This window comes from Semicossyphus pulcher, unplaced genomic scaffold (genome assembly GCF_022749685.1).
Source record: "Semicossyphus pulcher isolate SPU_LCO1_2020_fin unplaced genomic scaffold, fSemPul1.0.p SCAF_23, whole genome shotgun sequence".
NCBI classification, from domain to species: Eukaryota; Metazoa; Chordata; class Actinopteri; order Labriformes; family Labridae; genus Semicossyphus; species Semicossyphus pulcher.
In genome coordinates this window covers 17,045,779-17,117,867 of record NW_027211697.1, presented here as the reverse complement: position 1 = coordinate 17,117,867, position 72,089 = coordinate 17,045,779, and the positions used below count along the sequence as shown (strand labels likewise).

General features: G+C 44.3%; 1 protein-coding gene across 1 annotated transcript; it reads right to left on the bottom strand.

Annotated features, from left to right (window-relative positions):
* Positions 1-24,020: 24,020 nt before the first annotated feature.
* LOC138602609 (uncharacterized) lies at positions 24,021-30,808 on the bottom strand. The gene is made up of 4 exons (XM_069674093.1): positions 30,791-30,808; positions 27,952-27,988; positions 27,313-27,415; positions 24,021-24,573 (listed from the first exon to the last, which is right to left on the bottom strand). Exons 1-4 carry the CDS (start codon positions 30,806-30,808, stop codon positions 24,153-24,155), a joined length of 579 nt encoding a protein of 192 aa, XP_069530194.1. The 3' UTR covers positions 24,021-24,152.
* Positions 30,809-72,089: the final 41,281 nt, after the last annotated feature.

The following is a 72,089-nucleotide window of genomic DNA, read 5'->3' as shown; positions in this document are numbered from 1 at the left end:
CACACAGACGTACTCTCGTCAAACTCGTGCTCCTGCAGCTCGTGACACCGAACGCACCAGGCGCGAGAGCAGAGCGTACGCTGAGCGTGTATGAGACGGAGATCAGAACAAAAGGTCACACGTGAATTTATGATATAGAATCACTCGCTGCCTGTTTGGTTTACAAAGTTTGTTATTTTGAGCCGAAGCGGACGGTTGCTTAGTAACTTTGTCCCTGACTCGCCCGCTGTGCTCCGTTAGCTTCCTGCACAGCCGGCTCGTTCTACAGCCACTACAGGAAACTGTTTCAGTCTGCACGAGAGAAACAGTTCCTGCTCACTACGACGACTGGTGTCGGTTTTAATGATGGTTTCACATCCTCTCTGCATCATGCTGTCACCTGTTGTATTCATGCATTCATGTATGTCACCATGTCTGTACCTGTGTGTCTCTGCTGTTTCATGTTTTACCTTCCGCTGAGACAAATTTCACCTCAGGGACCAAAAAGCAGAAAATCTGTCTGACAGAATATCAGCGAGAAAATGAAAATCCAGACATAAAACAACAGCATCAGCCAGCACCTGTCCGGTAACATCCTGACGCGTGTGTGTGTGTGTGTGTGTGTGTGTCGGGTCATTTCTTCAGAGGGAACCAGCTCTCTGCCTCTGCTCTCATCTATCAGGTCCAAATGAGATGTCAGGGGTCAACTGCAGCGCCGAGCATCGCAGCGCCCTCTCTCCACGGGCGGCCTATTTGTCACCGCAAATGAGGAAAACAGAGTTCTATGGGGGTCCTGACACACACACACACACACACACACACACACACACACCCACACACACAGACTTGCACACACGTTAATTAGGCAGCGAGCGTCTACCGCAGACACACACCACAAATGTCTTTTGTTTGTAGCTCCCAGCTCCATCGTCTGTGTCTCTGTCATCAGACTCTGCTGCTGTTCTCTTATTGTTTTCTTCATTAACACACACACGCACACACACACACACACACATGCACACACTCATTAAGTCAGCTGCCAGCACACGATGCTGCTTCCTAATGAGGCTCTGCTGACCAACATGAGGTCCAGCAGTGGTATTAAATCTCTTCCACCTTCTTCCTAATCACACGATGTGTGATTATTGGTCTGTCTGAGCAGGTGTGTGTGCGAGTCAGCGCTGTGCCACAGGTGTGTCTTCTACTGTCTGAGATTTGGGGAAATAAACCTGTCACAGCTCCAGAGGAATAATGTGTTCATAACTGTGGCTTCAAAGGCAACAGGTGGGAGGATGACCTGCAGCAAACAGGTACTCTTCTGCTTTCAGATGTTTACTGTGTGTGAGCCACAGTGCTGGAGAAAAACATGGCAGATCAACGTGTGTAAGGCAATATGTCAGTGTTAACGAACGTGTGTTAAACGTCCCATCTTTAGGTTGATCACTTTCACACCTGCTAACGTTAGCCGGCCCGTTTGATCCCTGCGGAGTCTCTTTTACTGCCAAAGTGTTGCCTTAACTTATCGTAACTCTGTCTTAACTTAAAGGCGTAACAAGTGTCTGCAGTATGAACCCAGACGGACATGTAGCTTGTTTGTTGATCCTGTTGCCACCGACAGCTACCAGAGGCAGCTTCACCGAGACATGCGACTGTGTGTCCTCTCTCGTGGCACGGTGTGAATCAGCCCATAGTCCCAAACTGCTCCTTGACCTACCGCCCAGTTTACGCCCACGTCTGTGTAGTATATTCTAATATTTGGGGACAATATATTTTTAATAACAAACCTGAGCGTAATGCTATCTTATTCTGTCAATCAGCACGTGCTCACACACATCATTATGCACCAAAGACCATGGAGTGTTGAGATACCTGAGGGTCTGAGCAGGTGCGAGAATGCTTCAGTGTTACCTGAGAGTGAACACAGAATGCTGTCAGACTCAGACTTTCTGTTTAGAGAATGTGACCTGATAAAAAGCACAATAAGCTTAAAACACGCTCTGTGACTTCCTCGGTCTCTACGTGCAAGCAGGTTCTTTTGCTAAGCTAACACGTTTCTACCTGCAGAGGTACTCAGCCCCAGAAATGTCCTGCAAGCGTGAAACACAGAGAGGATGTGTGCTGCCATGAGAGAAAAACACCTCTCCAACATGAAGAGCAGAGAGAGCGCAGGGTGAGAGCTGCTCCTCTCCCGTCTCTCCACCGTGAAGTGACCGTGTGTGTGTGAAGTCATACGCTGCAGAGATAAACAGAGTCAGTCCAGGACACTGAGCAGCCAGAGTAATAGTACACACACACACACACACACACACACACAGCCTGTACAAGTCAGAGAGCTGCGGTCCAACATGACTCACAGTTTAGTCACACAGTTTAGCACCAACAGCTAATTAGCTTCTACAACAGTGATTGAATCAGCAGGCTTGTGTTCGGCCATTATCACAGACACGGCCAACAGACAGCTGCAGGAAACACTCCGTGTGCTGCAGTGCATGCTGGTCTTCAGCTCACCAGTCTCACATAACAAAGTAACTCATGTCTACATGCACAGAGTGTGGAGATAACATTACATAAGAGTCACAGGATCAGCTTCCACTTTCAGCTCACTCGTGCAGCTTTCAGCTCATTGGCTCTGTAGAACGACCCTGACACGCAGATTTGGGCAGACCCTGCTGAAGACTGCTGCTCAAAATGAGTTGGCCCCCTCTTCAGATCTCAAGAGCTCACAACGTGCCAAAACAGCTGGAGAGGACAGAGAGAGGCGCCGCAGATAGCAGCCCCCGAAGAGCCCGCACTCACTGATGCTGCTGCTGCTGCGGAAGCACGTTTCACTGCTTTACACAGGCTCCTGTTATATACATCGTATAGACAACATGTTATATACATCATGTTATATACATCATATAGACATCATGTTATATACAACATATAGACAACATGTTATATACAACATGTTATATACAACATATAGACAACATGTTATATACAACATATAGACAACATGTTATATACAACATGTTATATACAACATATAGACAACATGTTATATACAACATGTTATATACATCATATATACATCATGTTATATACAACATATAGACAACATGTTATATACATCATGTTATATACATCATATAGACAACATGTTATATACATCATGTTATATACATCATATAGACAACATGTTATATACAACATGTTATATACATCATATATACATCATGTTATATACAACATATAGACAACATGTTATATACATCATGTTATATACATCATATAGACAACATGTTATATACAACATGTTATATACATCATATATACATCATGTTATATACAACATATAGACAACATGTTATATACAACATATATACATCATGTTATATACATCATATATACATCATGTTATATACAACATATAGACAACATGTTATATACATCATGTTATATACAACATATATACATCATGTTATATACAACATATAGACAACATGTTATATACATCATGTTATATACATCATATATACATCATGTTATATACAACATATAGACAACATGTTATATCCATCATATAGACAACATGTTATATATATCATATATACAACATGTTATATCCATCATATATACAACATGTTATATACATCATATATACATCATGTTATTTCCATCATATAGACAACATGTTATATACAACATGTTATATACATCATATATACATCATGTTATATACATCATATAGACAACATGTTATATCCCTCATATAGACAACATGTTATATCCATCATATATACAACATGTTATATCCATCATATAGACATCATGTTATATACATCATATAGACAACATGTTATATACATCATATAGACAACATGTTATATACATCATATAGACAACATGTTATATACATCATATAGACAACATGTTATATCCCTCATATAGACAACATGTTATATCCATCATATATACAACATGTTATATCCATCATATAGACATCATGTTATATACATCATATAGACAACATGTTATATACAACATGTTATATACATCATATAGACAACATGTTATATACAACATGTTATATACATCATATAGACAACATGTTATATACAACATGTTATATACATCATATAGACAACATGTTATATACATCATATAGACAACATGTTATATACAACATGTTATATACATCATATAGACAACATGTTATATACATCATATAGACAACATGTTATATACAACATGTTATATACATCATATAGACAACATGTTATATACAACATATAGACAACATGTTATATACATCATATAGACAACATGTTATATACATCATATAGACATCATATAGACAACATGTTATATACATCATATAGACATCATGTTATATACAACATATAGACAACATGTTATATACAACATGTTATATACATCATATAGACAACATGTTATATACATCATATAGACAACATGTTATATACAACATGTTATATACATCATGTTATATACAACATATAGACAACATGTTATATACAACATGTTATATACATCATATAGACAACATGTTATATACATCATATAGACAACATGTTATATACAACATGTTATATACATCATATAGACAACATGTTATATACATCATATAGACAACATGTTATATACAACATGTTATATACATCATATAGACAACATGTTATATACAACATATAGACAACATGTTATATACATCATATAGACAACATGTTATATACATCATATAGACATCATATAGACAACATGTTATATACATCATATAGACAACATGTTATATACATCATATAGACATCATGTTATATACAACATATAGACAACATGTTATATACAACATGTTATATACATCATATAGACAACATGTTATATACAACATGTTATATACATCATATAGACAACATGTTATATACAACATGTTATATACATCATGTTATATACAACATATAGACAACATGTTATATACAACATGTTATATACATCATATATACATCATATAGACATGTTATATCCATCATATATACAACATGCTATATACATCATGTATACAACATGTTATATACATGTTGTATACATGTTATATACATCATATATACGACATGCTATGTGTGCACTGAGAAAATGGACGTCGTGTCTGATTGATCCTGACTTTCATTCATTCATACAGAGGACAGACAGAGATGTAGCTTTCACTAGAGAGGGATGGATGTGAGGTCACAGTGACCTTTGACCTCTGACCTTTTATCAGTTCATCTTTGAGTCCAAGTGCAAGTTTGAGCCATATTTGAAGCCACGCCCTCGTGGCGTTCCTGAGATATCCAGTCCCTCCGAGACGTTGCACTCTTGTGCTCAAATCGAAGCGTTGCACACGTTCACCACCGTCTGACCAATCACAGCAGCAGCTCTCCCCCGCGCTGTAAAGTAAGTCCTGACTATAAATCCAACACGCGACGTCTTCTTGAACATGTATGCATGTTTCTGTGCTGAACACCGTTAGCCGCCCACTTAGCCACTTCCTGACGCCCTCTGTTGACCAATCAAAGGCTCTGTTACTGATGTGTGTGTGTGTGTGTGTGTGTGTGTGTGTGTGTGTGTGTGTGTGTGTGTGTGTGTGTGTGTGTGTGTGTGTGTGTCTGTGTGTGTGTGTGTGTGTGCGTGTGTGTGCGTGTGTGTGTGTGCTGATCTCAAAGAGTCTGAGTGATGTGATACACAGAAGAACAGGATAACATCATCACAGCTTAAACTTAAGAAGCTGCAGTGAAATCAGAACAAACGGACGGACGATTAAAACATGTTCAAAACATACGAATCATTTAGCATGTTGATGTAACGTGTTTGAAACAACACGTCTATAAAAAGCAGCTTCGGACAAACAGCCAACATCTCAGTGAAGTCAGTGGTAACACACACACACACACACACACACACACACACACACACACACACACACACACCCACCTGAGATGAAGGTCCAGAACGTGTTCAGTGAGTGCACAGTGAGACAGCGACGCTCCTGATGGTTACCCAGCTGAACAAAGGTGTCACAGTCGTGTTGTTGAGTCCAAACGGGTCTGCAGGGTGCGAGGTCTCCTGGGACGTCATGAAGCTCTGTCAAACGTTCATGAAGATCGAGTCCACCATCGCGGTTGCCTTGGTTACGGCCCAAAGTGTTAAAAACAGCACGCAACAAAATATAACGAAGACATGAATGAGCGTGCAGCGTGATGACGCAGAAGACGCTTCGGAACGAATGCATGCTCGAGCAGGATTACAGTCTGATAATCCCTGAGTGAAGTTTCATCATCGACCACTTCATGAAGCTAGCTGACTTCCTGTCGACTCGGAGCACACGACGGCCAATCAAAGAACGTTACTGCTGCAGCGTGTCGAGTTCCTCACGTCATGTTTGTTGGAAACTTTGCACATAATGATGCTGAACAACATCCTGCATGGTTCCCCTGACCACAGACGGCCCATGTTTGCTAACATGCTAACATGCTAACGAGTGAAACCCGGTTCTGATCGGGTTTCTGGTTCAGCTTCAGGAGGCAGCATGTGATGATCGAACCAGAACACATCCTGCTTCATACCAGGATGACTTCCCCATGTAATGATGTCTGAAAATAAACCTGTCCTCACACAGATAGAAGAACAATGAGTGTGTGTGTGTGTGTGTGTGTGTGTGTGTGTGTGTGTGTGTGTGTGTGTGTGTGTGTGTGTGTGTGTGTGTGTGCAGCGTGGCATGGCTGGCGCTGACAGCTGTGGCAGTTCCAGTTATTGAGTAGATGGATAATTGGTCTCACAGGAGATAAATGAGGCGGGGTGTGTGTGTGTGTGTGTGTGTGTGTGTGTGCGTGCGTGCGTGCGTGCGTGCGTGCGTGCGTGCGTGCGTGCGTGCGTGCGTGTGCGCGCGCGTGTGTGTGTGTGTGTGTGACATGTTTGTGTGCATGTAGCGTATCAGTCAGCAGCAGGATGAAGATGATGCTCCATCTCGAGGATTACTCATGAGGAGAAAATCCCGACTGAACACTCGGAGCTCCGTTTGTCGCCGTTTAGGAGGAACAGAAGGTGCAAACGATTCTTCTGCTGCCCAGAAAGTGTCTCTGCGCTCGGCTCAGGCTCCACATCAGAGCCAGAAACACACTGCATGTGCCGCACGAGAGGCAGAAGAAGCAGATATAACACGTTAAAACACCCACAGAGTCATGTCAGGATGTTCTGAGGAGGATGGAGAGGAAGGTGCAGCAGGTGGAGGCTGCTGAGTTTTACATATCAGTCTCTGCAGAAGCCACAGCCGGCTGAGCTGCTTCAATAAGCTGATTATCAGAAAAGAAATGGAACAATATTTTAATCAAAGATTCATCGTCAGCACATCTGAAGATTTCCTGCTTTGAATCTTTAAACTGAATATCTGTGTTCATGGCGGAGAGTCGGACAGGACGGGCGCACGGGTCCATCCGACCAGTCACTCCTGGTTCTGATTGTTAAAGTTATAAATATCAGCCAATGAAAACGTGCGAGCAGGAGGCTGCAGACTCGACCTGCCAGACACTGAAATCCACATCTGATATCTGAGAGCTCAGTGAAACCAGCGAGCAGAAGGTTTCCAAAGCTCAGAGGAGGAGCATGAAACCTCACTTTACAGGCATACTGTGTGTGTGTGTGTGTGTGTGTGTGTGTGTGTGTGTGTGTGTGTGTGTGTGTGTGTGTGTGTGTGTGTGTGTGTGCGTGTGTGTGTGTGTGTGTGCGTGTGAAAGCATGCATGGTACTGCATAACGCTTTGTGAGTCACTTCATGGATGAAGCACGTCTACATGAAGACGGCTCAGTAATTTACTGGGTGGGTTTCAAGGTGTCAGCCTTCAGGGGAGCTGAGTAAGAGTCTTAGGGAGATCAGGGACTCACACACACACACACACACACACACACAGTATTAGCAGTGGTCTCTGCTGGCACAGACACTGAGCTTCTGTTTGTATCACAGCAGAACCCTTTGAAGTACAGCTAGCATTTTGCATGCTGCTAGCTCTGTCCACACACACACACACACACACACACACACACACACACACACACACACACACACACACACACACAGCCAGCTGAGGGAGATGTCCAACTTATCTCATGTGTTCAGTGCGTGTTGTGATGCCAGACTCCATCTGCACTGAGCCAAAGCCGAGCCGAGGACCAGCTCAGAAACAACATCAAACAGCATGTGAAACCTCTAACAGGGTGCCCAGTGTGTGTGTGTGTGTGTGTGTGTGTGTGTGTTTGGAGAAAACATATGTGCACAGATTTGCACGTCAGACTCTGTAGTTGCTTGAGGATGACGGAGGAGTTTGAGTCACTGATCGGTTTAAAAGTTTATTGTGTAAAGTTGAAGCAGATTTTTGGACGTTCCTGTTTCTAACTGTAAACGAGTGTTGAGCTTCTCCTGGCCGGTGATGTCCGTCTGTAAAGGGAACTTGTGCTGTTGGTCTGAATGACTCACAGGTAGTTTGCAGCCTCTGTTCACTCTACAACTTCCTATCTACAGGTGGCGCTCTAAAACAAACGAGCAGCATACAGATCAAGTCAACGTTTAGCACCTCCTATCCGTCAGGTCCATCGTGTCCACAAACGCAGCCCGTCTCCCTCCTCCTGCTGTGTCTAATCTCAAGCTCCTCCTCACACAGAGCGAGGCTGCTGTGCAGTTTGCATTGGCTCCGGCGCCTGCATGAAGAACGTGCTGCAGCTGAAGCCCGAACATGTGCCATGCAGGGGGGAGATAGTGCCACTTTTACACGATGAAACAGGCGGCTGTTTAATAATGCACTTTTTCCAGCCTCCTTTACTCAGGAAGACTAATGTCTCCTTTCAAACACATTAGCATTTTGATAAGCCCGGCTGAAGCCCGCGCTCTCTCTCCTGCAGGAGCGATAAGGCGGTGCAGTCCGGCTTTATGACAGCGTGGAGTAATTGGAACGCAGCATGGGAGAGGGAGCGTTTAGAGAGGAGGAGGACGACGGAGAAAAAGGTCTTTCAGGTGGATAAAGTTTGCTGATTCAGTGAGTGAGGAAATTAGGGAGTGAATGGCAGACTCAGTGTGACTGTGGAGGTGAAAGAGGGAGGTTCATGAAAAAGGAGGCTTTTGGTTGGAGGTGTTAAAGCCCTGTGGCTCAGCTCGCCTGCAGAGAGCTGTCAGCCCATTGAAGGAGGATCTGTGTGGAGGGAGAGTCAGCGCTGAGGCCTGTAATCCAACAACAGACGCTCTGCTGAGGCTTCGCTGTGGCACATGTTGGACGTCACAGCTGACCTCGCTGCACAGCTCAGGGACGCGACAGAACGCTGGGAAATAAAGAGGAGTGGGTCTGTGTGTATGAATCTGTGATGTGACGCTCGATACGATACACAAGCTTTGAGTCACGGCCTCAAGCATCAAATCTGAGGGACGTGTTCACCGCTCCTGAAAGTCCGACGTCAGAGCTCGACTGTTTGAACAGTTTAGGAAAAAATAAACTATAAACCAATCAGCTCCTCTGAGAACAGATAGCATGTTGTGTTCTCACGTGTTTGGACGTTTTATTTCACTGCATCACTGAAGAATTGTCCTCATCCGTACGACTTCCTCTGATCAGTGCTTCTGATGAGAACACGACACTATCACAACAAGCTGATGGGTGAGTCCCTGCAGATCACAGACCGATCAATCTTACAATCGGATATCGCCTGACAGCGACGTAGCCACTGGGAGCGGTTTCTGGTGTAGCCAGCGGTTAGCGATGAAGGACTTCCTGCCATTGCGTTCCTTCTCCGTGCGCGGCTTTGTTTACAGTCCGACTAGCAACAAGAAGCGAGGATGGAGTTGGAGTTGAGAGACGGCGTCTAAGAGCAGGTTGTTAGCTGTTAGCTGTTAGCATGCAGACGTGTGTTTGTAGAGAGTCATACAGAGATGAATCGTCATCAGATGAAGCTGCTGGAGCCGGGATGGTGTAACGGAGGATTGTGTTGTTGTGTTAATGTAGAAAAAGTCAAAAAAGGGACATGTTGGTAGTGGTCGTCTGCCGCAGCACGCATCATGGCATACTGTGCACTATGGAGCACGTTGCCGTCAGCTGACACTGATGAATGAACCCTGCACACTTCTCAAAGCCTCCTCTGCAGCTTTAATGACCACAGTGATGCTTTCCTGCATCGATCTCCTGCAGTCGCTCCGATCACCTGCGTCAACCTGAGGAAAACTCAGATAACAAGCGTCTCATTTACATGCCGTCACAAAATGACCTCAAACTGACAAAAATCACTGTCAGCCGCGCAGATAGACTTTGATGACGGCGGCACACTCCATTCATCACGATGTGACGGGAGCGTTCAACGCTGCTTCTCCTGCACCGTGAAGCCCATGAAGATTAGTCTAATGCTGTTTATCACTGCAAACCGTGTCTGCATTCAAAAGCCCACATCTGAGAGCAAATCCATCATCGCATGAAAGGCTGCTCCACCTCTGCTGGAGACACTGATACCAGCTCTCTCACACACACACACACACACACACACACTCTGGTTAGCATTCTCGCTGTATCCCACCTACTGACACTGCTATTGATTACAGTCAGGGACCTTAATGACCCTGCACAATGAGCAACCTCCACAAATGCACAATTTCTTTCCCCAAACCCCGGGGTGGAGCGTCTGGCCCCGCAGGAGAGCGCCGAGTCTCATCAGGCCGGAGACGCCTTCTTTCAAGGTCTGACACATCACAAACACAGATCTGTAGCATCTCTGTGCAGAGTTAAACCCACAAACAGGAGCAGCGTGTGAGGACACAGTTACAGGCAAAGATTCACACAGAAACAGATTCACACTCATGAACGTGGCCGTAGCTGCACGTCTCTGACGTTTATTAATGCTGCTGAGAACAAATGTTTCTGTTCTGTTAGTTTTTACTTGAGTCCCTTAAAGATGCTCCTGACTGAAGGTCTCCCTCAGCAGATAGTTCACTAATCAAACTGAAATGATCAGTCGATCAGTCCATTGATCAGAAACTGATCTGCATCTATAATTAGTCACGGTGCAGCGTGTGAGGATTAGCTGTTTATTCAATGTGGAGGTTTGGATTGTTGGATTGATTTTGGGCCTGACTCCCTCCTTCAGACTAAAGTAGCAGAGCCCTGATGCTTCTAACGGTGATCGCTCAGACGTTCCTGTGCTGTGACGGATGCTCAGAGTGATTTTACTTCCCCTGATCTGCTCGGAAGAACGTCGTGGCCGCACCGACGATCTGATATCCCGTTGTGTGGGGGGAACCCCGAAGACAGCCGAGCACGCTCTCTGTGGATCGTCACGTGGAACCAAATGATAGCCAATCAGGAAGCAAGCTGACTGAAGCAGGAAGCACAGCAACCGCAGCCATGGCAACAAAAGCAAGCGTGCAGCATAAAGTAACATGTGCAGCCCGTGTTCACGCCGTCTCCACCCCTTCATCCAGTTTGTTCTTTTTTCTTTATGAACTATCATCACCCGTTCTTCCTGCCCGCCGGCCGCCATCTTTGTTTACTCTGAAGTCTCGTTTGAGTGCCAGAGATTCTGTGAGATTTCCAGCTCTGGTGAATGAATGTGTTAGTGTGTGGTGCTGTTTGGGTCAGATCGCTGCTCTGCACACGCTACAGGAACACGATTCTGCCTCAGTGGGACACACAGTGAGACACATGTCAGAGGGTGAGGATGATGATGCCGATCTTCATTCCTCACACTGCTGCCCTGTGACGCACAGGAAAACATCCTGTGCTCCTCAGAGAAGCGTTTTGTTCAAGAAGCTTCTGGAAGACGTTGTTGATTGTTTAACAGCTGCTCTTCATCAAATGATGATGACGACGCCGTCGATCTTTCCTGTTGGTTTTAAGATGTGAGTAAATGTGAGTACGTGCTTTAAAATCTTACGAGATATTCAAACATGCACACGAGCTTACAGGACGTCTGTGTGCTGTTCTGCTGACGGCGAGCTGGAGTTTATCTGATGGGTGAAATGTCCTCATGAAGGCCAACACGTCAGGCTCAGGGTCAAAGGTCACGTGTTCATCGCGGGCAGTCTTCAGCAGCGTGTTTACGTCACATCTCGATCACATTGCAGTTTATTGTGCAGCCCTAAAATGCACCCACTGCACTTTGGCCCAGAGGTTTACACTGCTGCCAGCACCTAATGCCGTACACTGTCCGTACAATGACACACTGCTGCCAGCACCGTCGCACACAGCATGGTGAGGATACCACACGTAACAGAGCACAGTTCAGTTCACCGCATCGCGTACATTTCAAACTGCTGAACAAACATGCTGCGCTTTGACTTTGTGTTTTTAAATGGACCACTGTGCGCCCGCAGCTTCAGCGTCAGGTGAGGGAGACTCTGTTTCCCCCCGATAGGTCGGATCCCGTCGGTCCGACGATATCTCGCATGCCGGGTAAACGACTTCCTTTTCCGCGTGCTGCATCGTTTACAGATGAACGAACCGTCTCTCGACTTTAACACGCCGTGCCTTCGCCGAGATTTCAACATTATGATGCAGATTAGGAACAAGTCAACATGAACACTACCGTAACATGAGACGGAGGGCGGAGCCATCATTTATGATGCATTCAAGGGAGTCGGGAAATCTGAACACTTAACGGCATTCGTGATAGCGTCAGGGAATTTTAGCTCTAGAACAGATTGTTAGCTTTAGCTGTTAGCATGCAGATGTCTGTTTATAGAGATTAATAAGAAGCTAAATCACCGTCAGATGTCATAACGACGCATCACGTTCTGCCTGCGTACGCCGCAGCCTGCTGATACGTGATTGGTCAATACTACCTGGACTACAAGCGTACTACAAACAGAAACCAGAACACTCACCGTCTCGGAAGTCCACGTCCCACGTCTGTAAATAGTCGCCCCGATAAAAAACTTTTTCCCCCCCAATAGTCGTTGACAGGTGGGGGGCGGGGCCTCACCTCACGGGGGCTGCAGATGTAGACTTTACGGCGGTGATTGCGGGCTGAAGACATGTACCCGAACAACTCCAGCACTTTTTGTTCCAGTTAGATACTTAGAGCCAACATGTGTAGAGAGAAGTCTGTAGAAACTTAAACACGCTTTAACATCCAGTTTGACATTTTTCCTCTTTTCAAAGAGAAACTTCTCCACTGGCGTCGCTGCACGCGTGGGTCAATGAGACGCCTCACTGGGCTTTAGGTAAGTGAATTAGCGAGCTGGGTCTCCACATGTTTCCCAGAGTTCTCGGGTCTGCGTCGTGTTCAGCTCATCAGCATGTAACAGAGGCGTGCGTGTTGTGGGCTCAGCTGCTGATGTTTCTGTGTTTCCTCGGAGGCAGCAGCAGGCACTTTGTAATCACTCGCTGGCAGACAAATAAAGGAGGCTGAGGAATATCTGCAGCTTCCTGGGGGGCGGGGGGGTGTGTATGTTGACTCTGCCGCACAAATATTAATAACGAGAGATGAAAGATATCATTCACCTCGTGGTGGGAGGAGTGTTGGACATTTATTTCCTCTTCCAAACATAATGAGGTGTGTGAGCGACTTCCTGTAGAGCAACACCTCTGACTGCACGCTGTGAGGGCATCGAGGGATCAGAGCACAAACACAGTGAAGACTCACACACACGCATCACAGTTCACCTGCCGGCTCCTCGTTTAAAACAGCCGACACTATATTTCAATATATGTCTGTAGGGGGGCTTAACCCCTGTAATGGCTGCAACATAATCCTTGATGGGTCAAAGGTCGTCCACTAAAAGTTCTTGTTGTTTCCACTGACAGGCTCAGGTTGTTATTCTAAGTGTGTGACAACATGACAGAAAGGATCCCTACAGAGATAGACCTTTTTGTTACAGAGGAAGATGATTGTTTTAACCACACACAGACGTTACACACGTCACTGCTGGTGAAGAATCTGATGGTAGGTTTAAAAACCACGATTGGAAACACTGAGGTGTTTTAGATGATGGTTCAGAGAAGTTTGAAGAAGACCTGATTTAAAACACAAAGATATGACACACACACACACACACACACACACACACACACACACTTTGTTTCGGTGTCAGCAGGTGGACACGTTTTCCCTCCGCTCTTCCAATATGAAGTGAAACCTTGTAAACACTTTGAGGAGCTTGTAAATCCTCTCTGCAGGACTCTCTGTGAGCGCCTCATTACAGCCGCGCAGTCTGTCAGCGTGTGCGGGTTCTGTCACACAGACACAGTTTCATGAGGCGCTCGGTGCTCGTCCCTGACGACATGACAGCCAGCTTGTGGAGAGGAAACAGCAGATGTTTCTGTGCTCGTTCTGCAGATTCACCACAGAACACGAGAGCTTCTCTCTGCCCTGCTCACACAGGATGGACCGGTTCAGGGGGAAACTCTGGATACAAACATTTCCTCCACAGCGCAGGAAACTTTGGTCCAGAAGATCGAATCTCACTGACTTGTGACAGGATTAATGTGGCATTAGATCCTTTTAATTAGATTGTATGTGCATCCTATTACGGCTCTGAGAATCGTTCTTCCTCCTCGAATGACCTTTGTGTAGCATCACAATCTGTCTGAAGCAAAGCGCTGCAAAGATGCTAACTGGTACCAGATTACACTCAGCGTTGAGATTCTGCTGACATCCCGACGTTACATCAGACATGGTCTGAACCAAACTCCATTCAGAAAACAGGCATTTTAAAAGTAGTTTGCTTGACTCGCCTCGCAGACAGAACAGACTCAGCAGACACACACGTAAGAAACGCAGGGCGAACATTCATCTAATAACAGGCAGGACTCCTTGTTGCTGAGCATCAATGACTTCACCGATCTATCAGTCTCACCTTTGAACAAACAAGTTACAGACTCACTCGTGACTCGACTGCCGGCTCTGACTGAGATCAGCTGTCTGTTTGTTTCGTCTTTGTACAGACGTTTCTGCTGGTGGGGATTCTGACTGCTGATAGGTGACAGGATGACGTCAAACACGGCCAGGATTTAAAACGTGACGGTCACCTGACTTTTACAGTCCAAACGTGAGGTGGAAATGTTTTCGTGTCTGATGCAGTGTGACCGGCGAGTTTCTGTCTGCTGAGTGACAGGCCGTGAGATTTGTCCACACCAGCTGAGAATGTCCAAAGTGTATCATCGTTATTGAATCATTTCATTACATCCCATTCCAACATCATTCCACAGACCAGCTCCACTGAAGGTAAAAACTGCAGTGCTGCCCGTTAAACATGTTAGCATATAGCACCAATAAAAAAACATGCTGTTCATAAAAAGTCTCCTCGCTCGCCTGGAAGCGTCAGACTTCGAGCAAACGACCGTCCGCTCGGAGTTTCTCTAAAGTCTGTGAGGCAGCAAACGACTCATTCATTCGAACATCTCAGACGATCTCAGTGAATCGTATGTGACCTGGTTAAAGCAGCTAACATTAGCAGCAATACATCGAGTTAAATGGTAACCAGATGTGGTGTTACAAAGACTGTGAACCCCGCAGGAGGCTGAGCTGCAGCTGCTTCTGAAAGGAGGCAACAACACGTTCTGGGTGACGTCTTAAATTAATAGTTTGAAACTGGCTTAGAAAAACGAGCGTTACTTTACAGCTTGAACATATTCTTGGTGAAAATCCTGCCGGAGCAGCTCTTGGCTCAGAGCAGAGACCTTATTAGAGATCACTTTGACGAGCGTGTGACGGCTGCTTTCACTGAAGAGGCAAACACGCAGAGCTGCAGAGATGAGTTGATTCCGAAATGTAACCACAGATCATCTTGGTCACAGATTAATCATTCCAGTAAGTTTCAAGCAAAATGTCAAACATTAGTAGTTTGCAGACTCTGGAAGGAAAAGACTTCTGTGACAGTGAATGAAGACAGCTTGTGTTTTGGGCTGTTTGTGGGACAAAGAAGCGATCTGTTCTTTGGCATCTGAAGAACTGGTTCACTCGATTAAAAGACTAACCGACTGTGTCTGCGAGGCTCGCTCTGCTGTAGCTCTGCTCTCTGCACACCTAGCAGCAGTAGGGGACACACCTGGGCGCAGTGTGCATCAAGCCAGAGCAGCAGCCACAACGTACATCCACTACAAGACTCCACAGACTCATCGCATCTGATTTGTTCTGAGAGACTTGATCAATTATTTTATCGATTATTTTGTTGGAAATAAATGACTTTGTAAATCAGTTTACCTGTCTCGCATTTTGATCTCTGTACCAACACAACATGGTAAGAATAATCTGCACAATGATTGATTATGGAAATAATCACACAGAAAACGTAGGTGACACATGAGAAGTCAAAGAGCCGCACATTCATATTTACAGGCAGGTTGAAAAAGGGACAACAACAGGCCAAAACACAACGAACACCTGCGTGTCGCAGTCTGTCACACCTCCGCTAATAAAAGTACAAAAGAAGGAATTCATGTCCAGACACAGGAAGTAAAGAGTTTAAATCCAGCCGGAGGAACACTACAACGTGATGCTTAAAAACAACTTGAATTACAGGTGAAGCTCTCCGTCATCACCCAGCAGCTCCACTCGAACCAACTTCAACTCAAACACTTCCCTGAGAAACAGACAGTCACCTGCGCCAACACCTCAGCTTCCTCCTCACAAAGCGGAGCTTGAATTACAGAGCAGCAGCACAACCGGCGGAGCACCGCAGCTTTTCTCCCCGGCTTCCACACCTCCTTCCCCGCTTCACTCACCTGCATTAAGCCGCTGGAAGCTCCGCGGAGAAGAGACGCTGACAGCCGGGAGCCGCTCTGTCCTCCCTCTGCTTCCCTCTGCTGCTCACACAGACAGCGGATTCTGTAAAGCTCCTCACACTACGCTGCACACACCGGAAACTGTCTTCAAAATAAAAGCCGGATTTTGACATGTTGGTGTTTATCTGTATATTATGTCTATAAACAAATTCTGCGTATGAATACAGAATCTGTAGGCAACTGACAGGACTTTTAGTGTTTCGTTTGTAGTCCGAGTTAGTTAGCTCGGTAGCTAGCGTTTAGCATGCTTTGGCTGTCCACAGGCTACAGTCCATATGGTGAGTGAAAGAGGGGGAACACACTGGTGCACATCTGACGACGATGTAGCTTTAAATCATGTCTATTACCAGACATTTGTTTAAAAGTGCAGCTAACAACCCGCTCTTAGGCGTCAACTTCAACTTATTTCTCGCTTCTTAATTTGCTAGTCGGACCGTAAACAATGCCGCGCTAACCGCTCGCTACACCGGAAGCAAGGACAGTTTGCTGTCGCTCACGGAACTTTATCATGTTGGGATGGTAAGCAATGGGTTCAAACCAACTATGGTCAAACATGGATCTGTATAAAACCAAACACTGGTACTGAAGAAAAACATATGAAATAATTTCAAGTTTGTAATTGAAAGGTTTCAATATGTACTCATGACAAGCACAATGAAATCTGTTCCTTAGCACTGAACAGAAACAAATGTAAATACTATCATCTAAAAAGCCCTACAGGTTTAAACAAACCCGACTGTAACACTGCTGCGGTTTTCAGTAAGACAGATCTGCTTCACCCCTGGCAAACAACTCCAGCAGCTAATGTTGCCCTCAGGCTCACAACACGTGACAGAAGTAGCTTATTTTTAGATAAAGATGCTAACATAGTTTATTATTGCCGCTTGTTCCGTCCTCTTCGTCGTCACCCTTCTCATTGTAATCCTCCTCGATGTTCTCCATCTCTTATAATCTCCTCGCTGGTGTAACAGTCTGTGATCGTCATCCACGACATCCTCCACCCGGCCTCAGATGTTACACTGCACTGTCATGCTCCTCGGATGTTCCAGAGGTGGGAAGTTGCTGCTTTGAGTTGTAACATGGAAACTACAACGAATTAAGTGTGTTGTATTTTATTGATCAGAAGTAGTCTATCTCACAGCCTGATACAAATAACAAGCCAACAAAGTTAGTTTGTTACACTCAAAATAAACTTCTTTCACCATAAAGCCAACATGTACTTCCGTCACATTTCAGAGTAACATGACACTCTGGTTGTTAAATGAGCTTTTAAACAGGAATAACCTGAGTTTTTTTCTGCTCTAAATTAATGAAGTTCACATTTTATTATTTATTTATTTTTAATTTGTTAGTAACACAGCACAGCGTTAGTCTCGTCAAACTTTTTGCTATTGTGGAGTGTAATGAGGAGGATTTGTGACTCTCTTTACTTGGCGCTGTCCAAAATAAATCAGAAACTGAAATCTGTTAAAACTTTCTGTTTCAGCACTATAGTGGTGCAGCTGAGCACCACGGACAGCACTCAGTCTGCCCCCTGCAGGCCAAAGACAGCTCTGCACACATGATCAGCAGTCTGCTGGCTCTAGATGCTCTTGTTTCTCTCTTTTCTTGCAAACAGCAGAATAATTCTAAAACAAACTGCACCAGTATATTCTTTCATCTTCACAGGCATTGAAGACGGAGCAACAGCAACATTCGATTGTTTATAGAGCGCGCTCAGCACATCAGAGCGGAGCTTTCATTTACAGTTTCCTGCAGTGAGCTTCACTGTTTCTACTGTCATCGCTGTTAGAGACAAAGAGATAAAACATGGTGTGTTTCTGTGTGGGCTGCTGCCTAATAGGAAGCTTAATAAAACAGCAGCATGCGTTCTATATTTAGACCAACAATGAATGTGAAACATGACCCTATGTATGTGAGGGACCATCTGTTAATCATTTCCATAAACACACGCAGAGGTCGTGTCCTCTTTCTGCAAATGTGTGGGACAAACAAACGTTACAGTGAAGTGAGAACAACAAGAATAAATGAGGTGTTTCAGAAAACTCACATATTGAACTCTTATAGAAACGAACGTGTGCACAGGAAGCAGAGTTTATGTTGCTGTAACTTACACTTTTATATTTCAGCGTCCAGCGCCGCCCGCCAACATGCGGATAATAATATCTAACAGGTCAAACGGACATGATTACATTCCTACAGGGCTTAAATGCACGGACAGGAAGTACCACATGAAATGAATGTAAAGTGATCATGAATTGGCCTTTACTGTCCCTCTGTATGGTAATGTTGGAGGCCTGGAGGTGTTGGAGGGCTCAGTGTGGGCTGGGAAACCCTCCCCACATGTACTGATTCATAGAGAGCTTCACTGGCGAGCTGCCTGATTACTCAGTAGGCCGTCTCAAAGCAATTTAACGCTTGACTGATTATTGCCAGACTGCTGTGGCCTAAAACACGGCGCTCACATTAGGATTCCTGCAGGACAACAGGAGCAGAAAGAGAGGAACATGTGAGGTGAGCATGTCTGTTGTAACCTTGAACAATGGAGACGATAATCTAAGAACAACGACGGGATGTGTTCGGAGACAAAGATGACGAATCCTCCTTCTTTAGGAGAACATGCATGTGTGGGACAGACTGCTGTGTGACGGTAGGAGCACACAAACTGTCCTACATGCATAGAAACCGAAACACAGGTGATTTTTCCTCTTGTGAGGACATTCATCCACCTTCTGAAGTCAGGTGTTCCTGCTGTCAGGGAAATGTCATTCTGAGCTCATCATCCAGCCGCTCAGTCATCGATCCGTACGACATGTTTTACCTGTAAGATTAAAACATTTTACAGCAAACTCATTTAACCAGATGACGGTTTTTAGTTAGCTAGTGAGCTAAAGTTAGTGATGGCTGGCTGGCAGCCCCCAAAGGCCACCGAAGTGCATCTGAGAGACACAGAGTCTTAACTGCTTTATTCAGTGGAACATCTGTGCCTCTGCAGACAATTCGACTGCCCGCAAAACCAAACCTGTAAAAGAGCAGAAGCAGCTCTGTTACGGCCCCTCCTGACTTCCTGTGTCTGCTGAGGAGCATCACGACACCACAGAGCTTTCATGGGAAACTGCTTCATTCAGTGTGGAACGGTTTATCTCTGAGAGGAGGAGATTACTGAGGATCATTTGTCTCCTTTGTTGGTCAGAGAGTCACAGGTGTGTGATTATCTGATGAGCAGATAACGCACAGATGCAGAAGGCTGAGCATATTTAACATATTGTGCCCCGCCCCGCTGAATCACAACATGTCACAATGTAAAAGCAGCCGTCTTCATTAAGAGAGACCTGTTAAAACTGGAGGTTTGATGAGTCGGAGATTTGCACTCGGCTGCCACAACACATTAAGCAGACGGGGAGAGAGGGAGGTGACATTGAACGATCCAGTGCCAGGTTTAATTTGTGTACAGAGGTGTGTGTGTGTGTGTGTGTGTGTGTGTGTGTGGTACAGAGTGAGTGGCAGCCCATTACTTATATTGCCTGTGGAGGAAACATAAATCACAGCAGACAGGTCCAGGAGGTTTTCCCCCTCACCTTTACATGCCTACATACCTGCTGCTGTAAAAGGTGAACGTTGGTGTGGCAGCAGCATTTTTTACAGTGTAGCTTCACCCTCATTACCTCCTTCACTTCTTACAGTGTCAGCTCCTCTGTGGTCACCAGAGAGCCCTCAATACGTCACGATCAGACAAGCTGCTGTTGTGATGTTGGTGTCTGAAATGGTCCCTCTTGGCCTGTAGGTGGCACTAGAGGAAAGGCTTTAAAAGGCCACAAACATCCAACGTGTTCATCCCAGTAACATTCACAGACATCTTGTGATGACCTCATGGATCTATTGATTTTAATACATTCAAAGTCTTTTATTTTGTCGAAGCATCAAAGAACAAACTGATCAGATATTTGGACCATACACAAAAACAGAGATATTAGTGAGAGCACAACATCAATAAAGAGACAACAGAGAGGCTTTACTTAAAGTCTGTTTGGGTTCAGATTTTAATATATTTTCTTTCTTAAAGGTGAAAATCAGTGACCAATAAAAGCAGTAATACCTCCTTAAATGCGTCCTCTACCTTTAAATGTGCTGCCTTATAAAGGGCCCTTCAGTACAGTCGGTTGTGACCAGTATATAACGTGTCATTAGCATGAACCTAACGAGCATGTCTGTGGACTGTGGGCGGAAGCCAGAGTACCTGGAGGGAACCCACGCATGCAGACTCCACACTGAAAGGCCCACTACGTCTTAACCGGGATTCAAACCAGGAACTTGTGTGTGTGTGTGTGTGTATGTTTGTGTGTATGTTCGTTAGTGTGTATGTTTGTGTGTATATTTGTTTGTTTGTTAGTGTATATGTTTGTGTGTATATTTGTTTGTCTGTTAGTGTATATGTTTGTGTGTATATTTGTTTGTCTGTGTGTATGTTTGTTTGTGTGTGTGTGTGTTTGTGTGTATATTTGTTTGTCTGTGTGTATGTTTGTTTGTTTGTGTGTGTGTGTGTGTGTGTGTGTGTGTGTGTGTGTGTGTGTGTGTGTGTGTGTGTGTGTTTGTGTGTATATTTGTTTGTTTGTGTGTTTGTTTGTTTGTGTATATTTGTTTGTTTGTGTGTGTGTATGTTTGTGTGTGTTTGTGTGTATATTTGTTTGTCTGTGTGTGTGTTTGTTTGTGTTTGTTTGTGTGCATGTTTGTTTGTTTTTGTGTATATTTATTTTTTTGTGTGCATGTTTGTTTGTTTGTGTGTATGTTTGTTTGTTTGTGTATATATTTGTTTGTTTTTGTGTATATTTGTTTGTTTGTGTGTATGTTTGTTTATGTGCATGTTTGTTTGTGTGTATAGTTGTTTGTTTGTGTGTATGTTTGTTTGTGTGCATGTTTGTTTGTTTTTGTGTATATTTATTTTTTTGTGTGCATGTTTGTTTGTTTGTGTGCATGTTTGTTTGTTTGTGTGTATGTTTGTTTGTTTTTGTGTATATTTGTTTGTTTGTTTGTGTGTATGTTTGTTTGTGTGCATGTTTGTTTGTGTGTATATTTGTTTTTTGTGTGTATGTTTGTTTGTGAGCATGTTTGTTTGTTTGTGTGTATATTTGTTTCTTTGTGTGCATGTGTGTTTGTGAGTGTGTATATTTGTTTGTGTGCATGTTTGTTTGTTTGTGTGTATGTTTATTAGTGTGTATATTTGTTTGTGTGTATGTTTATTAGTGTGTATATTTGTTTGTTTGTATGCATGTTTGTTTGTGTATATTTGTTTGTTTGTGTGTATGTTTATTAGTGTGTGTGCATGTTTGTTTGTTTGTGTATGTTTGTTTGTGTCCACGTTTCTTTGTTTGTGTGTATGTTTATTAGTGTGTATATTTGTATGTTTGTTTGTGTGTTTGTGTGTATGTTTGTTTGTGAGTGTGTATGTTTGTGTGTTTATTTCTTTGTTTGTGTGCATGTTTGTTTGTGGGTGTATGTTTGTTTGTATGTATGTTTGTTTGTGTATATTTGTTTGTTTGTTTTTGTGTATATTTATTTTTTGTGTGCATGTTTGTTTGTTTGTGTGCATGTTTCTTTGTTTGTGTGCATATTTGTTTGTTTGTGTGCATGTTAATTTTTTGTGTGTTTATTTGTTTGTTTGTTTGTGTGCATATTTGTTTATTTGTGTGTATATTTGTTTGTTTGTGTGTACATTTGTTTGTTTGTGTGTATATTTGTTTGTTCGGTTGTGTGCATATATGTTTGTTTGTGTGTACATTTGTTTGTCTGTTTGTGCGCATATGTGTTTGTTTGTGTGTACATTTGTTTGTTTGTTTGTGTGCATATGTGTTTGTTTGTGTGTACATTTGTTTGTTTGTGCGTATATTTGTTTGTTTGTTTGTGTGCATATATGTTTGTTTGTGTGTACATTTGTTTGTTTGTGTGCATATGTCACAGTATAAACAAACTGACACACTTTGCAGATTTATTAAAAGTGATCATTCATCAAAATGCATGAGGCTCATTGACCCTGTGCTCCTCTACAGTTAGCACATGTTTGAAATCAAACTATTGAAAAAAATCATTCTGAAACAAAAACCTTTTCATTTGTTCCAGTCTGTCGTCACACCACGAGATAGAGACGATTGTTTAGCGTGAGAAACACACGTGTGAATCTATCTTCAGCAGGATGTGCTGCTGCTCTTAATAACACAAACACTTTTCACATGTTATATTAGGCAGTTTATGACCACAAAGGGGAAGAGCAGTGTGTGTGTGTGTGTGTGTGTGTGTGTGTGTGTGTGTGCGCACGCGAGTGAGTGTGTGTGTGTGTGTGTGTGTGCGTGCGTGTGTGTGTGTGCGCGCACACGCGAGTGAGTGTGTGTGTGTGTGTGTGTGTGTGTGCGCGCACACGCGAGTGAGTGTGTGTGTGTGTGTGTGCGTGTGTGCGTGCGCGTGTGCGTGTGCGTGAGTGTGTGAGTGTGTGTGTGTGTGTGCGTGTGCGTGTGCGTGAGTGTGTGTGAGTGTGTGTGTGCGTGTGCGTGAGTGTGTGTGTGTGTGCGTGTGCGTGTGCGTGTGCGTGTGCGCGTGCGTGTGAGCGTGTGTTTGAAGAAGTGCATCAGTGACACGACCGAGTGTTTACAGAGAGCATATTTACAGACCTCGGCTTCACACGTAAGTTAGTACGTAAGAAAGTAAGAAATCACACTTTTTATAAACTGTTAGATTTACAAAGCCGGGGATTCAGAGGTCTTAAAGGTGCATGCTCACTCTTTTAAAACATTTTACATTTGCACCGTTATCTTTCCTTTTGTTACCAGTTGGTAAATCAGGTGGTTGAAACACCTCCATGTTAACATAAAAGAAGAAGCTTGATGTGAAACTGAGCAGCTTGGTGTGCGACACAACGGCATAGGTTCAATGACCCTAACCCTAACCCAGAGCACAGTTACTTTAACATCCTCTTTCTTGTCAGTAAACCTGACAAGAAAGAGGATGTTAAAGTAACTGTAAGAAAGTGTGTGTGTTTGCAAAGCGGCACAGGAAGTCACACAAGACCACACGAGCCGACACAAGAGCAGAGTTGTGCCATCTGTGTGACCTCTGCAGCAGAAGCACTCCACTTTAGATGCAGTTGTCACCTTTGATTGGCCCCGGCACCAGCAGTCCCCAACTTGAATGCAGCTGCGTTGTCCGTTCATGTGAGTGCATGTGCGTGAGAACCAATGACTGTTACAGTATAAATTAACTGACTCAGTGACAGCACGTCCTACACGAGGACCGACTTTGCAGATTTATTAAAAGTGATGTTAGCACAGATCACAGACATTCAGATCATATCAGCCTCCAGCACAGAAAGAAGTACGTCTGATACATTCAGCACAAACACTCACACAAAGTTATCATTGATCTCCACCTTTATGATGGCCGTGGAGGAGTCAGACATGGACGCCATGATGGTCACTTCACCTTTGTTGTGACTCAGACCGGAGCCTGCCTTTGCACTGTCAAACATGCCGTCTGCGTTGTGGTACATGTGTTCAAACAGAGCTTTGTCACACACCCTACTCTTCTCAAAGACTCTCACTGCGTACCAGTTGGAGTACAAGTTGTAATCATAAGGCACAGAGAACATCACGGCTATTTTCTGAGACGACTCTTTGGTGGATGTGTTGATGAGGTCGTAGGTAAAGACGCCGACGGATCCTCGGGCCGAGTTGGCTGTCTTAGTGAACAAAGCCTTCCCAGAAGTAGACGGGCCAATGTGAGGCGGCAGAGGCTCAGCGCAGAAACCGCTCTTAATGTGCACGCTACAAACAGGAGAACACTGTCAGCACGTTACAAACAGGAGAACACTGTCAGCGTGCACGTTACAAACAGGAGAACACTGTCAGCACGTTACAAACAGGAGAACACTGTCAGCACGCTACAAACAGGAGAACACTGTCAGCACGCTACAAACAGGAGAACACTGTCAGCACGCTACAAACAGGAGAACACTGTCAGCACGTTACAAACAGGAGAACACTGTCAGCACGCTACAAACAGGAGAACACTGTCAGCACGTTACAAACAGGAGAACACTGTCAGCACGTTACAAACAGGAGAACACTGTCAGCACGTTACAAACAGGAGAACACTGTCAGCGTGTTACAAACAGGAGAACACTGTCAGCATGTTACAAACAGGAGAACACTGTCAGCACGCTACAAAGAGGACAACACTGTCAGCGTGCATGTTACAAACAGGAGAACACTGTCAGCACGTTACAAACAGGAGAACACTGTCAGCACGTTACAAACAGGAGAACACTGTCAGCATGTTACAAACAGGAGAACACTGTCAGCACGCTACAAACAGGAGAACACTGTCAGTGTGCATGTTACAAACAGGAGAACACTGTCAGCACGTTACAAACAGGAGAACACTGTCAGCACATTACAAACAGGAGAACACTGTCAGCGTGCAAGTTACAAACAGGAGAACAATGTCAGCACGTTACAAACAGGAGAACACTGTCAGCGTGCAAGTTACAAACAGGAGAACACTGTCAGCACGTTACAAACAGGAGAACACTGTCAGCACGCTACAAACAGGAGAACAATGTCAGCGTACACGTTACAAACAGGAGAACACTGTCAGCACGTTACAAACAGGAGAACACTGTCAGTGTGCATGTTACAAACAGAAGAACAATGTCAGCGTGCATGTTACAAACAGGAGAACACTGTCAGCACGTTACAAACAGAAGAACAATGTCAGCGTGCACGTTACAAACAGAAGAACAATGTCAGCGTGCATGTTACAAACAGGAGAACACTGTCAGCGTGCACGTTACAAACAGGAGAACACTGTCAGCACGTTACGAACAGGAGAACACTGTCAGCACGTTACAAACAGGAGAACAATGTCAGCACGTTACAAACAGAAGAACAATGTCAGCACGTTACAAACAGAAGAACACTGTCAGCACGTTACAAACAGGAGAACACTGTCAGCGTGCACGTTACAAACAGAAGAACACTGTCAGCATGCACGTTACAAACAGGAGAACACTGTCAGCACGCTACAAACAGGAGAACACTGTCAGCACGTTACAAACAGGAGAACACTGTCAGCGTGCAAGTTACAAACAGGAGAACACTGTCAGCACGCTACAAACAGGAGAACACTGTCAGCGTGCACGTTACAAACTGGAGAACACTGTCGGCACGTTACAAACTGGAGAACACTGTCGGCACGTTACAAACAGGAGAACAATGTCAGCACGTTACAAACAGAAGAACACTGTCAGCATGCACGTTACAAACAGGAGAACAATGTCAGTGTGCACGTTACAAACAGGAGAACACTGTCAGCACGTTACAAACAGGAGAACAATGTCAGCGTGCACGTTACAAACAGGAGAACAATGTCAGCGTGCATGTTACAAACAGGAGAACACTGTCAGCATGCACGTTACAAACAGGAGAACACTGTCAGCACGTTACGAACAGGAGAACACTGTCAGCACGTTACAAACAGGAGAACAATGTCAGCACGTTACAAACAGAAGAACAATGTCAGCACGTTACAAACAGAAGAACACTGTCAGCACGTTACAAACAGGAGAACACTGTCAGCGTGCACGTTACAAACAGAAGAACACTGTCAGCATGCACGTTACAAACAGGAGAACAATGTCAGCGTGCACGTTACAAACAGGAGAACACTGTCAGCGTGCATGTTACAAACAGGAGAACAATGTCAGCGTACACGTTACAAACAGGAGAACACTGTCACTGTGCACGTTACAAACAAGAGAACAATGTCAGCGCGCACGTTACAAACAGGAGAACACTGTCGGCACGTTACAAACAGGAGAACACTGTCAGCGTGCACGTTACAAACAGGAGAACAAATGTCAGCGTGCACGTTACAAACTGGAGAACACTGTCAGCACGTTACAAACAGGAGAACAATGTCAGCGTGCACGTTACAAACAGGAGAACACTGTCAGCACGTTACAAACAGGAGAACAATGTCAGCGTGCACGTTACAAACAGGAGAACAATGTCAGCGTGCACGTTACAAACAGGAGAACACTGTCAGCACGTTACAAACAGGAGAACACTGTCAGCATGTTACAAACAGGAGAACACTGTCAGCGTGCACGTTACAAACAGGAGAACACTGTCAGCACGTTACAAACAGGAGAACACTGTCAGCACGTTACTAAAAGGAGAACACTGTCAGCACGTTACAAACAGGAGAACACTGTCAGCACGTTACAAACTTGAGAACACTGTCAGCACGTTACAAACAGGAGAACACTGTCAGCACGTTACAAACAGGAGAACAATGTCAGCGTGCACATTACAAACAGGAGAACACTGTCAGCACGTTACAAACAGGAGAACACTGTCGGCACGTTACAAACAGGAGAACACTGTCAGCATGTTACAAACAGGAGAACACTGTCAGCACGTTACAAACAGGAGAACACTGTCGGCACGTTACAAACAGGAGAACACTGTCAGCACGTTACAAACAGGAGAATGTTCCGTTACCTCGGGTTGTGTAGAGAGTACTTGGAGCACTGATTTGTGATCTCAACGGTGCACTCGCGATGTGTTGGTACGAGTTTGGCTACTTCAGTTCCGACTTTTATTGCTGTGTCGACATCCACGGCGGAGGTGAAAAAAAAACTTTTTAGACCGACCAGGCAGAGTAAAGCTCTGTATAAGAATGCATAAATCAGATTTCTGAAAAACCACTTAAAATTCTCCATTTCAGATTTTTTCCTCTTTTTTTTTTCTACAAAAAAGTCAGAATTCTGTGATTGACTGACTTTATTTTCAGAATTCTGACATTTATTCTTTCGTCTCCAAAAAAGTAAGTGCTGTGAGATTCTGACTCGACTGTTAAGAACAAAAACAATGAATGAATTGTGAACGTGGTCCTTATCCTCGGCTGTTCATCTGAACTTGTTCTGCCAGAGAAACCTGAAAACAGAAACTGAACAAAAGAAATGACGTTTCAAATGAACATCCTAAAAAACAATGTGTCAGGACGCGTAGCGGGAAGACGACACGATATAAGATCAGACGTAAATATTACCACACTCCAACAAACTGATCAACACTGATGAAGGACAATCAAGTCAAAAATTCAAACGTGAGTAATAAAAGAAGAACAATCGTTCTCACCTGAATAAGTCTTCTGACGGGCGGCTGTGAGTTGTGGCTGTCAGCTTTCAATGATGTCTCTTTATAAAGGTGATAAAAGAGCTGCAGGCTGCACGTGATGCTGCAGGACCCTCCCTCTGATAAACTGAAGCTCAGTCAGCCACCACAACTACTTTCTTTTTGTCAACTGAGGACGGCTTGTTTGACATGATGTGAGAGTAACAACACTCTGCAGCCCCACGCTCAGAGGAAATGATACTAACAGACGTGACCTGAGGCCAGACGGGACATGAAAGTGTGAATTATGAAACGTTCACTGTAAAACAGCAGCTTTTTGTCTTCTTTCGTTACTTGTTGCTACGTTACAGCCCGGTGATCCAGTGAAGACCTCAATGATAGATGTATATTTAATATCAAGCTAGGTGCTGAGATCTGCTCCGACGTGGCTCACGCTGACCAGGTTTACTCTCTGTTGTACTTTATGTGTTTCTCACAGCATCACTTCACTCACTGACAACAGAGCTGTATGAAGATGACTTACTGGTATCCCGGTACAGTTCATGTAAACAAAATCATTCTGAAACAAATACCATTTCCTAATTTCTATTACACCACAAGATATAAGGGGAAGAGCAGTGTGTGTGTGTGTGTGTGTGTGTGTGTGTGTGTGTGTGTGTGTGAACCTGAGAAAGTGTGAACTTCCACACGGAACCAGGAACCTTAAAAAAGACTCATTTATACTCACGTGAACAAGTTTAGGTTTTCATTAGAAACGATGAGTCATTACTGGAACTTCTTGCCTCGCTCTCACACATTTTAGATGCTGAATACATTTAAAGGCTCATGTGGTTCCTGAGCTGGTTTCCTCTGGTTCAGGTGGTTGAAACACCTCCATGTTAATATAAAAGAAGGAATAACAGCAGCTTGGTGTGCGACACAACGGTATCGGTTCAATGACCCTAACCCTAACCCAGAGCACAGTTACTTTAACATCCTCTTTCTTGTCAGGTTTACATTTGCACCGTTATCTTTCCTTTTGTTACCAGTTGGTAAAGAATAAGACAATAGTCTTACTTTGTGTCTGTTAAAGAACACATCATTATAGGAAGTTAAAGTTCTCTGTAACTGCTGTAAGAAAGTGTGTGTGTTTGCAAAGCGGCACTCAGCTGCACAGGAAGTCACACAAAACCACACGAGCCGACACGAGAGCAGAGTTGTGCCCTCTGTGTGACCTCTGCAGCAGAAGCACTCCACGTTAGATGCAGTTGTCACCTTTGATTGGCCCCGGCACCAGCAGTCGTGTTCGTGCATGTGCGTGAGAACAGACTGTTCAATTGCTTTGCATGGAGAAAAGGGTCCATTCACGCGCATACTGTTTGTAGCTAACTGCAGCTTCCTGTTAAGTTTAACCTTTAACCTTTTGTTTTGTTCTGCTTGCTTTCAACAGACTGCCGGGACTCAGGGTAGCTGGAGAGTTCAGTGGTTTATTCTGCAGTACTGGGACACGTAAAACAACCACAGTTGCTCAGCATGACAGGACAGTTGGTCAGAAGTTCAGAGTATTCACAGACTGCCATATATAACAACTGTCGTGCTCGTATTGTGGCATTCTGTTGATATAAAATAGGAACAATATATATATATATATATATATATATATATATATATCAGCTGCCATCAACAGTTCAATATAGACTCATGTTACATCATACAGTCGCACATTACTGAATATCCTCACTTTAAAGGCTCCAACTCACACATGTAAAACCGTAACCAACACTTTGCTGCCACCTTGTGTTGGCAGATCTATTCAGTGAAATAAAGTGACAGTGAAACAGTTTAACGCTGTGTAACACACACTATAAACTATGAAACAGTTCAATATAAAACAGACCTGCAATAATGGCACACAAAACAACCACAGCTCAGCATGACAGGAAAGTTGGTCAGAAGCAGGGCCGTGTCTAGCTCTGTGGGGGCCCTATGCGACGTAAGTTGTCAAACTAACCCTGTGATCGAGGAGATGCATCAATCTGAGAGGGAAGCAGGTTCATGAAAAAGTCTCTCAAAAACCCGAGCAGTTTAAACCTACAGAAAATGATTATTAAAGGTAAACAATGACCTCCTCTACGTCAATAAATGCAACACATCCAGCATTTTCCTCAAACATGTTTGTTTTAAATTCTGAATGTTCTTAAACATGAAACGTGACTCAACAATGTCAGGACTGAAAAGGGCTACTCTGATCGAAACATGATTCTAGCTCGTTTTACTCTACTGTCGATGTAAGGGAACACACCTGAGCAGGGAAAAGATGTTTACAGATGGTCCTCGTGCACAATATGAAGGTGAGGTAAAGGCCTTCATGTGTTCTGGAGGAGGAGCCTGCCCTGTTTGGAGCTGTTTGGAGTGTTTGGTCCTCTGATGGCATCAGGATATCTGACTGTAGCAGATGGAGGACGGGCTTCTCAGAGGAGACGGGACATGTTCCTGCCCTGATAGTAGAGATGCAGCATGTTGGGAAACACTGACAGTGTGATCACTTTTTGTTCTGTGATATTTATTCTGATATAAAGAATACGGGAAACTATACCGGATGAATGCAGTGTGCTTTATACGTATAAACAATGAACGATTATACTTCATGTTGTTTGGGACTTCAAAGTCTTTTTTCTTTACAAAACAGAAACCCTCCTTCTTTTACCGCACGAGGTTCGGCGACTACAAACAGACCTGTGGGCTGCAGCTGGGTTACTCGTCATGTGTCCAACGGTGTTCAGATGGATGTTTAATCAGCGTGAGCAGCCCCGTGACGGGAACTTACGCATCCTACTTCCTGTCAGCAAACGCACCAGCTCACCGCGAACGGTCCGTTCATGTGGCCACAGCGTTAAACAGCAGCGGGACGAGGTTCCAATAATAACGGGAACACATTCACTGATCAGCAGCCTCGCGTAACTGCTCGTCTGACTCGGTCATCCTCACCGACCCGACGTGCAGCTGTCTGTCCCATCATCAAACAGCACTTTGCACAGGGCCCCCACAGAAGTAGACACGGCCCTGCTCGGCACTCTTTAACACCTGATATGCACAGATTATCACATTTATTTATGAACATGTGTCTGGGCGAACGGGAAACCAACTTACCCCCAGCAGAGTATTCTCAGACTGCGGTGAAACCAATGACTGTATCGATGGACGCCGCGTCTCCATCTGACAGCTCCCCACCTCCAGAAGATGGACATTAATTTCAGGACACCTGTCAGTCCAGAGGAGAGGCTGGCTATCTGTCTCAGGTAACCCACTGATTAAATAACATTAACTAGTATTGTGTAGTGTTAATAATAATAACCTACCTATATGGTGATTCTGTAGGTCAGCATAGTCTTGTAGAGGTTATAGGTTATCCACTATCATATAGTAAATAGAGCTGAAATAACAATATGGTTAACATTGAGTTAGCTTTGTTTTGGCACGTCTAGCAGCTGGGGACTCAGATCAACAGACAATAGCTTTCGAGTCGGAGTCTGCACGTCTGCGTGATTGTCCCAGAAGAGGCCAAGGTCATATGGGAGGTCCTTCTACCCACCTGCATGCCTGTTCCAGACAAGGAAGCTGGGAGAAGTTTGCTGAGGAATTCTGGCAGAAGTGGAACTTCCCCAATTGCTTGGGAGCGATTGATGGCAAGCATGTGATGATTCAAGGCCCCCCCACACCTACGGTTCAGCCCACTACTACTATAAGGTGCTTTTGGCAGGACAAGTGACAGGGGAGTACTGGCCAACTGGACATTTGGATCCATCCAAAAGGCTTCTTCAGTTCCTGTGTCGTTAATGTTAACCTGTGTTTAAGGGGGCTGTGCTGTGTGTATATTTGTTTGTTTGTGTGTATATGTCACAGTATAAACAAACTGACACACTGACAGCACGTCCACACGAGGACCGACTTTGCAGATTTATTAAAAGTGATGTTAGCACAGATCACAGACATTCAGATCATATCAGCCTCCAGCACAGAAAGAAGTACGTCTGATACATTCAGCATAAACACTCACACAAAGTTATCATTGATCTCCAGCTTTATGATGGGCGTGAAGGAGTCAGACATGGACGCCATGATGGTCACTTCACCTTTGTTGTGACTCAGACCGGAGCCTGCCTGTGCTCTGGCAAACATGCCATCTGCGTTGTGGTACATGTGTTCAAACAGAGCTTTGTCACACACCCTGCTCTTCTCAAAGACTCCCACTGCATACCAGTTGGAGTACAAGTTGTAATCATAAGGCACAGAGAACATCACGGCTATTTTCTGAGACGACTCTTTGGTGGATGTGTTGATGAGGTCGTAGGTAAAGACGCCGACGGATCCTCGGGCCGAGTTGGCTGTCTTAGTGAACAAAGCCTTCCCAGAAGTAGACGGGCCAATGTGAGGCGGCAGAGGCTCAGCGCAGATACCGCTCTTAATGTGCACGCTACAAACAGGAGAACACTGTCAGCACGTTACAAACAGGAGAACACTGTCAGCGTGCACGTTACAAACAGGAGAACACTGTCAGCACGTTACAAACAGGAGAACACTGTCAGTACGCTACAAACAGGAGAACACTGTCAGTACGTTACAAACAGGAGAACACTGTCAGCACGTTACAAACAGGAGAACACTGTCAGCACGTTACAAACAGGAGAACACTGTCAGCATGTTACAAACAGGAGAACACTGTCAGCACGTTACGAACAGGAGAACACTGTCAGCGTGTTACAAACAGGAGAACACTGTCAGCACGTTACAAACAGGAGAACACTGTCAGCGTGTTACAAACAGGAGAACACTGTCAGCACGTTACAAACAGGAGAACACTGTCAGTACGCTACAAACAGGACAACACTGTCAGCACGTTACAAACAGGAGAACACTGTCAGCATGTTACAAACAGGAGAACACTGTCAGCACGTTACAAACAGGAGAACACTGTCAGCACGTTACAAACAGGAGAACAATGTCAGCACGTTACAAACTGGAGAACACTGTCAGCGTGCACGTTACAAACAGGAGAACACTGTCAGCGTGCACGTTACAAACAGGAGAACAATGTCAGCGTGCACGTTACAAACAGGAGAACACTGTCAGCAAGTTACAAACAGGAGAACAATGTCAGCGTGCACGTTACGAAGAGGAGAACAATGTCAGCACGTTACAAACAGGAGAACACTGTCAGCATGTTACAAACAGGAGAACACTGTCAGCACGTTACAAAGAGGAGAACACTGTCAGCACGTTACAAACAGGAGAACACTGTCAGCACGCTACAAACAGGAGAACACTGTCAGTACGTTACAAACAGGAGAACACTGTCAGCACGTTACAAACAGGACAACACTGTCAGCATGTTACAAACAGGAGAACACTGTCAGCACGTTACAAACAGGAGAACACTGTCAGCACGCTACAAACAGGAGAACACTGTCAGCGTGCACGTTACAAACAGGAGAACACTGTCAGCATGTTACAAACAGGAGAACACTGTCAGCACGTTACAAACAGGAGAACAATGTCAGCACGTTACAAACAGGAGAACACTGTCAGCATGTTACAAACAGGAGAACACTGTCAGCACGTTACAAACAGGAGAACATTGTCAGCACGTTACAAACAGGAGAACAATGTCAGCGTGCACGTTACAAACAGGAGAACAATGTCAGCGTGCACGTTACAAACAGAAGAACAATGTCAGCATGTTACAAACAGGAGAACACTGTCAGCCTGTACTTTACAAACAGGAGAACACTGTCAGCACGCTACAAACTGGAGAACACTGTCAGCGTGCACGTTACAAACAGGAGAACACTGTCAGCATGTTACAAACAGGAGAACACTGTCAGCACGTTACAAACAGAAGAACAATGTCAGCACGCTACAAACAGGAGAACACTGTCAGCACGTTACAAACAGGAGAACATTGTCAGCACGTTACAAACAGGAGAACACTGTCAGCGTGCACGTTACAAACAGGAGAACAATGTCAGTGTGCACGTTACAAACAGGAGAACAATGTCAGCGTGCACGTTACAAACAGAAGAACAATGTCAGCATGTTACAAACAGGAGAACACTGTCAGTACGTTACAAACAGGACAACACTGTCAGTACGTTACAAACAGGACAACACTGTCAGTACGTTACAAACAGGACAACACTGTCAGTACGTTACAAACAGGAGAACACTGTCAGTACGTTACAAACAGGACAACACTGTCAGTACGTTACAAACAGGACAACACTGTGAGTACGTTACAAACAGGACAACACTGTCAGCACGTTACAAACAGGAGAACACTGTCAGCACGTTACAAACAGGACAACACTGTCAGTACGTTACAAACAGGACAACACTGTCAGCATGTTACAAACAGGAGAACACTGTCAGCACGTTACAAACAGGAGAACACTGTCAGCACGCTACAAACAGGAGAACACTGTCAGCGTGCACGTTACAAACAGGAGAACACTGTCAGCGTGCACGTTACAAACAGGAGAACACTGTCAGCATGTTACAAACAGGAGAACACTGTCAGCACGTTACAAACAGGAGAACAATGTCAGCACGTTACAAACTGGAGAACACTGTCAGCGTGTACGTTACAAACAGGAGAACACTGTCAGCGTGCACGTTACAAACAGGAGAACAATGTCAGCGTGCACGTTACAAACAGGAGAACACTGTCAGCAAGTTACAAACAGGAGAACAATGTCAGCGTGCACGTTACGAAGAGGAGAACAATGTCAGCACGTTACAAACAGGAGAACACTGTCAGCATGTTACAAACAGGAGAACACTGTCAGCACGTTACAAACAGGAGAATACTGTCAGCACGTTACAAACAGGAGAACACTGTCAGCACGCTACAAACAGGAGAACACTGTCAGTACGTTACAAACAGGAGAACACTGTCAGCACGTTACAAACAGGACAACACTGTCAGCATGTTACAAACAGGAGAACACTGTCAGCACGTTACAAACAGGAGAACACTGTCAGCACGCTACAAACAGGAGAACACTGTCAGCGTGCACGTTACAAACAGGAGAACACTGTCAGCGTGCACGTTACAAACAGGAGAACACTGTCAGCATGTTACAAACAGGAGAACAATGTCAGCGTGCACGTTACAAAGAGGAGAACAATGTCAGCACGTTACAAACAGGAGAACACTGTCAGCATGTTACAAACAGGAGAACACTGTCAGCACGTTACAAACAGGAGAACATTGTCAGCACGTTACAAACAGGAGAACAATGTCAGCGTGCACGTTACAAACAGGAGAACAATGTCAGCGTGCACGTTACAAACAGAAGAACAATGTCAGCATGTTACAAACAGGAGAACACTGTCAGCCTGTACTTTACAAACAGGAGAACACTGTCAGCACGCTACAAACTGGAGAACACTGTCAGCGTGCACGTTACAAACAGGAGAACACTGTCAGCATGTTACAAACAGGAGAACACTGTCAGCACGTTACAAACAGAAGAACAATGTCAGCACGCTACAAACAGGAGAACACTGTCAGCACGTTACAAACAGGAGAACATTGTCAGCACGTTACAAACAGGAGAACACTGTCAGCGTGCACGTTACAAACAGGAGAACAATGTCAGTGTGCACGTTACAAACAGGAGAACAATGTCAGCGTGCACGTTACAAACAGAAGAACAATGTCAGCATGTTACAAACAGGAGAACACTGTCAGCCTGTACGTTACAAACTGGAGAACACTGTCAGCACGTTACAAACAGAAGAACAATGTCAGCACGCTACAAACAGGAGAACACTGTCAGCACGTTACAAACAGGAGAACACTGTCAGCACGTTACAAACAGGAGAACAATGTCAGCGTGCACGTTACACACAGGAGAACACTGTCAGCGTGCACGTTACAAACAGGAGAACACTGTCAGCGTGCACGTTACAAACAGGAGAACAATGTCAGCGTGCACGTTACAAACAGGAGAACACTGTCAGCACGTTACAAACAGGAGAACACTGTCAGCACGTTACAAACAGGAGAACAATGTCAGCACGTTACAAACAGGAGAACACTGTCAGCACGTTACAAACAGGAGAACATTGTCAGCACGTTACAAACAGGAGAACACTGTCAGCGTGCACGTTACAAACAGGAGAACAATGTCAGCGTGCACGTTACAAACAGGAGAACAATGTCAGCGTGCACGTTACAAACAGAAGAACACTGTCAGCACGTTACAAACAGGAGAACACTGTCAGCACGCTACAAACTGGAGAACACTGTCAGCGTGCACGTTACAAACAGGAGAACACTGTCAGCCCGTTACAAACAGGAGAACACTGTCAGCATGTTACAAACAGGAGAACAATGTCAGCACGCTACAAACAGAAGAACAATGTCAGCGTGCACGTTACAAACAGAAGAACAATGTCAGCACGCTACAAACAGGAGAACACTGTCAGCATGTTACAAACAGGAGAACACTGTCAGCATGTTACAAACAGGAGAACAATGTCAGCACGCTACAAACAGAAGAACACTGTCAGCCCGTTACAAACAGGAGAACACTGTCAGCATGTTACAAACAGGAGAACAATGTCAGCACGCTACAAACAGAAGAACAATGTCAGCGTGCACGTTACAAACAGAAGAACAATGTCAGCACGCTACAAACAGGAGAACACTGTCAGCATGTTACAAACAGGAGAACACTGTCAGCACGTTACAAACAGGAGAACACTGTCAGCATGTTACAAACAGGAGAATGTTCCGTTACCTCGGGTTGTGTAGAGAGTACTTGGAGCACTGATTTGTGATCTCAATGGTGCACTGGCGATGTGTTGGTACGAGTTTGGCTACTTCAGTTCCGACTTTTATTGCTTTGTCGACATCCACGGCGGAGGTGAAAAAACTTTTTAGACTGACCAGGCAGAGAAAAGCTCTGACTGTATAAATCAGATTTCTGAGATTCAAGTTGAAATTCTCCATTTCAGATTTTTTCCTCTTTTTTTTCTACAAAAAAGTCAGAATTTTGTGATTGACTGACTTTATTTTCAGAATTCTGACATTTATTCTTTCGTCTCCAAAAAAGTAAGTGCTGTGAGATTCTGACTCGACTGTTAAGAACAAAAACAATGAATGAATTGTGAACGTGGTCCTTATCCTCGGCTGTTCATCTGAACTTGTTCTGCCAGAGAAACCTGAAAACAGAAACTGAACAAAAGAAATGACGTTTCAAATGAACATCCTAAAAAACAATGTGTCAGGACGCGTAGAGGGAAGACGACACGATATAAGATCAGACGTAAATATTACCACACTCCAACAAACTGATCAACACTGATGAAGGACAATCAAGTCAAAAATTCAAACGTGAGTAATAAAAGAAGAACAATCGTTCTCACCTGAATAAGTCTTCTGACGGGCGGCTGTGAGTTGTGGCTGTCAGCTTTCAATGATGTCTCTTTATAAAGGTGATAAAAGAGCTGCAGGCTGCACGTGATGCTGCAGGACCCTCCCTCTGATAAACTGAAGCTCAGTCAGCCACCACAACTACTTTCTTTTTGTCAACTGAGGACGGCTTGTTTGACATGATGTGAGAGTAACAACACTCTGCAGCCCCACGCTCAGAGGAAATGATACTAACAGACGTGACCTGAGGCCAGACGGGACATGAAAGTGTGAATTATGAAACGTTCACTGTAAAACAGCAGCTTTTTGTCTTCTTTCGTTACTTGTTGCTACGTTACAGCCCGGTGATCCAGTGAAGACCTCAATGATAGATGTATATTTAATATCAAGCTAGGTGCTGAGATCTGCTCCGACGTGGCTCACGCTGACCAGGTTTACTCTCTGTTGTACTTTATGTGTTTCTCACAGCATCACTTCACTCACTGACAACAGAGCTGTATGAAGATGACTTACTGGTATCCCGGTACAGTTCATGTAAACAAAATCATTCTGAAACAAATACCATTTCCTAATTTCTATTACACCACAAGATATAAGGGGAAGAGCAGTGTGTGTGTGTGTGTGTGTGTGTGTGTGTGTGAACCTGAGAAAGTGTGAACTTCCACACGGAACCAGGAACCTTAAAAAAGACTCATTTATACTCACGTGAACAAGTTTAGGTTTTCATTAGAAACGATGAGTCATTACTGGAACTTCTTGCCTCGCTCTCACACATTTTAGATGCTGAATACATTTAAAGGCTCATGTGGTTCCTGAGCTGGTTTCCTCTGGTTCAGGTGGTTGAAACACCTCCATGTTAATATAAAAGAAGGAATAACAGCAGCTTGGTGTGCGACACAACGGTATCGGTTCAATGACCCTAACCCTAACCCAGAGCACAGTTACTTTAACATCCTCTTTCTTGTCAGGTTTACATTTGCACCGTTATCTTTCCTTTTGTTACCAGTTGGTAAAGAATAAGACAATAGTCTTACTTTGTGTCTGTTAAAGAACACATCATTATAGGAAGTTAAAGTTCTCTGTAACTGCTGTAAGAAAGTGTGTGTGTTTGCAAAGCGGCACTCAGCTGCACAGGAAGTCACACAAAACCACACGAGCCGACACGAGAGCAGAGTTGTGCCCTCTGTGTGACCTCTGCAGCAGAAGCACTCCACGTTAGATGCAGTTGTCACCTTTGATTGGCCCCGGCACCAGCAGTCGTGTTCGTGCATGTGCGTGAGAACAGACTGTTCAATTGCTTTGCATGGAGAAAAGGGTCCATTCACGCGCATACTGTTTGTAGCTAACTGCAGCTTCCTGTTAAGTTTAACCTTTAACCTTTTGTTTTGTTCTGCTTGCTTTCAACAGACTGCCGGGACTCAGGGTAGCTGGAGAGTTCAGTGGTTTATTCTGCAGTACTGGGACACGTAAAACAACCACAGTTGCTCAGCATGACAGGACAGTTGGTCAGAAGTTCAGAGTATTCACAGACTGCCATATATAACAACTGTCGTGCTCGTATTGTGGCATTCTGTTGATATAAAATAGGAACAATATATATATATATATATATATATATATATATATATATCAGCTGCCATCAACAGTTCAATATAGACTCATGTTACATCATACAGTCGCACATTACTGAATATCCTCACTTTAAAGGCTCCAACTCACACATGTAAAACCGTAACCAACACTTTGCTGCCACCTTGTGTTGGCAGATCTATTCAGTGAAATAAAGTGACAGTGAAACAGTTTAACGCTGTGTAACACACACTATAAACTATGAAACAGTTCAATATAAAACAGACCTGCAATAATGGCACACAAAACAACCACAGCTCAGCATGACAGGAAAGTTGGTCAGAAGCAGGGCCGTGTCTAGCTCTGTGGGGGCCCTATGCGACGTAAGTTGTCAAACTAACCCTGTGATCGAGGAGATGCATCAATCTGAGAGGGAAGCAGGTTCATGAAAAAGTCTCTCAAAAACCCGAGCAGTTTAAACCTACAGAAAATGATTATTAAAGGTAAACAATGACCTCCTCTACGTCAATAAATGCAACACATCCAGCATTTTCCTCAAACATGTTTGTTTTAAATTCTGAATGTTCTTAAACATGAAACGTGACTCAACAATGTCAGGACTGAAAAGGGCTACTCTGATCGAAACATGATTCTAGCTCGTTTTACTCTACTGTCGATGTAAGGGAACACACCTGAGCAGGGAAAAGATGTTTACAGATGGTCCTCGTGCACAATATGAAGGTGAGGTAAAGGCCTTCATGTGTTCTGGAGGAGGAGCCTGCCCTGTTTGGAGCTGTTTGGAGTGTTTGGTCCTCTGATGGCATCAGGATATCTGACTGTAGCAGATGGAGGACGGGCTTCTCAGAGGAGACGGGACATGTTCCTGCCCTGATAGTAGAGATGCAGCATGTTGGGAAACACTGACAGTGTGATCACTTTTTGTTCTGTGATATTTATTCTGATATAAAGAATACGGGAAACTATACCGGATGAATGCAGTGTGCTTTATACGTATAAACAATGAACGATTATACTTCATGTTGTTTGGGACTTCAAAGTCTTTTTTCTTTACAAAACAGAAACCCTCCTTCTTTTACCGCACGAGGTTCGGCGACTACAAACAGACCTGTGGGCTGCAGCTGGGTTACTCGTCATGTGTCCAACGGTGTTCAGATGGATGTTTAATCAGCGTGAGCAGCCCCGTGACGGGAACTTACGCATCCTACTTCCTGTCAGCAAACGCACCAGCTCACCGCGAACGGTCCGTTCATGTGGCCACAGCGTTAAACAGCAGCGGGACGAGGTTCCAATAATAACGGGAACACATTCACTGATCAGCAGCCTCGCGTAACTGCTCGTCTGACTCGGTCATCCTCACCGACCCGACGTGCAGCTGTCTGTCCCATCACACCTGCGGGCAGTTGCTCATGGTGTGACAGGATCGTGATGATTTTAAGCTGATTCCCCCACAACACAGGCCACAGCTTCCCCGTCAGTACACTTTAGCTTTGTTTATATTCTACATTTAATTTAATCATCTCAGTGCTTCACTACACACGAGGGGCTGCTTACAAATACAGACAGGCCATTTAATTCTCCCCTTATTTATTGAGGATGAATTGCAGCTTGGGGCGCCCCCTAGTGGCTACAGGGGCCCTATGCATCCGCATAGTCTGCATAGAGCAAGAAACGGCGTAGGAGGTCATTGGTTACCTTTCATCATCTTATTCTGTAGGTTGCTCGGGGCAACCGGAGATGTTTCATTTGAATTTGAGAGAGTTTTCCATGAATCTGCTTCCCTCTCAAAGTGTACAGGATTGATACATCTCCTGGGATCAGACGGTTAATCCCCCCACCGTAGTTTGACAAAGTAGGGGCCCCTAAACAGCACTTTGCACAGGGCCCCCACAGAGGTAGACACGGCCCTGCTCGGCACTCTTTAACACCTGATATGCACAGATTATCACATTTATTTATGAACATGTGTCTGGGCGAACGGGAAACCAACTTACCCCCAGCAGAGTATTCTCAGACTGCGGTGAAACCAATGACTGTATCGATGGACGCCGCGTCTCCATCAGACAGCTCCCCACCTCCAGAAGATGGACATTAATTTCAGGACACCCGTCAGTCCAGAGGAGAGGCTGGCTATCTGTCTCAGGTAACCCACTGATTAAATAACATTAACTAGTATTGTGTAGTGTTAATAATAATAACCTACCTATATGGTGATTCTGTAGGTCAGCATAGTCTTGTAGAGGTTATAGGTTATCCACTATCATATAGTAAATAGAGCTGAAATAACAATATGGTTAACATTGAGTTAGCTTTGTTTTGGCACGTCTAGCAGCTGGGGACTCGTACAGATCAACAGACAATAGCTTTCGAGTAGGAGTCTGCACGTCTGCGTGATTGTCCCAGAAGAGGCCAAGGTCATATGGGAGGTCCTTCTAACCACCTGCATGCCTGTTCCAGACAAGGAAGCTGGGAGAAGTTTGCTGAGGAATTCTGGCAGAAGTGGAACTTCCCCAATTGCTTGGGAGCGATTGATGGCAAGCATGTGATGATTCAAGCCCCCCCCCACTCCTACGGTTCAGCCTACTACAACTATGCTTTTGGCAGGACAAGTGACAGGGGAGTACTGGCCAACTGGACATTTGGATCCATCCAAAAGGCTTCTTCAGTTCCTGTGTCGTTAATGTTAACCTGTGTTTAAGGGGGCTGTGCTGTGTTTGACATGATGTGAGAGTAACAACACTGCAGCCCCACGCTCAGAGGAGATGATACTAACAGACGTGACCTGAGGCCAGACGAGACATGAAATCCTATTGGCTCTCACACGTTCTGCTCTGAACTGTAACAAGACAAAAACCCTGAGATATTTACGGACATTTTTCATAGAAGCATCCTTTTGCTAAAACAAGCTAACGTAATGACCCTACATTACCTAAAAGCGTCGGCTCTTTTAAAAGATAGAATCACTATGGTGACCATTTGCATTGGTGTAGCTCTGACTTAACTTGTATAACCTTACAAGAGGGTAGGAATAAAGTCAGTCAAGTTGTCCTCAGGCTGTAGAGTAAACCATAAAGGGATGGAGAGGTCCTTTTAGAGGGTTTGTTTTTGTCAAGTTCTGCCTTGTACCTGGTCTGCTGAAAGGTGGTTGGGTTTTTAATATTTAAATTGGGTGTTTTTGCTCTTTCAAAAGCACAGTAACAGAGGCTCGTACATGTTTAAAGGAATTGTTTTATATAGTTTCTCTCGTGTCTTTCAAATGTGTCTCAGAATAACTCATTAATAAAACTGTTAAACTGTTTGATGGTAGAACTGATGGCCTGTTAATCATCTACAGTGCTTGTGATACAAATTGATCTTAATGTAAAACTGGTTTCACTATCTGTAATGCTTAGATAGTGAACTATCGACTGTCTAAGTTATCTTTTGGTAAGGACAAATACAACTATGATATAATTAACTACCTAATCTAATCTAGGTGCTAGGAGTAATGCTAGGAGTGCACACATTCAAATCAGATCTGTGTCCCTATCATAGACTGTATAAAAAGATGGACGACATGACAGCAGCCAATCAGTTCTGGGTGAGCAGAGCGGAGGAGGATCCGTGAGACGAGACGTGACTAAAACAATCACTACAGTCATTGAAGTTTCCATACCTGTGAACTTTAACCTCCGACCAACACAAGAAGCTGTTCTGCTGTTAAACACGCTGCATTTCAGCTTTCAGCATTCCCACACATTTTCTGCAGTAAATGTAATTTTTCTAGTATTTGATATGTTTCTCATTGATCTCTCCGGACGCCCAGCAAATTCACAGAGACTTTGAGTCTAGAATTAAAAAAAGTTTTGAGCGTATTAAATAATTTTCATAAATATATTGACTGAACTTATTTATTCCCTCTGAGATAAAAAATACTGCTAAAGAAGGTACTAATCAACAACTGCTTTAGGATTTGAAGGAGGCGTGCTGTTGTCAAAATGTCTACATTGATATTATCGTAAATAAGATCAAACCCACAAAATGTTTCTCATGGAAAATTCTCATCATCAAAAATCTGATCTTTTAAAAACAAGATCAGCTTCTGTTCCCTTGTGTCATGAAGAAAAGTAGTCTGCAAATGAAGGTTTTGCAAACCATCCAAATCAGTCGAGGTCTTTACATACACAAATGATTGGATGAAGGCCGAGGCAAGGAAAGCACGATTAGTCTCACCTGAAACTAAACATGATCAACCGAGCATGATCTGGTCTGTTCAAGATGTTCGTTTAAGTAGCCAGAACAGTCAAAGTTTATGATAGTCCAATATCACAAAGCATGCCTCAAAGGGCTGTACATAGCATGTATGTAGTTTTTAGACTTAGACTTAGACTTAGACTCAACTTTATTGATCCCTTTGGGATGACTCCCTCTGGGAAATTCAGTCTCCAGCAGCTTATACAGTACAATACAATAGGAAAGAATCAGCACACAGAGGGTAAAAAATAAAGATCAAAATATATATATCTATCGATATATATATGTATATAAAAAGTACAAAATTAGATAACAAAATATATAAAATATACACTCTTAGAAAATATACAAGTAAACAGTGGGTAATTGACCTGGTATTTAGTTTGATTAAACTAAATTAGGTTATTGCACTGTGGTGAGAGATTATTGCACATTGACAGATTTTTATTGCACATATGACCCTTTGAGAAATAAATAAATATTACTGTTGAATAAAAGAAGATAACTACTATTAACTTTGTGAGGTGAATTAGTGGCTACCGCTGTTGAGAGAGTCTGTACAAGTGCCTCCACAGTTTCAGGTTGCTGTCCCATGAAAAATGATGAATGCATTTTAACTACCCTCATCGCACGGGACAGCCTGTGGTTGAAAATCCTCCTTTCTTTTGGGAGGAGTTTGCCTGGGTAAGGACGCATCATGTACATCTTGAGTGGGAACGCCACGTCTCCCACGAAGGAGTATGGCACCACACCATGGCGCTCTGCCCCTGGGAGAAGATCCACTAATGTCTCATTTGTTCTAATGAAAACTTAAACTTGTTAACATGAGTATAAACTGTTGTGTGCTGGTCAGTCCTGCACACTCGGGATGTTCTTGAGCTGCCCCAGGGGGACCTTTTTGGGTTAGGGTTAAGGTAACTTTACCCCTTTACCCCCACCACATATCCACCTGATCACAGACACATCACAAGAGCCCATGACAGGGTGTCCCATGATGGTCTCCCTGCGCATGCATGTGGCGTGCACAAGAAACATGCACGCGCAAATGGTGACTATATATTACTACTCCTAACCTTAACCCTAACCCAAAAAGGTCCCCCTGGGGCAGCTCAAGAACAGTTTATACTCATGTTAACAAGTTTAAGTTTTCATTAGAACAAATGAGACATTAGTGGATCTTCTCCCAGGGGCAGAGCGCCGTGGTGTGGTGCCATACTCCTTCGTGGGAGACACGGCGTTCCCACTCAAGGGCTCTCTTTTATCAATTTTGCGTGAAAACGGGTGCGGATCTGAGCGCAGAATTGGTCTTACGACAGGATACACGTGTGATTTATGAAACATTCGTATCTGACTAATCCCAGCGTACGATTGATCCGCTCTTGATAAATGCGGCGGCTGAATTCGATCGTCGTCAACATGTTACGCCCTTAAATATTCCTGGTTCGGAGGCCTCGCCCACTGAGGTCAAACATGGAGAGAAGAAACACTGGCAAGAAAAGAAACTTTTCCGAGATGTTAATCGGCATCCTCACATCTGAGGTGGAGCAAAACAAAGATGTGCTTTTTGTCAGTCTGAAAACTGGAGTTAAAGGAGCTCATAAAACGCTGTGTGGAAGAGGGTAACGCAGGCAGTCAACAGCGTTGCCGTACAGGAACGGACTCCGGCTGAGGTTTGATTAAAATTCTCAATAACTTACAAATTTCTTACAAATAATTAGGCTTACACACGTTACATGGGTATATATTTTTATTGTATGTTTAAATGTTTCAGAGCCAGGCACCAGCATTATGTCGGTCAGGTCTCCTCCCCAGAGCGGTCCCACTGAGCCAGACCCACCGAGTCAGGCTGCCGAGAGCGAGCGCGTGCCCTCTGCCCCCCGTGCTGCGCTGCCTCAGTTGTCGGCACACTTGAGGCGATAAATAACACATTAAAAGAAATTAACGAAACCCTAAAAAAGCCTTAATAAAATGTTTAAATGACTAAATGTTGTCCATTGTCTGTGTTTAGTATGCCTTTAGCCAATTTCACCTAGGATACTTCATCACATTACTGATTAAATACTGCAGCGCGTTTGCAGAAGTTTAAGGTAAACTTTACATTTTAAAAGCGATTGATGAGGTCCTGTCTGCTCCGTGTAGCCCCCAGTGGAGGCTGTGCTGCCACGGTTCCCTGGGCATCGGCTCCTCTGGCTGCGCCGGCACATCTAAAGGCACTCCATTTACTAATGCAATGTTGTGCAAAACTGAACAGGCCAAAAGAATGTCGCACACTTTCTCTGGGGTGTACAGCAGCGTTCCCCCCGCTGGTCCAAGACAGAGCCACCTGCCCTTGAGCAACCCGAAGCAGCGCTCCACTGTGACCTGTGTGCGTGTGTGCGCACTGTTCAACCTGCGCTCAAAAACAATTGCACAATTTTACCATAGGCTATTTTGAGTTCATTTGCAAACACAGATTTCTGCTTGTATTTATTATTATTTCAAATTTTAATGTGCAATAATTAGTTAATCCACAGACTCAGATTTGCGTACACAAGCTCAGACCTGACGTGAGATCTGATCGTAGCTTCCGCTCACGTCCAAATTGATAAATGCCGAAGCTTGCGTGGAAATGGTCGTACGCACGGTTTTCTGCCGTACGTTCGTTTGATAAATGAGGGCCACTATGTACATGATGCGTCCTTACCCAGGCAAACTCCTCCTAAAAGAAAGGAGGATTTTCAACCACAGGCTGTCCCGTGCGATGAGGGTAGTTAAAATGCATTCATCATTTGTCATGGGACAGCAACCTGAAACTGTGGAGGCACTTGTAAAAACTACATGCATGCTATGTACAGCCCTTTGAGGCATGCTTTGTGATATTGGACTATCATAAACTTTGACTGTTCTGGCTACTTAAACGAACATCTTGAACAGACCAGATCATGCTCGGTTGATCATGTTTAGTTTCAGGTGAGACTAATCGTGCTTTCCTTGCCTCGGCCTTCATCCAATCATTTGTGTATGTAAAGACCTCGACTGATTTGGATGGTTTGCAAAACCTTCATTTGCAGACTACTTTTCTTCATGACACAAGGGAACAGAAGCTGATCTTGTTTTTAAAAGATCAGATTTTTGATGATGAGAATTTTCCATGAGAAACATTTTGTGGGTTTGATCTTATTTACGATAATATCAATGTAGACATTTTGACAACAGCACGCCTCCTTCAAATCCTAAAGCAGTTGTTGATTAGTACCTTCTTTAGCAGTATTTTTTATCTCAGAGGGAATAAATAAGTTCAGTCAATATATTTATGAAAATTATTTAATACGCTCAAAACTTTTTTTAATTCTAGACTCAAAGTCCCTGTGAATTTGCTGGGCGTCCGGAGAGATCAATGAGAAACATATCAAATACTAGAAAAATTGCATTTACTGCAGAAAATGTGTGGGAATGCTGAAAGCTGAAATGCAATTGCAAAACGCAGCTGAAAATGCAGAGATGTGAAATAAACTGCTGATAGCTGTTGAAAAGATTAAAAAGGTGAGGAAAATTAAGCTCAAAGTGAGGAAAAAGAAGCAAAAGGTATGGAAGATGAAGCAGAAGGTGAGGAAGAAGCAGCAGAAGGTGAGGAAGACATGCTAAAAGTGTGGAAGAGAAGCTGAAGGTGAGGAAGACAGAAGAAGAGAGGAGAGAGGGTGGAAAGCTGAAAGTGGGGAAAATGAAGCTGAAAGAGAGAAATAAGTAGGGAAAAGAGCGAAAGAAAGAGAGGGGGAGAAAGAAAGAGAGACAGAAAGTGATAGGGAGAGAAACAGAGAAGGACAGAAAGAGAGAGAGAGAAAGAAAGAAAGAAAGAAAGAGAGAGAGACAGACAGCTGGAGAGAGATACAAGCAGTCAAACAGCCTAGCCATCTTAAACAATAGATTGCAGTGAGCAAAAGCTGAAATGTTGCCTCTAAATAGTGGTAATTTTAAGGGGCAAAAGTAATGAGTATCAGCAAAAGAATGATACTGTGAGCATGTAGAGAGTCTGCTGAACGTGTAGATTTATCTTTTATGTCTGTGATGCTAAATATGTGGACCCCACAGCGAAATACAAAAGTGCTCCCAAGTGGTTTGTTCGAGGAAGTTGAAGTCAAGTTTAACATTACGGTAGATGGAGAGTTTTTTGGCGCTCCTGTTGCTTTGAAGCTCATTGTTCCAAAACTGTGAATCTGTTTGACGTCAAAAACTTGTCAGCGGTAGAGGAGAAGATTTCCTACATTTTGAGGGTAAAATTATGTGTGTGGAGTGAAAATTGTAGGCTGAGGAGCAATTTGTTTGGAAGAATTTTGAGTTATTTTTTAAGTGCTCTACACTTTACCGATGACATCACGCACTCTAGCCTGTGCCATCTGCACCCATTGTAAAATCTGAAAACTGCTGAAAACCTTGTGTTACTTAGAGCTGAATCATTCAAAAACTGTAAAAGATAGCAAAAAGCTGAATACAAGTGTAACAGTAGAAAGATTTGTGAACATTTCAAAGCAAAAATGAAGTCTATGAGTGAAAGTATGATGAAGTTGTAGCATTACAAATTTGAATGAGTTGAAGTGAAGTTGAAGATTTTTCCCATCTGTTTCCATTGTACAAAAAATGAAGATGATGCTGAACAGCATTCACACTAATTAAAGGCATATAAATATAATATCAGCATCAGGTGTGAATTTTATGGGAGCCCTAAGCGGACATTCATCCATACATTTTATACATTTAATTTCTGGTTGTTTCCTTGAGATCTCAACTTATTTATCTCGTTATCTCGAGGTATCAAAGCTGGTTTTCTCGTGATAACGGGATCATTTTCTGTCGATGTAGAAAACAGAACAACAGGCTGGTCACTGCGATGTTACAGAGCAGGACACGCCATGCTGCCATCGCCCACACTGTTGAGGTCAGTTCAGCCTGCTTCTATGTTTGTTTGGTGCTTCTGCAGCTCTGGGGATACGAGTTATGATCATGTGACGTTACGGTGGAGTAGCTCTGTTATCTCGAGATAACAGATAAATAAGTTGAGATCTGGAGAAAAGAACTGAAATGACAGGGAAACAGAGTAGATCAAATGTATGTATGAATGTTCACTTATTTCAACATAGAATTCACAAAAGCTTTATCTTAAGACTAATAAGATTTCAGAGCATGGGGAAATAAAGTCCTATCTCTCTTCTTTTCACTATAACTTTATTATATAGAAAATATTTATCTACTATGTGTGGGGATAGCTAGCTGTTGAGCTAACCTCCACATGTTGTCACTCAGGTTCTTATTGTCAGTGTTGATTCCTGTCTAAGATCCAATACACATTACTTAATACTTGATGACAGAGAAGTACTAAAGTTCAAACTTGAAGCTCAAACTGCTGAAAGAGTTAATGCTGGTTCTGATGGAAAGGTGTCAGAACACACAGAGCATCACAGGTTGTTGTGTACGAGGCTGTGTAGCTGCAGAGCGGTCAGGGTGCCCATGCTGACCCCTGTCCACCACTGAAAGCTCCTACAATGAGCACGTGAGCATCAGAACTGGACCACGGAGCGATGGAAGAAGGCGGCCTGGTCTGATGAATCACGTTTTCTTTTGCATCATGTAGATGGCAGGGTGCATGTGCGTCTCTTACCTGGGGAAGACATGGCACCAGGATGCACTATGGGAAGAAGGTGAGCCGGCGGAGGCAGTGTGATGCTTTGGACAATGTTCTTCTGGTAAACCTTGGGTCCTACCGTTCATGTGGATGTTACTTTGACACGTACCACCTACCTAACCATTGATGCAGACCAAGTCCACCCCTTCATGGACACAGTATTCCCTAATGGCAGTGGCCTCTGTCAGCAGGATGATGCGCCCTGCCACACTGCAGACATGGTTCAGGAATGGTTTGAGGAACAACGAGTTCAAGGTGTTGACTCGGCCTCCAGATTCCCCAGATCTCAATCCAACTGAGCGTCTGTGGGATGTTCTGGATAAACAAATCCGATCCATGGAGGCCCCACCTCGCAGCTTACAGGACATAAAGGATCTGGTGCCAGATACCTCAGCACACCTTCAGAGGTTGAGTGGACTCACGCATAATGCAAATCATAAGTTCTTTCTCGTGTCTTTGCATAGATTTCAAATTGGGGATTAAATCGAAGAGGCATGACGACAAACAGCTCTGAGTGTTTGTGTCACACTGAAAGCTGCAGTGAATATAACTGCACTGATTCTACAGTGTAGCTTCATCATCATCTTTGTCTGCGTTCACTCTCACATCAGATCACGGGTAAGACATCATTTCTTTGAAACATTTCTCTCATGGACTTTATTCCACTCTGCTGCTGATGATATCACTCTTATTCTAAAACGCTGACTAAGTGAAGTTTTGTGGAGAAAAAGAAAAGTTTGTGTTATTGACGTGTCAGTGCAGGTTAAGGGCAAAGTTCAGTCTGCTGTGAGTTACATCAGGAATATTCTGAGGTGTATTTGAAGGCTGACTGACATGAAGCAAAGCTCCTGATGTAAAAAAGAAGACATCACATCATTTCATAGAAACGTGATCATGTAACAGACAAATGTACAGATAGAGAGCAGAGACAGGCGGGACAATACTCTCTGTAAAGAGTGAACTCTGATGTTATTGTGAGTCCTGTGAAGAAGACCGTCTCGAGTGTCTTTGGCTCCAGTGTGGACACACAGCCAAGTCTGTTCATCAACCATGTTCTTCTATTTCTCTCACAGCAGAATGACAGAACAGTAAAAGGAAGCAGAACGATCATTTCCATGGAGGGGAAGACTTTTATTTCTCTTGTCTTATCAGGTTGGTGCAATTTAATGTTTGTGTTTCTCCATCAAAGTCTTTCAGTTGTTACACAGTAAGATGTAAATCAGGAGTGTGTCTGGTGTGTGTGTGTGTGTGTGTGTGTGTGTGTGTGTGTGTGTGTGTTGTTTAATGGGTGAATAAAGAGGAATCCTCTCTCATCACCACAGGACTGTGTTTCCTTCCTGCCTGTTTCCCTCGTCTCTACATCCTGGTTGAAGAGGGAAAGACTTGGGCTGAAGCTCAGAGCTACTGCAGAGAGAATTACACCGACCTGGCCTCTGCTGAGAACCAGGAGGAGTCGGAGAAGCTGGAGGCCGCTGCACACAAATACTATCAGGGTCATTTGTGGATAGGACTGTACGATGACATTTACAGCTGGAGGTGGTCACTGGAAAAGGAGGGATATTATGGTGAAGGAGAGGCAGAGTTCAGGAACTGGCACCCTGGTCACCCCAATAACAAAGGTGGACACGAGACCTGTACAGGCATGTCTCCGCAGGGTTCATGGAGAGATGTAGAGTGCAGCTCCGGACAGCCGTCTGTCTGCTACGATGGTAAGAAAAACTAAAGGCCAACACTTGTGTTCCATCAGTGTCATGCTGCCCTGCGCTACCTGCTGCTGCTGTTCGACATGTTTACCTCGACACAAAAGTAAAAGTCAAACAGAGACGTTAAAAGATAAACTGGTTATTTTGGCTTCATATAGTTTTCCTGTTCACAGTGTTGCACAGCATGTTAACAGCTAAACTCTTCTGTAAAGCTGTTCTTTAGCAGAACAGCCGGAAAACCCAGCACCAACATGTGGATATGATGAATTCATACAGCTGTGATGCTGTGACACGTTGCTCATTAGTTTAAGTCAAATTAGTTTCATCACATTTGTTAGTGTGAATCATCACAAACTAAAGACATTCAAACCAAGTCTTCATGTGTGAAAGATTCGTCTCAGTGGAGTCGAGCATTTAAATGTGGAGCTCTTCTGTGGCCACAGGCATCGCTGTCATCCATGGCGAGGTTAGCGGAGAAGCCAAGACTGTGCTGGCTCCACACAGACAGTCCACGTGACTCTGTGTGTCTGTAATCCAACAGGCTCAGAAAATGTGTGAGAAATTAGTTTCATACAAGAAATGGAAACATTAGGTTTCTGAAAACGTTCCTGTTTCTAGAATTGGGCGTGGCTAAGCTCGTATGGTGGTGATGGAAACTACACAGTTAATGGTGCAAACGAATCATAGGACGGCTCTGTAATAATAATAAGAATAATAATACTCTACAGCTAAAGCTACGCTGACTGTCACATGAGCCATTGTTGTTTGCAGAGAAGAGACAACACAACGTTTGCTGGATGCATTTTAGTGTCACACTTGTATTTTTACTAAAGTAATATTTTCCAGCCATCTTTGAGCTCTGCTTTGGTCTCCTCCAGCTCTCAGGGAAACATTTCACTCTGTAGCTGCTGTGTGTTGTTGGTTTCTGGGATTGTTCACTGGGTTTCATCACCATGAAAAGCCTCATTCACATCACACATATTCCTCTGATCCATTGATACAAATCTTTATTAGTGCGGCCTTTTGTAAACCTTCATAGAAGACCTCGAATGTGTCAATATGATACGCTTCTATGCTGAAGACAGCAGTCGCTGTTGCTGGATCACATGTGGAGTAAAATGGTAAATGTTTTCAGATGTAGCATTGTTCAGATATTTCTTCATGTTCATGGCTAACATTGTTCATGTGTGCTGGAACACAGAGACCTCCTCCAGCTTCATCTTAGTGGAGGAGAAAAAGACCTGGAAGGAGGCTCAGAGCTACTGCAGGGGGCGCTACACTGACCTGGCCAGTGTGAGGAACCAGACTGAGAACGACCAGATCAAGAACATGGTCCGCAACAAAGACACCTGGATCGGCCTCTACAGAGACTCGTGGAAGTGGTCCAATGGGAGCCCATACTCGTTCACTAATTGGCAAAGTGACAGACCTCTCGGCGGCTTTGAAACTCCCTGTGTGGCTTTACGTCAAGGTCGATGGGAAGATGACGGATGTGATACGAAAAAATATTTTCTTTGTCATACTGGTGAGTTTTACAAATATGTGATTATTCACTAAATGTTACAGCACCACATGTTTCCATGTTAAACACATGTTTCCCTCTTTGACAGACGCAGTGAAGCAGCAGGTGTTCAGGCTGAAAGTGACTTAAAAGGACTCCTCTGTGAACCTGGAGGACGCAGCAGACGCCATCTTGCAGCAGGTAAAAGTGATTGTTAGTACATGAAGATTATTTAGACATTTCCATATTCTAGTTAGACGAACACGATTGGAGCCCAGATACATTTCAACAAACTGAATAAACCCCCCAAAAAGCGAGAGGTGAATATATTTCTGGTTGAATTTACCTGTCACTCTTTGCAGCTCTGTGCAACATACAGAAACACTAAACTCAATGAGCAGCCCGCCTCTTTCTTTGTTTCTCTTGGTGCACGTGTCTTTTCTGCTGACTCTCTTCATTAGCAGAGTCGTGTCGGGGGCGTGTCCTGGGGTGATGCTTGTGATTGTGTCTGAAAGACTGTCTGTGTTCCTCAGTTGGGTCAGAGACTGCAGGACCTCGGCCTGAGTGAAGACATGAAGCTGACATGGAGGAAGCAGCCTGATGGAAAGATCTTCACCTTGGAAGATAAAGAGGAGAAGGAGGAGGAGAAGGAGGAGATCACCTGCACCTGAGACGATTTTTTTCTTGATGTCTTTGATGTGTTGATTTTTCAGTGAATGTAGAGAGAGATCTTTTCACTTTAACTCTTTTTCCCAGCTTTAAAAAGACACTTTAGACACATTTCATATTTCTGCCATGAAGCTTGAATCATTGTTCTACATATCTGGAGTCAGAGGTGAAGTTCTGGTCTCTGCTGAGCAACAGAAGGCTGCAGCACACTGACTGACAGGCAGTGTCAAAAATACAACATGCAGTCCCACTGAGTTTATTTACAGTAAAACCAACATCATGCACAGTGCAGACCTGGCAAACAGACAATGATTAACAATTAGTGATTTGCTTTTACTACTGTTAGTAACTGTGGAGTACTATATCCTCTGTCAATCATTTGTTAGTATCGTTTAGTATAATTTTATGTACTTTATAGTCCAATATTCTTTTTGTTTAAGCATGTTGTTTTTAATCTTCCCTCTGATGTCTGTTTTCTTTGTGTGAAGCACTTTGAGTTACCTTTGTGTATGAAATGTGCTATATAAATAAACCTTGCCTAAGTGGAGGTAAAAACATGCTCTGTCAACTTTTCCATTAATATGCAATTGGACTATAAAACATATTGAATCACGTGCTGTAATTATTTATTCAGAATGTTAAAAAAGCATTTCTTAATTCAACAACACAAGACACCCCTCCACTTCTAACATACTTGGCGCCTTCCACGTGGAACACCCCGTTATAAGCCAACAGCAGACTGCAGGTCTGTTTGTGTGAGCGTGGCAGAAGAGAAACAGGTGACTCACAGCTGTTGCATTTCACTCACATGTTCTAATATATAAAATGTTTGTGTCTATCCATCTATCTATCCATCCATCCATCCATCCATCCAACACGTTGGCCTGGCTTTTAGTAGCTCACCAGGTTCACAGACTGTGTACCAAAAAACCGACGACAATAGTTGCACCTTGAAAGCCTCTTCCCACCTCAATCAAAGACACAGATGTAAAAATTATAAGAATAAAATAGGATCGGCCTATCAGCTGTCAATAAAAACCAGTGATCCTGTCAGCTTTGTCAACACCTGAACCTAACCACTCGCAGCAGTGTTGAAGCAGACTCCATCGACAGGTCGGGTCAGTTATGCTGTGCGCTAGTTGAGCTAAAGTGAGGGTGCTTCTTTTGCCAAGAAAAAGCAGAAAACATTCGAACTCCATGGGGAGTGGGAAAGCGAGTTTATATTGACCTATGGGAAGGTGTGTGTGCCTCAGCTGCGGTACCAGCGTTTCAGTTGACAAAAGAAGCAATGTGGGGCGCCTCCACACTCAAGTAAACGGTAACTTTGCACGGGACTTCCCTGCGGGCAGCATGCTTTGAAGTTAAAAGGTGAACAATGTACTGATGCCGCTACTTACCTTTGTGAAGCACCTTCCTAACATTAATGTCATGAAATCTAAATTGTGAAGACTGGCAGAAGAAGAACATTAAAATGACTGAAAGAGTGGATGCACTCCAGCATACACCTCTATTAGTTTCCTTAAACAATCAAACGTTTTATGGAACGCACAAACAGATACATTACCTTCAGTACCTGCTGCATCTTCACGAGCAAGGACCACACCATCAATCAGATACATTTAAACATGTTATTATTACGATGAAATGTGAAACGATTTGAATATGAGGATTGTGACGATGAATAAAGGCTGCGGTGTGCGGAAGGCTTCATTGAGGATCAGCAGCAGCTCCCGGGCTGGCGGACCCCCCAAAGCTTCCTTGAGGATGGAGACAGGATTGAGCTTTGCGAAGATCTTGAATGTTGGAGCGGATGTAAAGCTGGTAAGCTTGAGAAGACCAACGACCCATGGTCTTAATCATGTGATCTGGGACCTCGATCACATGGCTGGAGGCAGTTGAGGCTGCTCCGACCTGGAAGGAGTGGCCAGAGAATAGGTTAGGGGAGATACCAGACAAAGTTGGGATCTGTTTGAAGTGTGCCAGGAACCAGGATCGGGTGGCTACTTGACCGGACTCTGTAATGAACAGGGGGTCGGAAGGAGAAGCGTTCTGAGATTGTCTTACAAGGATGTGTCGCACTAAGGGTTCGTAAGGACTGAGGGGAGAGTCTTCTTTGAAGTACGTGACTGGAATCGGGTTGCCAGTTTGGTTGGTTTTACTTCGTTCAAGTGTGTAGACTAAACAGTTTTCTGAGACACAGTGGAGATCAGACACGGTGGGATGGAGAAGTGGATTGAAATTCTATACGTCGAAGTGAACTCTGAGCAGCGAAGAAAACCAAAGAAAGCTCCAACTCGGAAGGAGTGGCCAGAGTATACGTTAGGGGAGATACCTGATGAAGTTACAACCTGTTTGAAGTGTGCTGGAAAACGAGAGCGAGAGAGTCAGCGATGGCGTTGTGAAACCTTGAATATGATCAGCGCGGAGAATAAATTGGTGGCAACTTGATAGACATGTGAGGCGGTGCATGAAAGGCATGAGTGCGGGGAGTCGCTTCAACGTTATTGAGGATGACGACGACGGCAAGATTGACAGATCAAACAAATTTACAAACGGATAACGGATCTGAACAGATGGATTTTCTTGTCCACTCATGTCCCCACGGGAGGGCAGCGATAATGACCAGATATACAATATTTCGAAAACTGCAGATGATGGTTGAAGGGGTTTTGAAGAAACTGCAAAAGCTCGGGTGGCCATTTGGCGGAGAACCACTTTGTCCATAAAAAGCCCCGAAAACCGGCAGAAAGGGCAGCGCATGAGAAAAGATGAATGCTGTGCGGGTTAGAAAGACGGTCATCATATAGAAATGTGGTGACATTCCAGTTTGCTAGGACTTGCTTCGAGAAGCGACGGTGCTGCAAGCGCCATTGATAGCAGGTGAGCAATAAGCGTCTGACCCTGGTGATGATACGATACGATACGATATGATACGGTACGATTTGAAACAATACAATATGGTACGATATGAGAGGATACAATACGACACAATACGACACGAAACAATATGATACAATACAATACGATGCGATACGATAGGAAACAACACGATGCAATACAGTATGATTTGAAACAATTCAAAATGGTATGATACAACACAATATGACATGTTGCGGTACGCTTTGAACGATTCTATACGACATTATACAATACGACACGATATGACAAGATATGATACGATACGGCACGATACGATAAGATACTACACAACACGACATGGTACGATTTGAAACAATACGATATGATACGATACAATGTGATAAACTTTGTCCCCGTAGAGAAATTTGTTTTGGGCTCGCATTGTGCATAGATTGATGTTGACAGCAGCTTTTCAGCTTTGCAGGCGGTGGCAGGGTGAGATGATGACCCACATACGTGGCAGCTGAGACCGGAGCGGGCTGCGAAAGTGCAGCAGTACAGCTCTTGATCCAGGCAACCCCAGGAGGTGCCCTGATTAAATTGCTGCAGGCGAGCTGCTGCGTTGGAGGAGAACTGGACGCGATACTGGTAGAAGCCTGTGCTGCCAAAACGGAGGGCTAACTCGAGGACCAAGGAGAGGTAATCATCAAGCTCCTGCCTACCGGCTGGGTAGACAGAGCAGATGACGTCTCTGTAAAGGGAGAAGGCGTAAGCGAACTCCACCGCTGTCAGCTCCTTGGATGGAGACGGGGCCTTGGCAAGCATGATCATGATGCCGTTGTGGCTGTTGAGTAGGCGTGGTTAAGAAGATTGGTCGAGGGAGGGAAGAAGCAACTCCGCGAGGTCGATATATTTACCAGTCTGGATCTGATGTCGAAGGTGAGCTGCGACGGGAGATGGTTTAGAAGGAGGCTGGTAAGCTGGAGGGACAGCTGAAGCCAAGGAGAACTGAAGACCGCCTGCCGGCGGGATTGTTGCGGCCAGAGGAAGAGCGAATGGCATGAGGAATGAAGGCTGGTGGGCGAAGCAGTGGGAAAAGAACTGATGGTGGCAGATGTAGGTGGGACAAAAGCAGTAGAGAGAACCTGGTAACCCGGTGCCTGTGGAGGTTGGTGGAAGCCGGTGGGAAGGAGGGGCGCAAGGGAGAGGACCTGGCAACCCGGTGCCAGTAGAGGGCAGTGGAGGCAGGTGAGATGACGGTTAGGTAAAGAGCGGGATCTACCAGGCAATCACTGCCGGACGAAGGAGCTGTTTTTCGGGGAGTGGTGTGACGAATTCCGTTTATGAGCCGTTTGATTGCATTGAGTTTAAATATGCTGTTTTAAAGGGATGAGAAATACGGTTGTGGAGGATTTAATCTCCCTCTTCTAACCCTGGGCCCACTTCAAGGTTAAAAGGAAAAAAACTAATGCAAAGGAAATTTGCATACTTGGGCACACTTACAAATCGATCACATATGCTAATGAAGTATGTACTGTTAATAACATGTTTACTTACTTGACATCGTGGCTGGAGATCGGGCTAAAAAGAGCAGAATGTTTCCATATTGGTTAACCTGGAAAAGATGACCACATTAATTAGCTCAAGTAAAATATTAGCTATTTCAATCAACGGTTTGGTAGAAAACGTAGCTAAAGGAAACGGGAAAATCACTGAAAATCAATTATAATAACGATGTATGAAAACAATGGCTGATGGGGCTCAGTCAGCTAGCCCATCGCCCGGGCTTCTAGCCAGCCGAAGTGCTAACAAAAAAAAAGCATTTTCCGCATGAAAATGCTAGATCTGGAATTCAATTTTGTATATTTAGAGACAATTCAGTTCTATAAAGAAGAAAACATACTAAACATACATTTGCGCTCACCGGTTAACACTTCTGAAGTAAGTTAGGACATGCGAGATGTTTGAATAAAACTTGATCGAGCGGCTAGCTAAGCTAAGCTAACCTTAACGGACAATTCAAGCTCCCGCTAACGTTTGGACATTGGGGGTAATTCGTTTCTTTTACTAGCTAAATTATCTAATGATAATACTAAAGCAATGTAATTTATTTTTACACCAAAGTTCTAAACTGTAAAATGTCACATTTCCGTGTAATTTTGTTGGAAACAACATGAACACACTCACGCAGTCGTCCTTTGTTCCCTCTGTAGGGCCGCTTGTTCCCCCCTCGAAACTCAGACCGGAAGTGTTTAGGGTGTCAGCTTTGAGAAAAATATATTTTTCAAAATAAAAGCATCTACCGGATGCTTCTTCTTCTTCTGCTACTTCTTCCTGTTTTTCCTGTGGTTGGCATCCAGCTTATTTGATGCATTACCGCCACCTTCTGCTCTGGGGTGTGGACACGAAGGGACCAGACCATAGCCTTGCATTCTAAAAAACCTCACACACGCACACACACACACGCACGCACGCACGCACGCACACGCACACACACACACACACACACATATATATACACCTATCCTCCCTGCTTCACACCCTATCTCTACAATAAACTCCTTATATACCCATTATATCCTATAACACCCCAGTTTCCCTCACGAAAGCTAACAGGCCCTAACCTGTGCACTTTCACCTGTACTCAGTCGTCCTTTTAATGTTAACTCCTGCATCCCTAATTCCCTCAGATTGTCCCTCATAAAAGCACCTACCACATACAACTACCTTATTCATACAGTCCACGTTAATTACTCCCAGCTGCTTCAAAGTTTCTGTCAATCAATAACACAATAGAATGAAACCAGGTTCTTACATCAGCAATACTCAGAGAGAGAGAAAACGAAATTGGACTTGTTAGGAGTTCAGGTTTTGTGATCAATAAATAATACTTGTATGGCAGAAATATGCAGATAATTATTTTCTCATATATGACCCAAATAAATATTCTGAGATAACCAAACAGGGTCATACTTTGCTCTCCTTGTTTTGGGTCTCTTGTGATTATTTGTATATGTAAAGGTCTTAACTGATTTGAATGATATGCAAAACTTTAATTTACAAACAACCTTTCCCATGACCCACACACAGAATAAATAGAGGCTGGTCTTATTTGATGACCATGAATTCCATCAGCCTGAAACATATTGCAGGTGTGATGTGATAGTTTACCTTTAAGCAGCACAGGCTGACCCTAATCCCAGGTCTTGGCTGTAAACTTCAACGGTGCCTGCTGGTGGTCACAGTTTGATGAAGAAAACAGAACCACGTGTTTTCTTGTGATTCTTGTGAACGATTCCCCACACCCGCCTGGCACCTCTCGCCTTAGACAACTCCACCAAGTAGAGTTAAACCCCTCAGCAGAAGTTTGGTTCCAGAACCAGAGCTGTGCGTGGATGTCAGCCCAACTATCTCCTTGAAATGACTGCACCTCCAGCACCAGCTCCAGTTCCTCCCCCACCAGAGAGGTGACGTTCAATATTCAGCAAACCCAGGCCTAAGCCTTTACCTTCCGCCTGGCTTGAAATGCAGCCGATCACCTTGTTTAGCCCGGCCGGTCGTTGTCCCACAGCGAAAAGAGCTCTCGTAATGTTTTGGGTTGTGTCCGGTTGAGCCCCATAGGCTAATTCCCGTCAACCAGACCAGACTCACTGGCAAGCTTTCTCCTTCGGTCTGGGGGGCGAGGCACCGCTGCTCCTACTTTGTAGATAATGACAGCATGTTGGGTGCTTTCAAGTTCTCTATCTAAAAAAACAAGAGAACGTTTATGATATGTTGAACTCTTTACTCTGAGACATACTCAAAGTCATTCACATATTTGTAATTGTACTTTTTATTTGACATCAACTGTTTTTGAGTTCCATGGTGTCTCTGCTGCTCGCTCGCTGCGCTTCACCGCACACAGTTCTGTTTTGTGCTATTACTCAAAGTAGATTCTTAGCATGCAAATGTTGGTAAAGTTAGCATCAGAAAACATTATTGTTTGAGAAACTGATTGAACTGTTGAAATTCAACAAGCTGGAGGCAACAGAGAGACCTGTAGGAGAGACAAGTGTACTTGGAGCAGCAAAAGCAAAGATATGACAGACAAACCGAAACAGTACCGAAAGTAAATATCACAATCACGACAATCACCTTCACATGGAAGTCAAATTTAAGGTCCCAGTAAAATATGACACAAAGATTTTTTAAATCTGGAGGCTGCAGACCAAGAAAGTCAGTCAGCTGGAGAAAGCTGTAAGACAGTCAGCCCAGACTTTCAGTTTAACTGCAGTTCATGAAAAGTATAGCTCATTTGAATTTCCTCTTCAGGGAAAGAGCAACACTCAATGACGCATAATGCAAATAATACATGTCTTCCTATTTGCATAGATTTCAAATTGGGGATTAAATCGAAGAGGCATGACGACAAACCGCTCTGAGTGTTTGTGTCACACTGAAAGCTGCAGTGAATATAACTGCACTGATTCTACAGTGTAGCTTCATCATCATCTTTGTCTGCGTTCACTCTCACATCAGATCACGGGTAAGACATCATTTCTTTGAAACATTTCTCTCATGGACTTTATTCCACTCTGCTGCTGATGATATCACTCTTATTCTAAAACGCTGACTAAGTGAAGTTTTGTGGAGAAAAAGAAAAGTTTGTGTTATTGACGTTTCAGTGCAGGTTAAGGGCAAAGTTCAGTCTGCTGTGAGTTACATCAGGAATATTCTGAGGTGTATTTGAAGGCTGACTGACATGAAGCAAAGCTCCTGATGTAAAAAAGAAGACATCACATCATTTCATAGAAACGTGATCATGTAACAGACAAATGTACAGATAGAGAGCAGAGACAGGCGGGACAATACTCTCTGTAAAGAGTGAACTCTGATGTTATTGTGAGTCCTGTGAAGAAGACCGTCTCGAGTGTCTTTGGCTCCAGTGTGGACACACAGCCAAGTCTGTTAATCAACCATGTTCTTCTATTTCTCTCACAGCAGAATGACAGAACAGTAAAAGGAAGCAGAACGATCATTTCCATGGAGGGGAAGACTTTTATTTCTCTTGTCTTATCAGGTTGGTGCAATTTAATGTTTGTGTTTCTCCATCAAAGTCTTTCAGTTGTTACACAGTAAGATGTAAATCAGGAGTGTGTCTGGTGTGTGTGTGTGTGTGTGTGTGTGTTGTTTAATGGGTGAATAAAGAGGAATCCTCTCTCATCACCACAGGACTGTGTTTCCTTCCTGCCTGTTTCCCTCGTCTCTACATCATGGTTGAAGTGACAAAGACTTGGGCTGAAGCTCAGAGCTACTGCAGAGAGAAGTACACTGACCTGGCCTCTGCTGAGAACCAGGAGGAGTCGGAGAAGCTGGAGGCCGCTGCACACAAATACTATCAGGGTCATGTGTGGATGGGACTGTACGATGACATTTACAGCTGGAGGTGGTCACTGGAAAAGGAGGGATATTATGGTGAAGGAGAGGCAGAGTTCAGGAACTGGCACCCTGGTCACCCCAATAACGACGGTGGACACGAGACCTGTACAGGCATGTCTCCGCAGGGTTCATGGAGAGATGTAGAGTGCAGCTCCAGACAGCCGTCTGTCTGCTACGATGGTAAGAAAAACTAAAGGCCAACACTTGTGTTCCATCAGTGTCATGCTGCCCTGCGCTACCTGCTGCTGCTGTTCGACATGTTTACCTCGACACAAAAGTAAAAGTCAAACAGAGACGTTAAAAGATAAACTGGTTATTTTGGCTTCATATAGTTTTCCTGTTCACAGTGTTGCACAGCATGTTAACAGCTAAACTCTTCTGTAAAGCTGTTCTTTAGCAGAACAGCCGGAAAACCCAGCACCAACATGTTGATATGATGAATTCATACAGCTGTGATGCTGTGACACGTTGCTCATTAGTTTAAGTCAAATTAGTTTCATCACATTTGTTAGTTTGAATCATCACAAACTAAAGACATTCAAACCAAGTCTTCATGTGTGAAAGATTCGTCTCAGTGGAGTCGAGCATTTAAATGTGGAGCTCTTCTGTGGCCACAGGCATCGCTGTCATCCATGGCGAGGTTAGCGGAGAAGCCAAGACTGTGCTGGCTCCACACAGACAGTCCACGTGACTCTGTGTGTCTGTAATCCAACAGGCTCAGAAAATGTGTGAGAAATTAGTTTCATACAAGAAATGGAAACATTAGGTTTCTGAAAACGTTCCTGTTTCTAGAATTGGGCGTGGCTAAGCTCGTATGGTGGTGATGGAAACTACACAGTTAATGGTGCAAACGAATCATAGGACGGCTCTGTAATAATAATAAGAATAATAATACTCTACAGCTAAAGCTACGCTGACTGTCACATGAGCCATTGTTGTTTGCAGAGAAGAGACAACACAACGTTTGCTGGATGCATTTTAGTGTCACACTTGTATTTTTACTAAAGTAATATTTTCCAGCCATCTTTGAGCTCTGCTTTGGTCTCCTCCAGCTCTCAGGGAAACATTTCACTCTGTAGCTGCTGTGTGTTGTTGGTTTCTGGGATTGTTCACTGGGTTTCATCACCATGAAAAGCCTCATTCACATCACACATATTCCTCTGATCCATTGATACAAATCTTTATTAGTGCGGCCTTTTGTAAACCTTCATAGAAGACCTCGAATGTGTCAATATGATACGCTTCTATGCTGAAGACAGCAGTCGCTGTTGCTGGATCACATGTGGAGTAAAATGGTAAATGTTTTCAGATGTAGCATTGTTCAGATATTTCTTCATGTTCATGGCTAACATTGTTCATGTGTGCTGGAACACAGAGACCTCCTCCAGCTTCATCTTAGTGGAGGAGAAAAAGACCTGGAAGGAGGCTCAGAGCTACTGCAGGGGGCGCTACACCGACCTGGCCAGTGTGAGGAACCAGACTGAGAACGACCAGATCCAGAACATGATCGAGAGCAAAAACACCTGGATCGGCCTCTACAGAGACTCGTGGAAGTGGTCCAATGGGAGCCCATACTCGTTCACTAATTGGCATAGTGAAAGACCTCTCGGCGGCATTGGAACTCACTGTGTGGCTTTACATCAAGGTCGATGGAACGATATCACATGTACTGCGAAAAGATATTTTCTTTGTCATGCTGGTGAGTTTTACAAATATGTGATTATTCACTAAATGTTACAGCACCACATGTTTCCATGTTGAACACATGTTTCCCTCTTTGACAGACGTAGTGAAGCAGCAGGTGTTCAGGCTGAAAGTGACTAAAAAGGACTCCTCTGTGAACCTGGAGGACACAGCAGACGCCATCTTGCAGCAGGTAAAAGTGATTGTTAGTACATGAAGATTATTTAGACATTTCCATATTCTAGTTAGACGAACACGATTGGAGCCCAGATACATTTCAACAAACTGAATAAACCCCCCAAAAAGCGAGAGGTGAATATATTTCTGGTTGAATTTACCTGTCACTCTTTGCAGCTCTGTGCAACATACAGAAACACTAAACTCAATGAGCAGCCCGCCTCTTTCTTTGTTTCTCTTGGTGCACGTGTCTTTTCTGCTGACTCCCTTCATTAGCAGAGTCGTGTCGGGGGCGTGTCCTGGGGTGATGCTTGTGATTGTGTCTGAAAGACTGTCTGTGTTCCTCAGTTGGGTCAGAGACTGCAGGACCTCGGCCTGAGTGAAGACATGAAGCTGACATGGAGGAAGCAGCCTGATGGAAAGATCTTCACCTTGGAAGATAAAGAGGAGGAGAAGGAGGAGAAGGAGGAGATCACCTGCACCTGAGACGATTTTTTTCTTGATGTCTTTGATGTGTTGATTTTTCAGTGAATGTAGAGAGAGATCTTTTCACTTTAACTCTTTTTCCCAGCTTTAAAAAGACACTTTAGACACATTTCATATTTCTGCCATGAAGCTTGAATCATTGTTCTACATATCTGGAGTCAGAGGTGAAGTTCTGGTCTCTGCTGAGCAACAGAAGGCTGCAGCACACTGACTGACAGGCAGTGTCAAAAATACAACATGCAGTCCCACTGAGTTTATTTACAGTAAAACCAACATCATGCACAGTGCAGACCTGGCAAACAGACAATGATTAACAATTAGTGATTTGCTTTTACTACTGTTAGTAACTGTGGAGTACTATATCCTCTGTCAATCATTTGTTAGTATCGTTTAGTATAATTTTATGTACTTTATAGTCCAATATTCTTTTTGTTTAAGCATGTTGTTTTTAATCTTCCCTCTGATGTCTGTTTTCTTTGTGTGAAGCACTTTGAGTTACCTTTGTGTATGAAATGTGCTATATAAATAAACCTTGCCTAAGTGGAGGTAAAAACATGCTCTGTCAACTTTTCCATTAATATGCAATTGGACTATAAAACATATTGAATCACGTGCTGTAATTATTTATTCAGAATGTTAAAAAAGCATTTCTTAATTCAACAACACAAGACACCCCTCCACTTCTAACATACTTGGCGCCTTCCACGTGGAACACCCCGTTATAAGCCAACAGCAGACTGCAGGTCTGTTTGTGTGAGCGTGGCAGAAGAGAAACAGGTGACTCACAGCTGTTGCATTTCACTCACATGTTCTAATATATAAAATGTTTGTGTCTATCCATCTATCTATCCATCCATCCATCCATCCATCCAACACGTTGGCCTGGCTTTTAGTAGCTCACCAGGTTCACAGACTGTGTACCAAAAAACCGACGACAATAGTTGCACCTTGAAAGCCTCTTCCCACCTCAATCAAAGACACAGATGTAAAAATTATAAGAATAAAATAGGATCGGCCTATCAGCTGTCAATAAAAACCAGTGATCCTGTCAACTTTGTCAACACCTGAACCTAACCGCTCGCAGCAGTGTTGAAGCAGACTCCATCGACAGGTCGGGTCAGTTATGCTGTGCGCTAGTTGAGCTAAAGTGAGGGTGCTTCTTTTGCCAAGAAAAAGCAGAAAACATTCGAACTCCATGGGGAATGGGAAAGCGAGTTTATATTGACCTATGGGAAGGTGTGTGTGCCTCAGCTGCGGTACCAGCGTTTCAGTTGACAAAAGAAGCAATGTGGGGCGCCTCCACACTCAAGTAAACGGTAACTTTGCACGGGACTTCCCTGCGGGCAGCATGCTTTGAAGTTAAAAGGTGAACAATGTACTGATGCCGCTACTTACCTTTGTGAAGCACCTTCCTAACATTAATGTCATGAAATCTAAATTGTGAAGACTGGCAGAAGAAGAACATTAAAATGACTGAAAGAGTGGATGCACTCCAGCATACACCTCTATTAGTTTCCTTAAACAATCAAACGTTTTATGGAATGCACAAACAGATACATTACCTTCAGTACCTGCTGCATCTTCACGAGCAAGGACCACACCATCAATCAGATACATTTAAACATGTTATTATTACGATGAAATGTGAAACGATTTGAATATGAGGATTGTGACGATGAATAAAGGCTGCGGTGTGGGGAAGGCTTCATTGAGGATCAGCAGCAGCTCCCGGGCTGGCGGACCCCCCAAAGCTTCCTTGAGGATGGAGACAGAATTGAGCTTTGCGAAGATCTTGAATGTTGGAGCGGATGTAAAGCTGGTAAGCTTGAGAAGACCAACGACCCATGGTCTTAATCATGTGATCTGGGACCTCGATCACATGGCTGGAGGCAGTTGAGGCTGCTCCGACCTGGAAGGAGTGGCCAGAGAATAGGTTAGGGGAGATACCAGACAAAGTTGGGATCTGTTTGAAGTGTGCCAGGAACCAAGATCGGGTGGCTACTTGACCGGACTCTGTAATGAACAGGGGGTCGGAAGGAGAAGCGTTCTGAGATTGTCTTACAAGGATGTGTCGCACTAAGGGTTCGTAAGGACTGAGGGGAGAGTGTCTTTGAAGTACGTGACTGGAATCGGGTTGCCAGTTTGGTTGGTTTTACTTCGTTCAAGTGTGTAGACTAAACAGTTTTCTGAGACACAGTGGAGATCAGACACGGTGGGATGGAGAAGTGGATTGAAATTCTATATGTCAAATTGAACTCTGAGCAGCGAAGAAAACCAAAGAAAGCTCCAACTCGGAAGGAGTGGCCAGAGTATACGTTAGGGGAGATACCTGATGAAGTTACAACCTGTTTGAAGTGTGCTGGAAAACGAGAGCGAGAGAGTCAGCGATGGCGTTGTGAAACCTTGAATATGATCAGCGCGGAGAATAAATTGGTGGCAACTTGATAGACATGTGAGGCGGTGCATGAAAGGCATGAGTGCGGGGAGTCGCTTCAACGTTATTGAGGATGACGACGACGGCAAGATTGACAGATCAAACAAATTTACAAACGGATAACGGATCTGAACAGATGGATTTTCTTGTCCACTCATGTCCCCACGGGAGGGCAGCGATAATGACCAGATATACAATATTTCGAAAACTGCAGATGATGGTTGAAGGGGTTTTGAAGAAACTGCAAAAGCTCGGGTGGCCATTTGGCGGAGAACCACTTTGTCCATAAAAAGCCCCGAAAACCGGCAGAAAGGGCAGCGCATGAGAAAAGATGAATGCTGTGCGGGTTAGAAAGACGGTCATCATATAGAAATGTGATGTGATTTGAAACAATTCAAAATGGTATGATACAACACAATATGACATGTTGCGGTACGCTTTGAACGATTCTATACGACATGATACAATACGACACGATATGACAAGATATGATACGATACGGCACGATACGATAAGATACTACACAACACGACATGGTACGATTTGAAACAATACGATATGATACGATACAATGTGATAAACTTTGTCCCCGTAGAGAAATTTGTTTTGGGCTCGCATTGTGCATAGATTGATGTTGACAGCAGCTTTTCAGCTTTGCAGGCGGTGGCAGGGTGAGACGATGACCCACATACGTGGCAGCTGAGACCGGAGCGGGCTGCGAAAGTGCAGCAGTACAGCTCTTGATCCAGGCAACCCCAGGAGGTGCCCTGATTAAATTGCTGCAGGCGAGCTGCTGCGTTGGAGGAGAACTGGACGCGATACTGGTAGAAGCCTGTGCTGCCAAAACGGAGGGCTAACTCGAGGACCAAGGAGAGGTAATCATCAAGCTCCTGCCTACCGGCTGGGTAGACAGAGCAGATGACGTCTCTGTAAAGGGAGAAGGCGTAAGCGAACTCCACCGCTGTCAGCTCCTTGGATGGAGACGGGGCCTTGGCAAGCATGATCATGATGCCGTTGTGGCTGTTGAGTAGGCGTGGTTAAGAAGGTTGGTCGAGGGAGGGAAGAAGCAACTCCGCGAGGTCGATATATTTACCAGTCTGGATCTGATGTCGAAGGTGAGCTGCGACGGGAGATGGTTTAGAAGGAGGCTGGTAAGCTGGAGGGACAGCTGAAGCCAAGGAGAACTGAAGACCGCCTGCCGGCAGGATTGTTATGGCCAGAAGAAGAGCGAATGGCATGAGGAATGAAGGCTGGTGGGCGAAGCCAGGTGTGGGTGCCAATCAAGTTAGCAGTGCTGATAGTGGAGGTTGCAGGGAGGAGAGAACTTGGCTGCACGATGCCAGTGGATGGTGGCGGAAGCGACTGGGAGGAAGAGGCGGCAGGGACAGGACCTGGCAACCCGGTGCCAGTATAGAGCAGTGGAGGCAGGTGAGATGAAACGGCGGCTGGGAGAGGACCTGGCAACCTGGTGCCAGTAGATGGTGGCAGATGTAGGTGGGACAAAGGCAGTAGAGAGAACCTGGTAACCCGGTGCCTGTGGAGGTTGGTGGAAGCCGGTGGGAAGGAGGGGCGGAAGGGAGAGGACCTGGCAACCCGGTGCCAGTAGAGGGCAGTAGAAGCAGGTGGGATGAAGAAGCAGTGGGAAAAGAACCTGGCAACCCGGTGCCAGTATAGAACAGTGGAGGCAGGTGAGATGAAGAAGCAGCAGAAAGAGGCCCTGGCAACCCGGTGCCAGTAGAGAGCGGCGGACGAAGTTGGGATGAAGAGGCAATGGGAAGAGAAGCTGGCAACCCGGTGCCAGAGGTTAGGTTAGGTTGAGAGAGTGAAAGGTTGTCAGAGTGAAGCAAACCTGGCAACCTGGGAGGAGCTGCGGGGAGCGTAGTGACATCACGCCTGTGCGTGCTCCGTCGACGTGTGGCTACGGAAGTAGTAGCTTGTTTTGGAATTGTTTGTTGCTGGAAGGAGTATGTAAAAAGTTCAAAGAGTTTTACTTTGTTGTCAGAGCGGTGGTAGTTGATTCCCCTTCCTTTAAAGCTCTTTGGAGGCCCACGACCGTCCAGTCAGAGATGGAGAAGCGACCTCCGGGAGACTGAACCGGAGTGTGCGAGCGGGACCGGCGGCCGGTTGAGCTCGCGTCCCTCGCATGTCGCCGGCCACGGGGGGGCCGTGCCGGAGTGGGTGGAGGTGGCAGAGGGAGAAACGATGTCCCCGCTCGCTCGACTGGAGCGGGCAGGTCGTCTGCGGGATGAGCTCCTTGTTGGCGTCCAGACTGCCGGGCCGACGGATGTGGATAGCGGAGTCTCCGGAGCGATCACCGCACCGAAACCCTCCGCGTCTTGCCGCAAGCTGATGTGCGAGGAGTCCGAGGCTGGGCTGAAGAGCTCTTCGTCAGACGGGGGGAGGCACAGGAGGTCTGCGTGGGAATGATCCATGGTAAGTCAAAATTAGTTTGCGTTGAGCGAGGTCGATGTTCTTCGGCGTGCACGAGAAACGAGAACGGACGGGTGAGAAGGGCAGTGCAGCTTATATAGGCACATGACAGGAAATGAGTGACCGAGGTGTGGTCCTGCTCCTGAACCTCAGCTAAACTTTATCTCCAATAATTTGATACACACATTTACAACACGATATTACTACAACATAGGTTTAAAACTATCAGGTCATTATATGTTGCTTTGATCCAGTAAATCCTTCTCTTGAAGTCTCCAAAGGTCCTCTGGGTCATTTACAGTATTTTGCCCCTGATAGATTATCAGTGCACTGCTTGTATCTAGTTGTATTCAACAGGTCCTTCCATCATTCATTTTCTTCCAATTGTCCGGGGTCAGGTCACAGTGGCAGCAGGCTAAGCAAGTTGGCCCTGATGTCCCTGTCCCAAGCAACATTTTCCAGCTGCTCCTGGGGGATCCCGAGGCGTTCCCAGGCCAGGTGGTATATATTATCACTCCAGCGAGCTCTGGGACTACCCCAGGGTCTCCACACAGTTGGACGTGCCAGGAAAACCTCTGCAGGGAGGCACCCAGGCATGATGCTATTGCACAATCCACAATCCATATAACCTCAGGAAGCATTTAGAATTTAGATTTTTTGATTTTTAAAACGGTTTAGTTTGCATCTGAGGACTCTGTGTCGTCTGCCGGGTGGTGAAAGTTCATATTCCGAGTGACGGATGTGAGACGGGTCAGACAGGACTCTCTGGGCTCGCCTGAGGACAGACTGCTCATATATTGACTGCAGGGAGGGGTTTTCCAGCCTCCCCACAACCTTCACGGCAGTCCGTACCAGGTGAGTCAACCTAGGTTTCGATTTAACAGACAGACCACCGTACCACGCCGACATCCCGTACCTAAGGATGCTCTCTAACACAGCCTGATAAAACAAGAACCTTATCTTCTGGTCCACCCCAAACACTCGCAATCTGCGTACAAAATACAGTCTCTGCTGTAAGCGAGAACACAAACTGTCCACGTGGGTTTCCCAGCTAAACAGGTCATCTAGGTGGATGCCCAGATACCTGTAAGAGCTTACCTGATTGATTTCTTTGTCATGTTTAAGCACTGGGGTACGATCACCAACTGACCTCGGGTCCACTACCATTTCCTTTGTTTTAATGACGTTAATTATTAGATGGTCGTCATCACACCACCGGACAAAAGTCTGCACCTCAGTTGGATATGGTGCTTGAGCGAGGCCGTAATTGTTGCAGGAAGACGGAGAGAATAGTGAGAGAAGACGAAGACGAAGAGGGAGAGAGGTTCTTCAGCCATGACAATCTTTTAGAAAGCACCGAGCAAAGCTTTCTGTACTCCAACACAACAAACGGCACTTCTCCCTCTTCGTCTTCTCTCACTCCTCTCTCCTTCTCCCCGTTTAGTTTCATTGTATCTCAGTTCACGGCTGCCGGCCGGTGCTCCCTCGCTGAACACTGGATCCATTTCAATAACTGTTGTCTCCACTTGTCACTTAAACACAAACACATAGTAAATAGGGTCTAGGTTGAAGTTATCATTTAATGAAAAATTGACAGAGCATGTTTTTACCTCCACTTAGGCAAGGTTTATTTATATAGCACATTTCATACACAAAGGTAACTCAAAGTGCTTCACACAAATAAAACAGACATCAGAGGGAAGATTAAAAACAACATGCTTAAACAAAAAGAATATTGGACTATAAAGTACATAAAATTATACTAAACGATACTAACAAATGATTGACAGAGGATATAGTACTCCACAGTTACTAACAGTAGTAAAAGCAAATCACTAATTGTTAATCATTGTCTGTTTGCCAGGTCTGCACTGTGCATGATGTTGGTTTTACTGTAAATAAACTCAGTGGGACTGCATGTTGTATTTTTGACACTGCCTGTCAGTCAGTGTGCTGCAGCCTTCTGTTGCTCAGCAGAGACCAGAACTTCACCTCTGACTCCAGATATGTAGAACAATGATTCAAGCTTCATGGCAGAAATATGAAATGTGTCTAAAGTGTCTTTTTAAAGCTGGGAAAAAGAGTTAAAGTGAAAAGATCTCTCTCTACATTCACTGAAAAATCAACACATCAAAGACATCAAGAAAAAAATCGTCTCAGGTGCAGGTGATCTCCTCCTTCTCCTCCTTCTCCTCCTCCTTCTCCTCTTTATCTTCCAAGGTGAAGATCTTTGCATCAGGCTGCTTCCTCCATGTCAGCTTCATGTCTTCACTCAGGCCGAGGTCCTGCAGTCTCTGACCCAACTGAGGAACACAGACAGTCTTTCAGACACAATCACAAGCATCACCCCAGGACACGCCCCCGACACGACTCTGCTAATGAAGAGAGTCAGCAGAAAAGACACGTGCACCAAGAGAAACAAAGAAAGAGGCGGGCTGCTCATTGAGTTTAGTGTTTCTGTATGTTGCACAGAGCTGCAAAGAGTGACAGGTAAATTCAACCAGAAATATATTCACCTCTCGCTTTTTGGGGGGTTTATTCAGTTTGTTGAAATGTATCTGGGCTCCAATCGTGTTCGTCTAACTAGAATATGGAAATGTCTAAATAATCTTCATGTACTAACAATCACTTTTACCTGCTGCAAGATGGCGTCTGCTGCATCCTCCAGGTTCACAGAGGAGTCCTTTTTAGTCACTTTCAGCCTGAACACCTGCTGCTTCACTGCGTCTGTCAAAGAGGGAAACGTGTTCAACATGGAAACATGTGGTGCTGTAACATTTAGTGAATAATATCATTTAAATACAGATTGAATCACATATTTGTAAAACTCACCAGCATGACAAAGAAAATATCTTTTCACATTACATCCGTCATCTTCCCATCGACCTTGATGTAAAGCCACACAGTGAGTTCCAATGCCGCCGAGAGGTCTTTCACTATGCCAATTAGTGAACAAGTATGGGCTCCCATTGGACCACTTCCACGAGTCTCTGTAGAGGCCGATCCAGGCGTATTTGCTCTCGATCATGTTCTGGATCTGGTCGTTCTCAGTCTGGTTCCTCACACTGGCCAGGTCAGTGTAGCGCCCCCTGCAGTAGCTCTGAGCCTCCTTCCAGGTCTTTCCCTCCTCCACAAAGATGAAGCTGGAGGAGGACTCTGTGTTCCAGCACACATGAACAATGTTAGCCATGAACATGAAGAAATATCTGAACAATGCTACATCTGAAAACATTTACCATTTTACTCCACATGTGATCCAGCAACAGCGACTGCTGTCTTCAGCATAGAAGCGTATCATATTGACACATTCGAGGTCTTCTATGAAGGTTTACAAAAGGCCGCACTAATAAAGATTTGTATCAATGGATCAGAGGAATATGTGTGATGTGAATGAGGCTTTTCATGGTGATGAAACCCAGTGAACAATCCCAGAAACCAACAACACACAGCAGCTACAGAGTGAAATGTTTCCCTGAGAGCTGGAGGAGACCAAAGCAGAGCTCAAAGATGGCTGGAAAATATTACTTTAGTAAAAATACAAGTGTGACACTAAAATGCATCCAGCAAACGTTGTGTTGTCTCTTCTCTGCAAACAACAATGGCTCATGTGACAGTCAGCGTAGCTTTAGCTGTAGAGTATTATTATTCTTATTATTATTACAGAGCCGTCCTATGTGTTAACGTTAATAAACACAACGTTTATTCCGCTCAGAGACCTTTATTTCACGGTTCACACACACCGTTACCTTTCCCAGTCCCACCGCACCGCGAACTGCGCATGCGTCACCCCAGTACAGGGATCACCTCCAAAACATATTTACCGTAATGAACATGGTAGAACAGAGATACATGTTAACAATCTCCCTATACTTTAAACAAAAAAAATA

Excerpts from the sequence above, each read along its gene's own strand:
- LOC138602609 (XM_069674093.1), bottom strand. Across the intron at positions 27,416-27,951 it reads CCGTCAGAAGACTTATTCAG|CAATAAAAGTCGGAACTGAA; the intron begins GTGAGAACGATT and ends ATGTCGACACAG. Across the intron at positions 24,574-27,312 it reads TACTCTCTACACAACCCGAG|CGTGCACATTAAGAGCGGTT; the intron begins GTAACGGAACAT and ends TCCTGTTTGTAG.